Source organism: Dermacentor andersoni, chromosome 4 (assembly GCF_023375885.2).
Source record: "Dermacentor andersoni chromosome 4, qqDerAnde1_hic_scaffold, whole genome shotgun sequence".
Taxonomy (NCBI): domain Eukaryota; kingdom Metazoa; phylum Arthropoda; class Arachnida; order Ixodida; family Ixodidae; genus Dermacentor; species Dermacentor andersoni.
The window spans coordinates 121,702,481-121,774,345 of NC_092817.1; the positions used below are offsets into that span (position 1 = coordinate 121,702,481).

Below are 71,865 nucleotides of genomic sequence, written 5' to 3' on the forward strand. Positions count from 1 at the left end.
TCCTGTCCACAGATATTAGCCAGACATTGCAAATCGCTTTGCTTGTTAGCGAGCAACACAATGTCGTCCGCATAAAATAAACCTGGGAGTTGCTGCTCTATTACTGTACCTGCCTGTTTGTATGAGAGATTAAACCCGATATTACTTCCTTCCAGCGTCCTCTCCATCCTCACCATGTACATCATAAACAGCAGCGGGGATAAAGGGCACCCTTGCCTCAGTCCCTTGTTGATATGAACTTTCTCCGCGCTCCTCATCCCTTCCCATTCAACGCAAACGGTATTTTCTAGGTAAATCTCTCTCAAAAGCTGTAGACAATCGTTACCTAAGCTTCCCCTTTCAGAATATCCCACAAAATGTTGCGGTCTAAGTTGTCGCAGGCTCCTGTAATGTCTAAAAAGGCCACATACAACGGTCTGCTTTCTGCTTTTGATATTTCAATACACTGAGTAAGAACAAACAAGTTACCGCCCAAACGCCTACCTATTCTGAAGCCATTCTGTAGCTCTCCCAAAATGCCATTATTCTCTGTCCATGCTTGAAGCTTTAATTTGATTGCCTGCATTGCTAGCCTGTATATTACCGATGTAATGGTCAACGGTCTATACGAGTTTTTCTGTCTTTCTCCCCCTTACCTTTATAAATTAAATTCATTCTACTTTGTCGCCAACTGTCTGGTATTCGTCTATCTTTTAAAGTTTTTTCCACTGCTTTCACCAGAGCTTCCTTACTTTTTGGTCCTAGTTCATTTATCAGCTTAACGGGGACCTCGTCTAGCCCTGTGGCTGTGCGCTTAGGAATTTTCTCTTCCGCTTTCTTCCAGTTTAAATTTGTCAGAACCAGCTCCTTTTCCTGGGTCTCTTCCATGCTCTTTTTTTTTCTCAAATACAACCTCGTCATTGCCTTGGAAAGATTCGGCTGTTATTTTTAGGATGTAACTTATTGCCGCTTCTCCTTCCAGTCTGCTTTCATCTTCGTCTAGGATATGTTGTTGTATTGTTGTTGACTTCCTGCCTAATAATTTTATGTGGTTCCAAAGTATTCTAGGTGCGGCCTTCTTTTTCTCGCGTATTTCTGACAACCAATGTTCACTTTGACCTCTTAATTTTGCTTGCACCAGTATTTGAACCATAGACTTTTTATCCCGGTATATTTCCCATTTACTAGTTACTTCATCCTGTGACAACTGCGCCTTCTTTGCCTGCCTGTGCTCTCGAGATGCTTTCTGTCGTTCGGCGATCGCTTCTCGTATTTCCTTGTTCCACCAGCTCTTTGGTTTCTTTTTTCCTTTCCAACGAACGTGGTTTCTCTTTCCGTATTTCTGTCGTTATTACACTTAGAAGCTCACCATATTCCCACTCTTTACTTGGCCATTTGCCAAGTTCTTCCTCAACTCTAGTGATTGTATTTGCTATTTGTTCAGCCTTCAAATTTGGACTGGCCATTTTGCTCTCCTTGCTCTCTTTCCCAACTACATATCCCATTTTCAATATGATGCGTTTATGGTCACTCCCTATGCTGTTAAACCCTTCCTCATCGATGACCATTTCTCTCAACTTATCATGAATTCCTTCTGTCATCAGACAGTAATCAATGGTTTATTGCCGGTTTCCCACTGCCCACGTGACCTGTCCTTCACACTTAGGCCCTGTATTCACGATCACGAGGTTATGTTGCTCACAAAGGTCCAGAATTGACTTCCCGTTATTGTCGGTATAGCCATCTAAATCCTGTATGTGGGCATTCATGTCACCTAATAGTACAATTTCAGCACCACTCCCGAAACCCTTAATATCAGCGCTTATGCATTCCACTAACTCTTTATTCTTCTCTGTGCAATTTTTTCCGGTCCACAAATACGTAACACCCAGCCAAGTTTCTTTCCCACTCATTGCACCTGATAACCAACGATCCTCTTGACATTGTGAATTTACTCTTTTCCATTTGGCTCCCTGATGGATGAGCGTTCCGACTCCCCCTCCCTTTCTTTCCGACTTAGTTCTGTTGCACCCTTCCCAAACATAATTCTCAATAGCTGGCGGCTCTTCTGAGTCTCTAAGGTGCGTTTCTGTAACCGCATACACCCCTATTTGTTCTCTGTGTAACTGCTCCTCAATCTCTGCCCACTTTTCCTTTCTTCTGCCGCCCTGCATGTTTATGTAGCCTATTGCATGGCGAGCTCTTTTTGTTGTTTTCCTCCTTTTTCTATTATCGACGGCGATGCTCTTCTGATGTTCACCTAGGGGACCTTCTTCATTACTATCTACTCTGACCTCCTGAGCGTCTGCGGGCCCCCTAAAAAAGCAATAGCGCGACCACCAAGTCGCCAGCCCACTTCTCGTGCTAACCTGTAATTGAAGTGGATCCCGTCTCGTTTAAAACCACCACAACTTCTCACTTCCCTGTTTACTTCGACAACCTAGAAGCCTTTCTCTCGGCTCATTTTCCAGATTGCCTCATTAGCAGCCACTACGGCTCTTTGTACGTGACTGTCACGCACAGGCACCTCCGGTACCGTGCACACCACGATCTGCACCTGAGGGGATAGCTCACGCAAGTCGTCCACCCTCTTCGCCAAGCGCTGGGCTAGTCCTGGCCCTTTCCTGTTTAGGACGTCATTTAGCCCACCTGCTACTATGACGAGGTTGCGCACGTGGGCATTTTCCGCGAGCTTTTCTTTTGCTCGCTCCATGATAGAACCAAGTGTGCGCCCTGGAAATGTCCCTACCGCCACTCTTCTGTCGCCTTTCACCCTCTCCACAATTGCTTTTGAGCACCCAGCCAGGTTTGAATCGCCAGCGATAATGACCATTTCACTTTCTCCTACCTCGCCCTGCTTCCCTTTGTCATCTTCTGCGTGATTCGGACTCGACATTGGGGATTGTCCCCTGGGCTCCTGCTTTTTCCGCGTAGCGGCCTCAAGGTAGGTGCTGCTTTTTCCAGCTAACCCTTCATCACCCTGCCTGCGTTCGACGTATTTCTCTGACCCTCCCTCGCGTGTCGCGTCGGGGGTCTGCGTTCCATTGTCACGCACATTGTCGTTCGCAATGGCGGCCCTGTTCAGCTTTTCCTGGGCTGCTTCAAGCCTTTCTTCAACTACCTTCCGTGCCACACGCTCACTGTTTAGCTCATTTTTGAGCTCTTGCACCTGTTTGAGAAGCTCTTCCTGGAAAGCCTCCATTTTCTGCAGCCTAGTATCGACATCACATTGTGTGCCGGTTGTTTCGACGCCCTCTCCATTCTCACTCGTCTCCTCATCTGCCTTGAGGGACCCCCCCCGTACTGCCTGCTTTACCGGCTTTCTCGCCATGTATTGCACGGCTTTTTGCAAATACTATAATGCTATATCAATGCAGAGCACGTGCCCTTTGGAAAAAAAAAACGATACGCACAGGATCCAAATCCTCAAAATGCCGCAAAGCAACGGTCACCACTGTTTCAAAAATAAACAATGTTGCGGAGACCGAAGGTATGAGGCTCTCGCACGCACTCAACCACGCGGCCACGCTCTCACTTTTCTACCAAACACGCACAGTAAAACCGCTAATAGCTATTTGTCTTGCCACTTCCAAGCTACTAGTTAAAGACTACAAACACTCAACGTCCTACCCGGCTGCACGTGTTGGAACACGTGGCACGAAAGGACGCTCTAATCATCCTGCAAAACAAATTTACACGAAGCACACCCGCGCACCCGGAATACGAGAGACAAAAAAAGGGAAAGAAAAGGAAAACCCCCCAATTACTATTTAAATGCAAAAAACCAGCAAATAAAAAACAGAAGCAAGCTCAAAGCATGCACAAAAACTTTTGATTTCGTCGTCGCCACGGAGCCCCGAAAAGCACGTCCATCCGCCACAAAATCCAAACGACTCCGCCTGTGACGTCGGTGCGTGGACGTGAGCGCCATCTGGTGGTGCTTCAAGGTGGCTTTTCCACTTTCTCCCCGCGCTCTCTTCGCTCTCGCCGTCCCTCATCCACCGCTGCGCTCACTCCGCGTTCACTCTTTCATCCTTCGCTGCCCTCGTTCGCATGGTTACACCGAGGTACGACGCCGAGTCACGCCAGCGCTCAACGCTAGAGCTGGCGCCTTAGAGTTGCGCTCTAAAGAAACAAAAGCTTACAGCTCACTTTGGCATAGTGCAATAATATAACGGGGTTTCACTCATGCTCTTGTAGGAGTCGCTTCTTGCATGCCTTCAAGTTTGTACAAACTGTGAAAAGGAAATATTGCAGATAATTCAGAGTGCAGGAGAGGCATGGTGCTTTTCAATAATGCGCCGACATTATGGGAAATGTAGGTCACGCGCGTGCCGTTGCGCGGGCTTATTATACGGACGTCCTCATTTGTTTCTGGAGCTTTCTAGTGCTTGGCTACATAGCGAAGAAAACCATAGCAGCTTTGCGGTACCTGGATGAATGTTATATGGCCTCCATGTCACCGTGGTTGTCGTTACTCACGAGCATTGTCTCTCAATATGATAAAAAAATGATGAATATCGGTTCCCTCGTTCCCCTGCGAACAGTTTCGGTGCTGTGGGTGGGCGTGTGGATGTCAGTAACAGACAAATGCCATTGACAGTCGTTCAGCCATAGGGAATATGAGAAGCGTCGCTAATGTTTCACTGCAGGAACTGTTAGAAGGCATGTGTGAAATGGAATGTCGCCTTTCGATTTTTTCGCTGGAGCGCAGGCACCGTTCGTCCCGTGCACGACGTGATCGGCCGAGTGGTGTTCGCGGTGTGGTGGCTGGCAGTGCTGGTGCTGATGAACTCGTTCCAAGGCACCATGAAAGCCAGCATGAGCGTCAAGACGCCAACCGAGCGCCTTGAGACCTTCCGTGACCTGGCCGAGAGGCCGCACCTCAGGCCCATCATCATACGGGGAACAACGTTCGTACACCAGTTCCAGGTGCAGAAAGTTGTTCGCCGAAGGGCTGCTACCTTGTAGCGCAATTTAAACTGTGACTGTTCTTCCTGGCACTGTCCGTAATCAGTTTAGGCACTCACGCATTGAGTTTAAAAGAGAAAGCGCACTGTGCTAGAATTTTCAATGAGGCGTCGAAGGCACGTCTCTTTTCAACCTATACTTTGTAATACCTTAAAAAATTTGGACAGTTTGCAGTAGTGGTGCAAGGCTGGGTCACAGCGGAGCTAGTTCCGGCTTTTGCTAAGTATTGCTATGTTTTGCTAAGTTTTGCGAGGTTATGCATGGCTTGACTAGGCACATACCAACATTTGCTAGGCTTTGCTCAGTCTCACGCGGTTATGCATGGCTTAAATATGCTCGTACTAACTGCCGCCAAGATTTGCTAAGCTTCGCCAACTTTTTGCGAGGTCAGACACAGCCATGCTGGTAAGCCACACACGCCCCAGCAAGTCACACGCATACAAGCCACAGTACGTGCATCACAATTTATTATGTACTGTGCTTCAGTACCAGTCATCATCATCGTCGATCCAGTCTTCATCCTCGACGTCCGACCGTCGTCGTGGTCATCGTCGTGGTCGTTGTCGTGTTCGTCGTCGTGGTCGGTGGCGTCGGGGAAGGCGTCGCGAAGCACTTGCAAGGCAGAGCTCTTCTGCTCAAAGTTGCGCACCGACTTCACCATGGAGAGATTCACGTCGAACCAGATCCTGTCACAGACGTGGCATCTGTGCCCGAACTCTATGCCGAAGAATTCGCGCTGGAAGCGGCCGCTCGCACCTCCCACGGATTTGCGTGCTTTGCGTTGGAAGTTCTCGGTGACGCGCAGGCCCGGAACCGAGTCCGGCGGCGCCGAACCTTCAGTCGGCAGCGCTCGTTGTCTCTGGCCCTAAACTCGGGATCTTCGGCTCGGGATCGCCTCTTCTCGGCCGCAGCTTCGGCGCTGTGTTCCGGATCAGCTCGGCGGCGACGCATCGCTTCTCGCTTGGCAGTGCGGCGCTCTTTCTGGTAAGCCGCTTCTTCTTCGGGCGTCCGCACTTTCTTCGGTCTTCCCATGGCAGCAACACGTACGCACGGAGTGGAGGAGAGGAGAGGTGTGCTGCTGCGCCGGCCCGAGCTTTTACTCGCCTGTGACGTCATGACCCCGCCCTCCGCCCGTGGGATGCGAGGACGTTAGGTGGCTCGGTGTTCTCGCAGGTAGTTGCTAGGCAACGCGAGACGGCGCAAAGCTGTGCTGAGTTTTCTGGTAACGCTCCATACCGGAACGAAAGCTTCAACAGCTCTGCTGTTAAAATTCTTGGGAAATTATTTTGTATGATTTAGTAAACTCGTCAGTAAGAACATTCACAAGGAAGGGTTCACGGTAATGTGCATACGCACACACGCACGCACACGCATATACACACACGGGTGCGCGCACTCGCGGGCGCTCGTTCGCTGTCTCTTGCATGGAAGCATGTGGACGATGAACGCAAACGTGTAAAATGTAGCTACAGCACTAATAGTCAGCGTAGTATAATCGGAACCGATTCATGCAGGTGTCACCGGAGTGGGAGCTGCAGACGATTCTGGCCATGGCGCGCCGTCACCGGTCAATCCTACCCGCCTCCGTGGTCTTCACACGCGAAACCTTTGACGAGATGATCGCTAAGCACGCCATCATCTTCATGGAGGACAACGTGATGCAGAGCTACATCGCGGCTCTCTACCCCGATAAACCAGGATTGGGCACCATCTACCCTTCCAAACAGCACACCATATCGGCCCAGTTCTGCATGTTCATGCGAAAGTCCCTGGAACCAAGGATCGTGAAACTTTTGCACACAAGGTTGGGCCTGCTCCAACCCATTACCAAATTTTGGTTTCCCTGCACTGAGTGTACGATTTTCCGGTGGTTACGCGACGCATTTTGGTGCCTATATCAGCATTAATTGCTTCTCCAAGTTATGGTCACTATACTATATCGGCTATATATATATATATATATATATATACAAACACACAAAATATCAGTTTAGATTTGCTGTTACGTGAGAAAACAACGTTTATGATCCAGTACTCCCACATCAACGCACTAGCATACACGTCGGTCGCCTAAGTCGAACCCACATTTTTCGAAGTGTATACATACGTACAAATACACATTAACACCATCTGTTCACCATGGTTTGGCGAGACACTTGTCGGCTATCTCGTCGAGGCGCACTTATGTTTCCTCGCCCAACGAAAGTTACGTGCTAAACACTATGGCTCGGGAGGCTGTGAACGCAGTTGAGGAACAACGCATCGTAATGAGGTTTATCATGAACGATGGCCTAAAACCGATTGAAATTCATGCTAGACTTAATGTTCAGCACGGTGACGAGACACTATAAGCTACCGCACAACATTTGAATGGTAGAAACGGGTTACAGATGACCTGACGTCAGTGGAAGACGATACCAGGAGAGGCGGCTCCACACCTACTGCTGTGGTTCCCAAGAAGATCCGGGAAAGGGAGCGCCTAATCCACGAAAATGACCGGGTAACGCTTCGTTAGCCTGCGCAACAGTCTCACCCACGCTAGGAGACACGCCACGCTATCATTCATAAACGCTTGATTTTCTGCAAGGCCCCAGCCCGCTTGGAAAGAGAGAACTGCCTTTGACCGAGACAGGGGACTGCAAATTTGCATCTTACTGAAAGCAGTCTTTGGAATCAATGCCGGATCTTTTATGTTGATTTCCTCCCCAGTGCTAAGTCGAGCAACAGCGATTACGAGAGTGAGTAGTTATCCAACTTGCACATTGTGCAACTAGGAAGAAAGGGTCTGACTTGATTACCACGGGCGTTCTCTTCATTCAGGAGCATGCGCGGCTGTATACAGCACACCACAGACTGCACTTCTCCCGATGTCGGGTGAGAGGCGCTCCCGCGTCCCCCACACTGTTCCGACTTCGCTCCGAGTGACTGTCATTTGTTTGGATAACTATAAAAAGCTTCTGGGAGGCAAATACTTGAGTGACAATGAAGTCAAGCGTTCACGGCAGCGACGCAAGCCGAAATCTTTCTACGCTGCTGGCATCGATGCGCTGACGGTACGCTGGGATCAGTGTGTCGATTTCCAGGCGAAACACTTCGAGATAGGGATCCCTTCTACGCGTCTAAGCGTGTTTCGTAATGCTGAAAACGAAAAAGTACAGGTTTGACTTCAGTACATCTCGTATCTTGAGCGCCATACCATTCAACAGCTGCTGTTATAATGGCCTTTTTCTCTACGCAACACAATAGCGTAATCTTTTACACAATATACAATATCAGACAAGATGCGGAAATTCGGAAGAAGCTGAAGATTACATGCCATTCAGATTTTGTAAACAGCGATGCAGGGGGCGTCGAACATGGAGATAATTGTCATTTGAGTAACAGAACGGACCGACAGGCAAATGAAACGGCGTCGGAGGCTACAAATAAGCGAATTAACTAATGAGATTGAGAAAATTGCATATGCGCAAAGTACGAGATATATACATTGGCTAGCTTTGAAAGGTAGTTTTGCCTTTGCGTGGTATTATTACGCTTAACAAGTAAAAAGCTTGCACAAAGATAAGGTTTAAGAAACCATTATTTTGAAATAGCTCCCTGAAAAAAGACACACAGAAGCCTAAGGAACTATACACAACAGAAAGAACACTAAATAAACACTAGAGTTAGAAGAGTTCAGTGATTCCTTTGAACTGATTTACTGTTACTCTACGTACTCCCCTGAGTTTCTCCTCCATCTCCAATTCAACTTGGTGCGAGATGCTTGCCTGTCCATACCCTATGTGTGCGCGACGACAACGCGACGACTGAGGCGATATCACTCCGGCTCGAGAATGGCGAAGGCTGCCATGACAGCTATGACGGTACGACGACGACGCGATAGCAGTGAGGATAACGGCGATAACGGTGATAACGGTGATAATTAACGGCGCAAGGATGATGGCAGCATGACGAAGACACTTCACCGGCTGACACCCAATAGAGAGGAAGTTGTTTTGCTACCGGAACGCTCGTAATGATTGGAGCTCTGAAAGCCGCGCTAATATGTGCGCGCATATCTTGTTGTTGCGTCTGAAATACATATAGACAGATGCTACAAATTTTCGACTCTTGGTCACGCATATTACAAGTCCCCCACAGATTGTTATGCATGGTAGGTGCATATCAAAAGAAAAAAAAAACACAGATTGCGGGGTTGTGACAGGCAAAACTACACAGTGGGAGGACGCCGTAGTTGGGACTTTGGATTAAATTGTGGCAAACTCGAAAGATTTAACGTGCAGCCAAAGAACCGTACAGGATCGCTTTTTCATTCCGGGCCCGTTAGAATGCGGCTCCACGCCCGGGATTGAACCCCCGACCTCATGTTCAGCAGCGCAAAGCCATAGCCAGTGCGCAAACGTGGGGCAGATGTATAGCCGCGCGATAGAGCAATGATTCGAGCATCCGGCTATTATTTTCATATTGCTGCCGTGGCGTTCGTTAGATCCTCGCTGGGCTGGAACCATTATGCATGGGAATGGCGAGGTGACTAGGGTGGCAGTACGACGACTGCAGTGGCGTGACGTCAACAGTCATGACGTCGACTGACGCGGTGTGTCGAGAGGACCGGACACACAGACGAACCCGCATTTCGAGGTCAGAACTGGTGTTGCAGTAAAGAAAAATGCCTGCTCTAGGCTGCACTGCTTAAAAGTGAACGGGGGCGCCTAAATAAACTAAAAGAAAAACCAGCGCTCAATGTCGTGTTCTATCTTTTGCCTCAGTGTTAGCGCACATGTTTTGTGAGCAGCAGCACACCAACGGGTCTAGCAATAACTTTCGGTAGTTAGGTTGAGGGTGAAGAAGACGATCATGCGGATAACGCAGGAGCCATGTTTTCAGGCCCCAACAACAACAATGCAGAAGTGAGAAGAGACTCTTTCACAAATTAAACTGCAGCACTTATTTTTTCGGTGTACTGGCTTGTGGCACAACAGGCACTTTCATAGGCAATACAGATAGTCATGGGCCTATTCTCGCTGCAGGTGCCGCTGGATGCACGAGTCTGGACTTACGGAACGGAAACGGCTGCAGCTCCAGCCTCATTCCTGGTATCTCTCACGGCCTGACTCGTCGCAAGTTCATTCGCTCTCGGCTGAAGACACTGCAGCCCTGTTCTACATGGTTCTACTAGGACAGGTCATCACACTCATAGTTTTTCTCGGTGAACTACTCGCACACCGCTTCACCTCGAAAAACAGCTTGATATAAAGCTTGTGGCACAGAGGCTTCGTTGTGCCAATGCCTGATGATTTACCAGGCGATGACGAAGAGGTTTGGGCATTCTGTGTAACGCGGCCCTATTTTTGGCTTGTCTTGAATACACTGTCGGTCCGACAGCGAAGTTTCAATGGCGCATAAGAAGTTAAATGATGTTAAGTGGTGTCTCGCGGTCCTAATGTGGCTTCAAAAAATAAAAACCGATCACTATGCCGTCTCCACCACTCGGCATCTTTACGTCATGGGCACCTTGTCATTTGCGTCTTGATTGTATCCTGCATGAACGCTGTAGCGCAATCACGCGAACGATTTGCAAGCCCTCTCCACTCTAAGGGCACATTCACACCGGCGACTTGAGGAGGTCGCGCGACCATTTGCGACTCGCAATCAAAAGCGACCGAAGGCGACTGATGCTCACACCGGCAAGCCCGGCTGAGCGCGACCCGCAAGTCGCAATGCCGGAGATTATCGTTCTCAGCGAGAACTCTCGGAATCTACGCGGAATTTGAACGCGACGCCGGAGGAGGCCGGATGTAGACACACGAAAGATCACTTCCGGTGCGCCGCTGATTCGTTTATCAGTTTTGCGACCACGGTCGCGCGACTGAAAAATCGCGCATAGAGCGACTGGCCCAAAATGGTCGCTTTTCAAGAAAGGCGACCGTTTGCGACCATTTGCGACTGGTCGCTTTGCGACCAACTTGGTCGCGCGACCACTGTCAGTCGCCGGTGTGAATGAGCCCTAAAGCTCCTCGAGCAACGCACTGCCATGAGTGTGGGCGCCGTCACGACATCATTTTCATGTGAGCCAACTTCGTGACTGCATACACATATGTGAGCTTCATGATTGCACATATAAGAAAGCTGCGCCAGTAGGTTGCAAGTGTTGCGGTATGTGCTTTACTGGCGCCACATTTAGAAGGGACCAATCACAATGTACCGAACGAACCAGCCCGTCTTTCCTGTTAGGGGTACTTTCCATTAGACTGGGCCCTGCTATCTCTCCACAGTTTCTGATAATCATTTCGATTCGTTCGCCAGTTTTGTTACTGCCACCGCCAATCTTACTACTGCAACCGCGTCTCGTGCAAGCGTTTAGCCTTCACTTTGAATCAACATCTAGGGGCTATTCTCTAAACGTCCGCTTAGTTGACATGCCCATTTCATCTGCCGTTGAAGTGATGATTGGCTAAAGCCGCCTGTCTTTTTCTGACGCGTACCCCAGGCCAGCCAATCAAAACTTCAGCAGCAGACGTAATGAACACGTCCAATAGGTGGCCACTTACAAGATACCCCCCTCCCCTTTCTGGTTACATTTAATACTTGGCGTTTCGCGTTTGCCCTGCGTTTATTTCGCTTTGTCCCGTCTACATTTGGCATCAGAGATATCAATGTGTACTATGTATGCCCGTGGAAAAACCAAGGGCAAAGCGCTCGCGGGCGGAACGCCATAAAGCCATTTCACGATACTATTGCCGCTGTGGCTGACGTGGTCTGCAAAAGCTTAGACATTTCAATCGCTTGTCATGTGCCGGAGGCCACTGTGCTGCCTTGTGGTTGTATGATTGGACTAGCCACAATTATTTTGCCCTGAAAACTTTTGCGATAAGTAGTACGGATGCTGCACAGGACGGCCGTAAAGGGCAGAAGAGCTAGCTCCTTTACCTTAGTGACCAAAGCACTCCGCCTCATGGGAAGCGTTTTTACAGATCGGTTCAGCGGCAGCGAGTGCAGAAACACACGGAGAATAAAGACTTGTTTCGAGATGCATGTACCTTTGAGGACTTCGACTTTACGCAGCTCGAAATGCAGCCCAGGAAGTACGCTTTTCTGTTCAGCAGCACGTGGCCATGATGACAGCATTTGCTTCAACTAGAAGCCAAGTGCTTAAAAAAAAAACGCTATACGGTGCTTTTACGTGACCACTGGAAGGTTCACAGAGCACGGAAAGTGTAGTGACTGATTGCGGATTCGTCGCGTGGGCAGTTATTACTTGCTTGAGCACTAAACAAAATATGGATTTTTTTCTGTATGTGTGGTTATTTTTCTGGGAGAGTGTTTTAAGAAATTGCGAGTATTGTCCCTTCGTGCATATATATCTCTTGCTCGTCATTATGTGTGCGACATTCAGGGAGTACCGGTGCTAATGGAATCTTCGACCGCATGATTTTGTTGTGCTTTCTTTACCAAAATAACGGTCTCGTCCTGGGCTCTTCCATGATTCTCACCTTGCTGTTTTTCCACGTGACCTCCAAGCTCGACCGCTTTGCTAGTTTGCTGGCTTAAGTCATGTGTCGCAGTATAAGTGGTTGAACCACTTGCTACATGAACGCGGGGGGGGGGGGGGGGGGGGGAGGGGCTGGTTTAGAGCTACTCTGGAACATCTCTTAAGAACAGGTAGAAAACAAGACGGGACACGAAAAATTCACCGACAATTACGATACTCCTGTGGCGCCTCAGGGTAGCGTTTAGGCCCAGAATTCACCCGGCACAGAGAAGGGTACGTGCGGTGGTAGGAATGGAGGAAAAAGGCTTTATTTTACTTTATCTGTACCGCCTCCAAATGTAGGAGCATATTAAATGTCTCAGCTCACATGAGGGCACGTAAGCAACCCCCCCCCCCCCCCCCCCCCCCACTGCACGAAAGGTCCCCGGTTTTAAAGGGCCCCTCTTCCAGATTTGGCCATTTTGAGCTGACAAGCGCAGAACATACATTGCGCGATAACGATCCTGTCTGGAAGGTATTACATCGGTAGGCGCCGCGGAAAGATACGACATTTCAAACCGAACGCCGTTTTCCCTTCTCCTCGCAGCCGCCTACTTCGAGAATTGTTCAAGCCAACATCTCTCATGTGTGTACTATGTTGCTAGAATATATGAACTAAAGCTTAGAGAAATTATAAAACACACAAACCGAATATTTGCACGTTTTTGTTTTACTTCGCACCGCAGCAAGAGAGATTTCCTTCAGTTTCGTTGGCTTGTTCCCACGTCGTGCAGTCGCACGCGCAGGCACCGAAACTATGTCATTTTCTACCGTGTTACAGCGCAGGATCATGCTCTGTGATCCGCTTGTGTCTGCCTCAGTATTCGTGTGGAACAGACTTATACCGCTAGTCAGGTGTCCTCGTGTACAGCGCGCAAAATCGTGTGCTGCGCGAAACGAGACAATCGCAACAGCTAGCACGCGACGCCGTCAGCGGAAGTGCGCCGCGCCGCAAGAAACCGAGGAGAAGAAAAAATAAAGGCGGGAACGGTGACGTACGCGTCACGCGATCCTCGAGGTCCGGTATGGCAGAAGGCAGGGAAGGAATTTTGCTTGCAGAGGCTAGACGGGGCAAGAGGAGAGAGCGTCTTTCTTTGTGGTGAAGCTCGTCTTCTGAAATCATGGGTTCGCGACACTGAAATATTTCAATCTCGGCTATTAATGAGCCAATTTGAAAATTTTTTGTGCCAGAATGCTCCCTAGAGGACACATAACAACTTCTAGCGTATAACTGAAATTTGCTATGGAGCCTATAGTGAGGGGCCTTTTAAAACAGTCGTCTTCCCTAGGAGACTAGTCTAGGGAATCTGATGACTCAGTCTCGGCCAATCATAGTCGTCGAACCTCTTGCAATATCCCTCCCATGTCACACCTTCCCGTCGGACTCCGCCTCCTATATTGTACCCTAGCCCCCGCATACGAGGCAACCACGTCACAATCTGGGAAACTCAAGTCGACGTTGTTCCCACGGTAGTCCTCGACGTTGGCCGCTTTCATCATTTAGTGGGTTCAGTGACGGTCAGGTTGCCGCGACCCTTTGTGGTTGTTATCACGTCTGCAGAATCCGGTGGTCAATGTCACTTGGAAGGGAGCGCTTTTGTTGACCCGTCAACGGTCGGCGTCAGGGCTGTGTCGACGTCTGGACGGGCGCAGAGGGGGGGCGGGGGAGGTGGCTCGTGGGAAACACCTAATGAATTTCCGTTGCCGTGTTCAGACGTAACAGACCGTAACAGATAGATAGATAGATAGATAAACTTTATTAGAAGAATAATCAGAAAAATTGCTAGTGGTCGGGGCCCCTATTCCAAGGCTCCGCTGGCTCTTGCCATCTTCTCAGCTTTCTGTATCAGCTTGACCTGGTCGTCGAGGGCCGAGCTGGACAGCAGTGACTCCCATTGCTCCCTCCTGGTGTTCTTGTCGGGTTGTTCTATGTTGTGTAATAGACCTAACAGACGTAAGAGACCTGTCGTGTCGTCTCTCTTGGGTCCGTTGTTTCGCGCTAAGCAAAGTAATTATGGATTCGCACCAACTAGCCCGCCAACACATTGTGCTGAGACGTAACAGACTCCTCCGCCGGCGGGAGGTTCGACCTGAGGGTGACCAGCTGTCGGGCTGCCCGAAGCATCGAGGTTCTCTTCCGAAATGATGGCTGGGGACCCACTGCAGCTGGGGTTTCCAGCACTCTCGTCATCGCGGTCTTCTTAGGAGAACACAACTACATACTCTGGTCGGCAATGTAATACTCACGCCCACCGGACGCTATGATCCCTGCATGGCTTTACAAAGTTCTGCCCCTCTCTCGGCCGGTCTCTTTTTTTGTCGAGATCAGCTCTGGGCGAGGCAGAAATTAGTGGCCCTAGCTCAATAACACGGATAACGATACGCACAAAACATGTTTTAAAAAAATGCCCTGAGTTCACTGCTTAAAAGCACCACCTCAGACCATCTGCATTCTTATTCTGGCTCCCTTTCCTATGCTTGACCTTAAAGTTGTATTCCTACAAAATGAAACTCCATCACAGCACTCTCCCATTTTTCTTTGACATTTGCTTCAGCCAGGCCAAAGGGCAATGGTCGCTCTCGGCCGTGAGTTTCGTGCGTTGAATATAGCACCCCTGCTTTTGAATGGTCCATGCTATGAGCAAACAAACGCCCTTTCTCAGAGCTGCTGAACGCCTCTTGTCCCAGTGTCAATTTTCGACTGAGGTACAGTACGGGATGCTCTTCACGGCTTTCGTTAATTTGGGCAAGAACGACACCCCGACGCGATTGCCGGCGTCACATAGGAGAATTAATTATCTGCGAAAGTCTGGCGAAACAAGCACAGGCAGTGAAGACAAAGCTTTCTTCTCCAAACAATTCCCACATTCAGAATAAGGCTTCGCAAGTCCTCCACTTTCGTGAGACTTACGCATTGACATTTTCTTTGTCTTGTCCGCAAAGAACTCGCACTAGAGAAATAACCGAAAAAAATGCTGCGTAAACTGCGCGCTCGCAACTACACGACGATTCGAGCATTTTTCCTGGTTACTTTCACGCACGCCCTACGTAATACTCGAAACGCTGCCGTCTTATGAATACACGTGCGAGACACGCGCCAACATTAAGCTCCTCTGTGTCCGAGCAAGACACGCCTTAAAGGAATGGTACAAACACTTTATAAAATAGTGCGGTTAAACAACGGCTCTTTTAAATAACGCGTCTTAATTTAAAAAAAAAACCGCGAACACTTCCACAAAGTGAACTGATACTCAAACGCGCCACTACACGCTCCTAACAAATAGCCTAGACTTGGCGTTGGAAGCGTATCTCAGAAAGAAAAAAATTAAGCATATCTGCTCAAAAGGAAGAACGACATATCAATAATACAATATTTCAAAACATTATGCACGCGCAATCTCTCGGTGAGCTTCTAAAACAAACAATCTAAAAAAAAGCTCGAAACTTGCTTATCGAAACAATCTCTAATCTCGGAGATCTCAAAACGTTTAATCAAACTTTCAAAATAAAGAAACAAACAAGCTGTTGTTCCCACAACACCTGTATCGCCGCTTTCGTTGCGAATAGCCTGCGGTTGCGGCGTATCTTTAGGGCGTACTCTACGTGGCCGCGGTCTGAAAACCCTTCTTGTCAACCAGGGAATACAAAGGGCATTCCCCTCACTGCAGACCCCCGACACCTTACGCAGTGGCAGCATGCCTTCTAGGCATTGCACTACGAATTCACTGCCGCGTATGAAAAATTCGTGCCGCTTTACCGTCGTGGTAACCTGTGTGGCACAGGTTACACCTCGAACCTCGAAAAGAACTCAACGAGGGGGAACATAATTGCCTTCTGGCTTTTGTCCATCCTCGCCCCGAACGTCTTTCTTCCTCGTCTGGCGACGCGAACGCGTTCGGACTGGAACATTCCAAACAACACACGCGCATTTCGAACTCTTTCACTGCGTTCCCACAGCGTTTGATGTCTTTCGCTTTATTCGGCCGCATCGCCTTCTCTGCCATGTTGCTGAACTTGAGACGCCTTTTCTTTTTTTCTATTTGGTGCTCATTTCCGAGTGCTTTTAGTTTCCCCGTTGGTGGCTCCTCAGCCAGACCCACTTACTGAATTTCTGTCGGGAAATCGGAAAGATTTCCTCCTGTGGCTTAACTACATCTCCGGAACTAGCTGTTTCACCCCAATTTTTTATACGTTGTTCATGGTTGTAACATAGCTGCTCAGCTAGTTAGCGTGCTGTGTACCTCATCAAGGCTATGACTTTGGCTTTAGCAAATGTGCACCCCCTTTTATTCAGCAGCGACTCTGAGCTGTTTTAGAAAAGGTAAGGGTAGCCTTCCGGTAGCCTCTTGGATACTGCTGTCACTGTCCCGATATATCTGGAAGTTCCTTCAATCTGTACCTTTGCCATAGGTAGCCACACTGAGTCTTCGCTCACGGCCTGCCTTATCCAGGCGCATTCAGGCACTTCACTTCTCCCATACTTAGGATGGACGACGTCCATTGTGGCCGCGGAGTTCCTGAGTACCCAATACTCTTTGCCGTTCACCATTAGATCCATCATGCATCGCTTTAGAAGATCGATGTTAGTCGGATGATTGCTTATGCAAGCGAATACTGGCCCTTTAAATGGGCAGTTTCGGGCGAAGTGACCCGTTTCCTTACATTTATGACATGCGAACTGAACACTCGATTAGAACTCATTCGAATGATTTCCGGGTTCCTTTCTACCCTTTTCAGGTGCTTCCGTTATGTCTTCAATGCGCGCCGAAATGCGACTAGTGTCGCCTCGTTCATTTTTTGTGGTTTGCTGGCCTCCAGCGTAACGTTTTGGCCGTGGGGAAGTCTTTCGATAGTACTGTACGCTATGCTCTGTGGCCTGAAGACACGACTTGCCACATACTCACTGGCCAGTTGTGCTGTATTGATTACAGACACACTTTCCTGCTTGTCCTGAACCCAAAGGCGCACGTTATAAGTAAGGGACTCGTAAAACTGTTCTAAGCAGATTAAATCTGACAACTTACTGTCGTTACCCACCCTGTTACTCTCACCCACTCTGAAAAATTATCTTTCAGGCTACACGCAAACTCAACGAAGCTTTCATTAAGCGTCTTTCTTTCCTGACAAAATCTCCTCCGAAATTCATCTGTGGAGAGGTTGTATTTTGCGAGCCGACTCGACTTCACTGAACTGTACATGGCTGCCTCAGCGGAGTTCAGTCGGGCGACGACTTGCGAGGCTTCTCTCAGTATCAACGAAAGCAACCGCTCCGACCAAGTGTCTTGTTGAAATGACGGACGGAAAAAAAACTTTAATGAGAAAAGGACCTGCGAGGTTGTCAGCCCGGGCTCAGGCCACCCGGGCAATATGTGCGGGGAGGTATAGCCGTTCCACCGCTGCCCAGGCCTGCTGGAATGCCCTTACTTCCGAGCTAGTTAGAGCGCTTAGCCATTGCTCTGACTTCTCACTAAATACGGAAGCCCACTCCATGTAGGAACATCTTAAATGTCTGAGCTCACATCGGGACACGTCAGCTCCACCCACTGCACCAAATGTCTCCACATTTAAAACAGTCGTCTTCCCTAGGAGACTAGACTAGGGAATCTGATGACTGTATCTCGGCCATTTATAATCGTCGAACCACTCGCAATATTCCTACCATGTTGTTGCACCGTTCCACCGGATTAAGCCTCCTATGTTGCATAATCGCCACCGCATACGAGGCAACCACGTCAATGACGTTGGCCACTTTCAGAAAGATAAGAACTTGCCAAAGCTTTCCAAAAAACTGGACAATCGGCCGCTTTCTGTGCAGGTGCTGCTGGAACACCGCCCACATCGCCCGTCGGCCCATAAAGCGATGAAGGCGCTTTTGTGCTTCTTAAGGACGAGGGGCTTGTGCGACAATCTGTGACTATTAATGCCATCTCTGTAAGACCACATGCGTCAGTGAACTCGCCGCAATTTCCTTCTTTCCTTCCCTCCTCTCTCTCCCTGTGATCTTTGTTTCCCCTTTCCCATTCCCCCGATGTAGGGTAGCCAACCGGACGTTATTCTGGTTAACCTCCCTGCCTTCAGTTTTTCTCTTTCCTCCTCCCTAGTGGGCTCACAGTGACGGTCAGGTTGTAGGGACAATTCACGGTTTTCAGCATGTTTACAGAATCAAGTGGTCGATGTCACCTGGAGGGGAGCTTCTTTGTTGACCGGTCGGCGGCAGGGCTGCGTCGACGTCTGGACGGGCGCTGAAGAAAGAGTGGGGGGGGTGCCTTGAGGGAAGCATTTAAGATATTCTCTTTACCGTATCGAGACATGACACACCTTAATGCGAAATTTGAGCGCAGCTCTTTGCGTATTTTAATTGCGCGATATATTGGCTGGCGCGGACAATCTGTCTCGTGCAGCATGGTGAAAACGGAGCGAAGTGTTGCGCGACTGCTTCGCTAATCGGGAGATCGCGAGAGGCACCGCGTGGGTGACGCATGGGCACGATTCACAGCAGCCGCAGACAGAGGTCTGCCTGCGGCGGCAAGTCACGTAGCTCATGCAGCGCTTTGGATAAGACATGTGGACGCGCTCGCCGCATGTCTTATCGATGGCGTCATCGGTAAACAGACGATTCGCGCTACTCTGGCGCCAACTCGTAGCGATTGTCGCCGAAGAACACGTCTTGCACGGCACTACGCTTTTCTTCTCACACTTTCGCTACACCGTCCTCCTCCGTTTTTCTCCTCGCGCGCACCTCGCTGTCGCCGTCTGTCATCTCCCGCAATGCAATATCGACCATGTAACGTGCATTGCGTTCACGTTAAGGAATGCCAGGGGGCCAGCATGAAACAAGAGTCCCCCACTACTGCCCATCTCGTAATCATATCCTGGTAGTGGCAGGTAAAACGCGAGAATATAATTTTTTAAAGATTTCCCAAAAGCTAGGAGCTACTATCATACCGCGCCCACTTCGCATGGTATATGGTAATTTTTACCCTTCTTTTCTTGTGTCCCGGCTTGTCACGCAGTTTGTATCAATGCATCCGTACCAACAAGCCCAGCTATAAACACTGTTAACCTCTTATGAAATTTGTCGACACGTTTGTAGCATTTTATATTTTTTTCTCAGGTGTTTTAATTTTTTGCTTCTCAAGATTGCACTCTCAGTGAACCCTTTCTCCACTCTACTTAAAGCGGAAGTATTATTCAACCGTTTCTTATTCGCTTTTCTTCCATCGGTCCTATTAATTCACAAAAATTGGTTTATTAGATTTCGGTGCCTTGTACGTACTTCTGTAAATAGAGGGCTCATTAGAGAACCAGTGTAGTCGCATTGTGCGGCATGAAAACTAGCGGATCCGACAAGAGGCCAAATTAAGGAGACATTATACACACGGACCTCATAGGCGTGCCTATCAAGGCGCCTATCAAGGCGTAGCTTTAAATATTCACCTCCTACTTTTGCGTTGTGAAATAAATGCGAGACCAAGTGAACCATACCGACTTCTTGATGCTGAAAAACCCTACAATAAAAAAAAGAAATAAATTTAATCGCCATCCCGGTTATGCGAAAGTGGATGTCGAGCGAAGATGATGGAAGCCACCACTACAACTGCTGAGAGGGATACGCAATGCTCTATTGCTTTAGAGTAATGGTAGTAATGGTAATTTAGAGTAATGGTAATAATGGGAGTAATGACAATTTTGACAGCAGACCGCCGCTAATCGTATTGCCGTTTCTTTCGCCTTTGCCGCTCCTCGCATTCACACTGATAAACAGGAGTCCTAACTATGCGTGACCTACCGATAGCGGGGTTGCAACAACAATGAAATCAGTTGCTAGGCTGGTTATTTTATATACGAGAGGCCAGTGACGTCACTCCCCACGTCGCAAGCTGCCGCCGCCGCGGCAGCTTGCACAATAGTAATCTGTACCGCGAAATATATGCGCGGAGCGCTTCGTGCTTCGCATTGTTATCAGTAGCGCCTTATCATCAATCACGTGGTTCGGTTGCTTATTTTGTGCTTCTTTATTGTAATGAATCTATTGTGTATGTTGTCTGCGTGATTCCAAAGAATGTATGCACTTTTCGCTTAACTTTTCTGAATGCTTGAAGTCCACTTCCCCTCCACCGCGGGTCGGCCTGGTTTTGCAATACCTCCGGGATCGGACCACATTTTTGTCTGCGGACATCGACATGAAAAATGCCGATTAGCAATAGAATAACAGCTTCGTTGTGAAAGACATCCTAGAGACGTATTCCACGCACGGGCCACAAGAGTACTGAAAACTTCAGTATAGAAGGAGTGGTCTATGAAAGATTATCAAGAAGTCCTTTATTTAGGGGTATTATCTTTGCAAGTGAATCATGAAAGATTATCAAGAAGTCCTTTATTTAGGGGTATTATCTTTGCAAGTGAATCATCTACGAAAGTGGACGTGCATGACGTTTGAGGCGATCGGAACTTCATATTGACCAGGGTCTTGGTAAAAGTAACATTAAATTATTTTTTAGCAGTCGTTTGCTTTCAGTGAAAGTAACAACCACAAACAAAGAAAGCGCCCGTTTAAAAGCTGGAAATGACCGCAAACGTGTAATGTCTTATTTTTTGTTTTGTCATTGAGTTGCATTGTTCTTAACTAAGAAATACTATACAAAAATCGCGTTAAAAACTTTTATATATAGTTATCACATCTGCTTAAGCTTCAACACGCTATGGCCCTTCCCATACAAGGAAGCAAAGATAGTCAAGTTTCTCATGCTTGGAGAATGTGTGTCGCGAAGTTCCTGGCTGTGTGCGCAGAGAACTCGACGGTGATATTGTGCATAAAGCCGCAATATTTCAGTTTCTTTAGAGCGTAGTCTTGCACGGATAGCCTTCCAAACAGCTGAGATTCCCCGACATCAAATGCTGGGGGAGGGCAAACTGAATAAATGGTGTGCTAGTGCGTCGTATGTAACAGTGTGTGAATGCAGCATGCATGCATCAAGAAACATGCTAGTGATAACCAAATGCTAGCAAACGCATTTACCGGATTATATGTACTTCATCCGATAGTAAACGAGCGTCGACCTCTGCGAAAATTTGAATTTAGTTGGTCGACTGCAAAAGCTTGCTACCTTTATGATTCCCGCTTAGCTACATCGTCCTTCGAGGGCGACACACTCATTTTGGGAGCGTCTGTGTCCGTCTTTTCTTCGCTTCTTTCTGCTGGTGTGCCGGCCGACGGTTCGCTGTTGAAGCTGATCAGGTCCTTGCTGCCTTGAGCAGCAACAGGTGACGTCGAAGTGAAAAAGACGTCGGTGCTATCTGTTCTTTCCTTGACCCCCGAGGAACTCGAGCTATCTGCTTGCGGCGCCTTCTGGTGGCGCTCGGGCGTCGTAATAGAAGTTTTCCCAGAGCTTTCAACCAGTTCTGTCGCGCGTTCATGTTTAGTGACATCAGGGGAAAGAGTAATGTCAAGGTCTCTCCCAGCAGCTGTCGCAAGCGTCCTTGTGTCGTCTGTAGAGTGCTGCGCGGCTTGAATCGCAGATGACTTTAACTGATCAACGACATCGACGTTGCCACCGCTTTGTGACAAAATAGGCAACAAAGAAGCCAGTGTCGTCTTATAGGCTGGCGAAGTCACCAGACCGGTGTCGGCGTCAATTTCGATTGGATGTTGAGAGACGGGTGACGCCAACGTGCGGTCAGAAAGAGTAGTGAGTTGTTGGTTAGACTGGTCACTTGATGCCAACTCTCGACTCTTTCTTTCTACGGGCAACCATTTGGGCGGCACGCGAGATTCTATCGTCGTTTCATCCTCTAGTCTGGCTGCGAGTTCTCGACTTGCCCTCTGCTCATTGTGGACATCAGAGTTCTGGGATTCTGTTGGGGCTAGTCTGACCTCGTGTTTGTCAGACTTGCTCTCGAGAGCAATTTCACTTTCTTTTCCCGCAGTATGGTTGTCCCGCGTGGATGATTCTAAAGCAGACTCGACATGGCCAGCTTCGCTGTTTTCGCCATGTTTCACCCCGTCGCCAGGCGCGCTGTCGTTAATGACTGCTACGTTTCGCTCGTAGGGCTGCACGGGCTCATCTTCAGCCACGACAACGGGCCCAGGGCTCGTGACGGATAGTTCTGTCTTCACAGTGACGGGAACAGGAGGACAGGTGGTTCTGTCGACATGCCCAGTGTGGATATTTTGTTGGTACTGCATAGTAGAACCTTCCGGTCCTGTGATAAGGCGTCTGTCCTTTCCGATTTCCATTGACGCGGACTCTCTTAACGGCGGTGAATCATAGGGAACTAAGGAAGTGTCAGGTGTAGGAACTGGAACTGTTGTCGTAGCGGGTATTTCAGCAGTGTCGAGGTGGCTAAAGCCCAAATCGGGCTCTGGAAAAGGATGCGTCTCGGACGCCTGTTCGTGGGAAGGTTCGCCTGTGACGACCGATTCTCCGGAGCTGTGACCGCCACGCCGATGCCTCCTTGCTGATGTCGAAGATCGGTGCTTCGATGCTGACTTCGCGACTCGAATGTTTGTTTGCACTTCTTTATCGTGGCGCTCCCTTGATGGATGTGGTAGCCTCAGCTGTCTGCTCGGCTTCGAGTCAACGATAGGAGATGCTGGTGACAAACCTATCTTAGGCGGCGCCCTTAATTGTGCTCCCGATGAAGCTAGCAAATTAGTCTGCTCGTTCACAGCGGTCTCGCCAAAGCTCGCCTTAGTTGTTGTAGGCGTATCTGGATGTTCTAAGTATGTTATCATTTCTGGCACACGAACCGTCAGCTCTCTAGGCTCACTGGATTGAGGCGTGCCGGTTTCAGACGCCAGCCGCGAAGGCATTCTCTGCGATGTCGCACTTGCTTTGGTTGTTAAAGTGGGCACTGTTCCCTCTGTTGGTTTGTCTGCCGGCGTGACGGTTTGCCTGACTTTAGCTGCTTCCTGTTCGAAGCGTTTCGTCACTGTGTCCGATGTACTAGTAGGCAGAGAAGCTGCATTTAAGGCTACAGAGCCAGTGGCAGACCCCTTATGGGGTACTTGGAACGGCTGCGTTAACCCAAATGCGGGGTACGGCGAAGCGGTCATATCGTGCCTTCCATCCGGTACGTGTTGTTCGTAACAGCGGCCGTGACCGGAGAGTGACGTGCTCACCTGTTGAGATCGCAGAGTGTCCTTACTTGTATGATCGCTGGGCGTGAAAGCGTGAAAATCATTGGGAAAAAGTGGAGGAGTTGTTCCTGATCCATTTGGGCTTGGTAACCACGGGCTGAAGGGTTCGATTGAGCTAATGCCAAAGGCCTGGTCCACGGCCAAGTCAGAGTGATTTCGATGCCAGTTGTGCTGTTCCGGGTACTGCGCGCTGCTAGCACGATTCATGTCGGCGGGAGCCGCCTGGTGTAGCGTATGAGCGGCGTCACTTCTTACGGGTGAATCATTAGCGCTGCCGTCACCATGGGGCCGCACTTTGACGAAACGGTCACGAACATTTATCTCCATCTGCGGCTCATCGGACATAACTACCACGCTGCGTTCTCCATAATTTTCCGAACGGTGCTCGTCGTGCAGAGAGCAGCTGCGGTAGTTTGGTGTACCGGCAATGTGCTGCACGCAGATGCGCTTCGTGGGTGGTTGCGACGTGCGATCTGCGGCACCAGTGGCCTCTTTGCCTGAGGAAGCGTTTGAACCACCGAGCTCATCAGATCTGGTACGGCGCACGGAGGGCGCACCCGCGGTGCCGGCCCTGAACGGAGGGTCCGTTTTCGCCAGGTGACCGCGCGTTTCAGCAGAGAGCGCCCCCCGCTGTTGCTGCCGACGTGATCCAGAGTCTCTGGCGTCTACTTTGGTGGCCGTCTGAAAGTTGGCCAAGAAACGTGGCGCCAGTTGTCGGTGATCCTGGCAGGAGCCGTCGGTGTTGGTTAGGTCTACGTAGGTGAATACCTGCGACCGTTCTTGGCCGGTCACGCTGCAGCTGCGTTGGCAGCATGCTTCCTGTGAAGGCAGCAACCGGTGGTACTTGGCCGACGGGGACGACTCGGACAGGCGGAGCAGCAGCAGGCATCCCAGGAAAAAGAGTACGACGAGGATAACGGCACCGATAATGAGAAGCCCGAGGAAAACCGAGAGAGCAGCCTGCGTGTCGTCCGCGCCTTTGACGTGCTCGATGAGGACCTCGGAGAGCTGGTCGTCATGCCGCCTGAGTCTGTCCACCGCAGCAGTAGATTTGGAGGAGCTAGCGACGACTAGGGACGCCTTCGCTGATAAAAGTACATAATTTAGCAAGAGCACTACGGTCGCGTTGCGGACCAGCGATCGGGCGCCCCAAATCATGGCTGCATCCGACGCATGGCCACCTCCCGCGACTAAGCCGCCATGACAGTCTCCTAGTCATTGTTATTTCTGATACAATGGTTCATACCCACTATGCGAGATAGGTCAGCAATCGAATGAAATCAAAATTAAAATAGAAATAAAATTTTATTTCCAAATGTGTACCGTTGCCGAAGAGTAAACAGCGTGAGAAAGACTAAATAGTAAGTTACAGGTACGAAAACAAAATGTATTGGCGAGCAGGATAGCCGACAATTCGTACATCAACCCCGAGATAATTCCAGATGTTGGTCCGAAGTGTGTTGTACCACAAGGTGCAGCACACTGTCACGCAAGAAAATGAGGTAGCTGTCGAGAACGACACTCGCGACTGATGATAGGATGTCTATAATTAGTGTACGGCATTTTAATTGATTGAAACGTTACTTTCTAGCACTTTACTCTTCCTTGGCTAAACTCGACAAGCACAGCCATTTAGTGGAGCCAGGTTGAAAAATTGATATGAATGGTTAGCATGGACCAGAGCTCATCTTTTTTTATTTGAAAATATTAATCCCCGCGCCTTTGTCGGCATTATTGCGGGATGGATGGATGGATGGAAAAACTTTTTTGAGGTCCATCGGAACGTGCAATAGCAGGTAGCGGGCCACTCCCACGTCGGCACAGAAAGACTAAAGCCTCTCCGTTGTGTCGCGGGCCCGTTGGGCTGCCCATAGTTGGGCTTCGAAATTGGGACTGCGTAGGACAGTCTCCCAATTGGATAACGTAATGTCTTCATCGCCCCGTAAAGCGAGGCGCCGCCAGAGTATATGGTATAAGTGGGCAAAGTCTGTGCAAAGCGCGCAAGTGTTTGACGTTTGAATTTCGGGATATATCCGGTGGAAGAGGGCGGTGCTAGGATACGCCCCGACTTGCAAGAGTCTGAGTGTCAATGCCTGACGCGTGTTCAATTTACTGTGCGGCGGCGGGTAATTCCGCTTCCCCAGATAAAAGCACTTTGTGAGTTCGTTGAACGAGGCAAGGGGCCCCCTATTGTCCGGAACCTCAGCGTCGCGACAACCGGTAGCTACGCGGTCGACGACTCCTTGCGAAACACTGTGGGCCGACTCATTGTGGTTTGAAGGGGTGCCCTTGATCTGTCCCATGTGAGCTGGGAACCAGACGATCGTGTGTTGCTTGGTTTCCTTGTCCCGTAGGATCCGCAGGACCGGTTTGGAGACGGTTCCTTTGGCGAATGCTCGGACCACCTAAAGCCCCTCCATTCACGTGCCACCGCCGGAACCTGGTCGGCGACAGCATGTATGGAGGGGCTTTAGGACCACCGGTATCGAGTCGCTGTATATCGTCGTTCTCCCTTCGTCGAGGAAGGCCAACGCTACTGCGGCCTGTTCCGCAACCTCGGCCGCCGTCGTTCGGACCGTCGATGAGCTTGGGATTTTCCTTTCTTGATCGACGCTGACTGTAGCGAACGCCTTTCCGTCAGGGTACCGGGCTGCATCGACGAAACAGCAACTCCGGGCGCGTGCGCCAGCCTCTTCCAGGAGGGCTTTATCCCTAGCCCTTCGTCTGCCTACGTTGTACTCGGGGTGGACATTCCGAGGAATGGGAGCAACGGTAATGAGCTCTCTCTGTTCTCGAGGTAGGCGAAAAGAAAACCCATTGGCGAGCAGGATAGCCGCCACTTCGTACATCAACCACGAGATAATTCCCGATGTTGGTCCGAGGTCCGCTGCACCACAAGGTGGAGCACACTGCCAAGCAAGAAAATGTGGTAATTGTCGAGCAACACAGATGATAAGATGTCTATCATTAGTGCACGGCATTTTAAATTATTGAAACTTTACTTTCTAGTGTTTTACCTCTTTGTTGGCTAAACAGGTCAAGCATAGTGATTTATTGCAGCCAGGTTGATAGATTGAAATGAATACTTAGCATGAACCACAGTTGATTTATTTTTTTCTTAAATGAAAACATTACCCGCAGCACCTTTGTCCGAAGCATTGCGGAGAGCACAAAGCTTCGTATGATCAATTTGCAGTCTTGCGGCCCACCAAATCTGTTGATAACAAACTGCATGTAGTAATCGTTCTTAGGGAAAACGAATGGTAAAAATGGGCGCCAACCCACTCTGTGAAGGTGGTTGGGCAGCGAAGCTGCGGTTCCTGTATCACGTAGCCAAATGGCACAGCTTCAACATCAGTCTACGGCTATAAACTTGAACGAGGACGTTAATTTTGTTTAATTTGACCTACTGACGGGTACTAAAGTGTTCCACACAAAGTGAAAGTGGTTTTGTTTGCACAATCTGCTCACCTACATTGATATACATAGGCACGACGAATGCTTTGGCATTAATATAGCTCAAGTCAAACACAGCATAGTCACTTTCAAATGTTTGCTCAACCCCTTGCGGTTATCATGTTTCGATATGCTGCAATCGCGAAAAAAAGTGTACAAGAGGGAAAAGAAATGCACTTAAACACACTTTCACCGCGTCTCATATGCACGCTGTTCTTCAGGAGTCCTCGCTATACATGGCCTTCCCATAGCACTGTCACAACACAAATCAGTTGCTGGGCGGGTACTTCTTTTACCTAGGAACGTGTAGTTACGTTACTTGCTGCTTCGTATGATACTGTTGCCGCTTTCCGTCCAACTGCAGCTTATGCAACAGTACTCTTTACCAGGGAACGCTGTGCGCGAAGGCGAGCTTTCTGGTCTTTTTATTTGTTTTCCCTGCATGGTCGGCGCAGCCGCTGCCGCGGAGGCGAACGCCATCTGCTGGTGCTGCAAGGAACTCAGTGGTGCAAGCAACGCGCGCCTCCCGAGTGTTTGCCTATGGATACGATAGACCCATTGGGAAATAGAGGTATATAGCTTCGATGTAATAACAGAGTAGGTTATACCACAGAAAATATCGGGCCTATTCTTCTGACTTCTAATTGGTCAAGCTCGTTAAGAGGGTTCTACATTGCAAAATTACTGTCTGGATGAGGGATAATTTAAGATTAAATGTAAATCAAATAGGATTCGGAGTTCATTGTTCATATGTGCCCATTCTTATTTAAAGAGCCGCATACAGCTTGCTAGAAAAAGACAATATACTGCTTTAGGGACACTGGATAAACCTAAGCATACGACACCGTAGGACATTGAGTTTCACTGAATGTCCTACAGAGTCATAATGTCCCGAAATATAATATTGCGTGGGTGGCAAATTTTTTTAGATCAAGCGAATTTTATTGTTTAAGGATGGGTGCTCCTCGTCTAAATTCAAACAGACTGGCGGTGTTTCCTAAGGAGCAGTCCTAGCTCCAGTATTATTTAACATATAAATGAGCCCCGTTCCAGATAGCCAGGACGTGCAAGTTTACGTTTATGCAGATGATACTGCATTCTTCTTGGTCGTCAGTGACATTTACTCTCTATAACAAAAATTGTAAAGATACATGAGTATGCTTGAGGTAAAGCTTGAGACAGCTTGCATGTCATTAAATGTAAGTAATAGCGAAATCTTGGTGGTCCCACTAAGAGTTCTGATTTCAATCTCTATATTTTATAAACAAGAACACATTGCCAAGGTTTAGTGTTAAATAGTTGAGAATCCCTTATTATGAAAAACTTAACTGGAGTCCACATATAAAAAATGTAGTATCTAAGGCACAACGTGAATTAGGTTCCTCTTCACCCGGCTATGTTTCTTCGTAAAAAACCACTTTTTAACACTCAAGCAGTACTCGGTTCCTTGGATGATGTTGTCCTTCATGTTATCAGTCCCATACATTCGTAGCGCTTCCTCTCTTCGGAGGGTGCCGCTGCAATAGCAGTATTGTATAGCACATGCATTGTGTTTCAAGGGCTCTGGTGAGGCTGTAGTGCTGTGATCAATTTTTGAATGTGATATGTTTCGTATATCACATCATTTTTCGCAATGCACTTTAAGGCTCACAGTACATGTCATTAGTCATTGCCATAATCTTATTACACGTAGATTTTACGCACTTCAAAGCCACTATTTTTAGGCCCCTTTTACAGCCACGTCGCATCAACTTCATAGAACCCATCACTCCACTGCGTAGTCACTAAAACTGGCATGGCGCTCTTTGGCCATACCTGGCCCTTGCGCCACTAAAAACCACACCTTCATTCATTGCGCAGACTGAGGAGTCGAAAATATGGGCTATGTGGGGACTCTCTGATAATGATATACAAAATGTACATGCGCCCAATATTGAAGTCAAGTTTGCATTGTTCTGAGGCAGCCCTGCCTTTGAAACTAAGTATCTGGTTCTTTTGGATGGTGAAGCCTTGCACCCGTGTCTGGGACTATTTAGGTTTGTGACAAACAATGTTCTCAATCAGGAAGCGCGCCTACCAACATTCCCCTCGTGCTGGCCTGCTAAGCACGAAGTGGCGGCATCGAATCCCCGCCCCGACGGCCGCATTTCGATGGGGGCGAAATGCGAGAGCACCCGTGTACTTAGATTTAGGTGCACGGTAAGGAACCCCAGTTGGTCCAAATTATTCCAGTGTCCCGTCCCCACTACGGCGTGCCTCATAATCGGATTGTGATTATGCACGTAAAACACCACAATTAAACATTTTTAACATTGCCTTGCAGATTCCGCATCTTAACGAAACAAATAGTTCTAAAATTTTACAGCTTTACGCTTAGACGATCTAAATATGTTGTTGCTGTACCAATGATACAAACGGCTTCTTTCTTGCGCATGGGTCAGTTTTCACGCTCTACAGTTGTTTTTGTTAAAAGAAATTAGATAGTCCAAATGTGAACATTCGAGACGTAATTCCATCCTATTGCTCAAATTAGAATATTAAAATTGAATTTGATGACATTATCCCCTAAAACCCTAGTTTTCATTCAGTCAGCTTCTTAACTAACCGGCTGCAAGATTACCTTGCACACGTACAGTGGCAAGCAAAAGTTTGGAGACCATGGCATCAGCCAGAAATTAAAATATTGTTACCAAGCACTGCCCGCGGCGAAGCCGAGCACAGTGCAGAAGACACAACGATGCTCGCTGATGTCGCGAGGACTGCATTCATCTTGTGTGCCTTGTATGCCAGTGGACGCGTTGTAAATACCCTGTAAATACATTTTAAACCTCTCTTCCCCCCGGAACATTTTAGTGGAGGTTGCGGGCTCTCCCAGACGCACGACGGATTTATGCAGCGGGCACTCCTTGGCTGCGTCGCCAATGCCAGCTCAAGGAGAGAATGCTTCGGGTACGTCGCCACCCACGCCCACCGTCATCCTGGCCCAACCACGTGACCCTGGAACTTTTTCCGGGAAGGATAACACCGACATTGAAGATTGGCTTCAACTACACGAAAGGGTGAGCGCGATCAATCACTGGGACCAGACCATCATGCTCGCTAACCTGATCTTTTACCTCGTGGGGACGTCACGTGTCTGGCTTGAATCCCATGAAAAGGAAGTCACTAGCTGAGACTTGAGTAAACAAAGCTCAGTGATTTCTTTGGAAAGCCTCTTGGCCACCGGTGTACCGCGCAGAAAGACCTTGCGTGCCAAGTTCAGACTTGCACTGAGTCCTATGTGACTTGTATTCAGGACGTGCTTGTGCTTTGTCGCAAGGTTGACGAGAAGAAGCCGGAAGTGGAAATGGTCGGGCATATCCTCGAAGGAATCGCGCACGACGCGTTTACGCTCCTCGTCTTCCAGAACTCTTCGACACCGCAAGACAACATTGCTGAATGCCATATAGCAGAGTGTGGGTGTAGTCCAGTTGGTGGTTCATGATTTGGGAACTTTCCGCAAGGAACACACGACACGAAGAAAGGGACAACACGAATTCATGTTGTCCCTTTCCTCGTCTCGTGCATTCCTTGCGGTAGCTTCCCACATCACAAAGCTGAATGCCGCCACTTCGAACAAGCTAAAGGCCGTCGCATTGCCCACCACGTTTCTCGCCTTCCTAATACGGCTGCCACATCTGCTTGCAAAGACATTCGCCTCCCACCCGTGCCGGCTGCATCCTACAGTATTGTGCGCATCGTGCGCCGGACTATTGAAGCTGCCTAGCTAGTTCCTCCCCACATTCGCGTCCCAGATGATTTCCACGCAACAATATCCCTCATCCAGGCCGTTGTACGGCAAGAATTAGCCAACATCGGACTCCAATCACTTTACCCAGTCAACAGACCCGACTACCGCTCACCCGTCGAACCCAATCTGCCACGAAGTTCGTGCGCTTGTGCTCGTTATCGAAACCCGGAGGAATGGCGCGCTTCTGATGACAGGCCTACCTGCTTCTGCTGTGGACGTGTTGGAGATATTTCTCGCCATTGTTGCAGTTCTTGGAACTCGTAGCCTTGGCAGAGCTATCAAAATACCCGGCGCCCACCTGGTAGTCCTCGCCCGCATGTGGAGTCACGTAGAATGTGACGTTGGCTTATTTCCCTTGGCATCGAACATCAGTTTGAAAACAGCCAAGTACCTCGATGCGCTGTTTCGAGAAGTTCTGAAGAGGGATCGAAGTTTTCATAAGTCGATACTTCTGGTCGAAAAATTTGTTGAAGTCCTTCTTTGTCATTAGTGACACGGTAGCTCTAGTATCCATTAGAAGCTACATGTGCATGTCGTGACCAACGACTACTCGAACGCTGAAGTCCCTTGTACTTGGATGTAAAGTATTCACGGAGAGAATCGATACCGTTTGGACGGTTTCTGCTTGCACTGGAGCAACGTGATGTGCCATGTTTCTTCTTTCGACAAATAGTAGCCGGGTGTCCTTTGATGCGGCAGAAATCGCAATTCTTCTTGGCCGGACAATTTTTTGAAGACGATAAGTGTCCAAACCCGCTACACCGGTAACATGGACCGATTTGATCCGTAGAACATGAAGTATTCTTATTCGGCCGATTATCCCTGGTTCGAACGCCGTCCTGCTAACGCGTCGAGCAGGTGTGCGAGCACGCGCAGCCATCTTGAGTACACCGTCCCATCCCGCCATGAGAAAGGTCATGGCCGTCTTGACCCGGACGCCGCGCCACCGAAGCAGACATCTTGTGATGCATGCTTGGCGCATAACAGTCTCGGTGTCGCCGAACGCAAGGTTGGCTTTCCACATCGCTTTGAACACTCGAGCAATTTCTTAGGCTTCATCCAAGGTGAGATGCTCGCCGTGAGACAGTAACTTACTTCGGACTTGGGGATCGGCGACTCTATGAATTGAAGTGCCGAATTTGCAAATGAGAGATTTTTTCTTGAGGGCGTGGTGTATTCCATGAAACTTTCACCCTGCAGCTGCTTCCGGCTGGTGAACAGGTGTCGCTCCGCCAAAACGTTTGTAGTCTCCGAGAAAAGACGATGCAAGAGTTTCAATAGGTCCTCGTTCTCACTTGTCTCAAACCCGGCCTACATGGTGCGATATTACACTGCGTTTTTCGCAGCTACGATTTCCGCAAATGCGAAATTGGCATTACCGTTTCACATCAGCATTTAGCATCATATTAGCGTCAATAACATTTTAAATTCAATTCTCTTAGTGATATATGTGTGTTAAATCATAGCATTACTATTATAAATCGTACTGCTTAGGAAAATTTATTAGTATGTCTCTATCGATTTGTAAATTGCACGTTACTTGAAGTTTCTTTAAATATTAGGTAAAAGGTCAGGTGCTCAATTGTTGGCCAATCTCCCAAGGTGGGTACGTGCCATATTTTCGGCACATCATCACTATCATCATCGTCACCTTGCCACGGGTGCGTCCCAGACTCGGCAGCTACAACGAGGAGATCCCCGATGTCTACTCGCGCAACCATGGCCGAGGATGTTGCCCAGCCGGCGCCCTCGGGAAGGGCCGTCGACCCGCAGAGGCTGGACGTGAGCCGCATCCGGTGGCTGACGCGGGCGATGCAGGAACTGCTTGTGAACCCGTATGACGAGATGCGGCGCAGCCTGCGGAACATCCGCGAGTGTCTGCACGAGTCACACAACGTCGGCCGCGTGCTCGTCGCCTGCATTGCCAACTTACAGCAGTACATCGACGTAGTCGACTACGCCAAGGACTTCGAGAAGATGGGCGGCTTCCAGGTATGCTGTCCGTCACTGACGGGCGCGGGATGCGGTCATGATGAGAGCGGGCTAGCAGTGTTCGAAAGCAGTTTGAGGACATCCCATGCTTCCAAAATTGCGGAGAGCTGGGCAAGTCGGAGTGGTAACTTGATTAAAGAGCGCCAGAACCAAACGCGAAGACATCAGGCAACAAGACAGTGTGCTGCCTTGTTGTGTTCATCTTTGTATCTTTTTCACCCTGTTCCCGAGCGTTTAGTCGCTCGAAATGCACAATATAAGACGTGCGTGGCTCCTCGATAGCATGCGTAACTCCCGCCTTGTTTGGCTATACGAACGCAAAACTACGCTGTGCCCCCTTCACAAGCCGCACAGTCTGCTACAAAAAGAGAGACTTCTGGCACACTGATCATTCACCTCCGAAGGAAATAATAGTTAGTGCATAAATTTTCGCACTTGTGCCTCGAAACGTTCTCGTGGCGTTATTTTATTGCACATATATCTTTCTAAATTGCCAATGCCAAGCGCTCGTAGTTTTCTAAGCACAAGGCTCTCGGACTCTGCCCACATGCGTAATCATTGCGAGTTGGGGCATTTACAACGCAATGTGCTGATGAATATGATTAGATTGCAAAGTCGCAAAGCCATTTGAAGCCATAAAGATGGAGTCTAGGCAAATCCGTGAGTATACCATCATTCCCACATTTGAAGAACCACCGTTCTAGCAGCTCCCGTATAAGCCAGCGCCAAAGCTTCCTCTAGTAATTTTTGTAGGAAACTCTGTTACAAGTGATCATGTGCATGCGAACATCTGCGTAGTATTTTGTTAGTGCTTGTACGGTACAACATCAAAGATAGCTCACCCGGCCACGCCGTTTCGTTCTCGGCGCATATAGGCATGCGCTATGTGTCGTTCTTGAAGTACGCAGTCGGCATGGCTAGTTCTAGGAACATAGGAACTAATATGTATATAGGAACTCCAATATATGCCTTATAGAAACACTAAACAAAGAATCGATAAGCCAGAACCCACTTTGAGAACTCCATGTGGTGCTTAAGCGTGTGAATATATTGATAGAGCTGCTAGGTGGTCAATGCAATGTAAATAACTTACTCCAAGGATACGCTGTAAAAAAACCTTTGAGCTGACGGTTACATTATGGGAGGTTCAAGGTGCAGTTAGCACCTGTCTTCTGTTTCTAGGTCCTTATGCTTAACAGAAGGAAACCAGGAAAGTGCACGTTGTATTCAGTTAAAAATAAGCAAAGTAAGCATTTTCCAGGATATGGTAAATGGAGCAGGTGACTTCTACACTGATGCGTAGAGCACCGCGAACGGCCACGCAACCTTGATTGGAGGTAGTGATGAACAGAATACAGAAGCTTAATTTGTAACTAGAGATGAAGTTTGAAAAACTCTACAATGCATGTCTCACGAAAAAGCGGCAGGAGAAGATAGAATACCACATGATTTAATCAAAGGATGGATCGGATATAGAGAAAAGCCTGCGACCGATACGCAATGCCCCACAACACCAAGTGTACTGAAGTGTTGGAAGAATATCAACATTATAGTTATTCATAAGAAGGAAGACGTTAAAGAATTGAAGAAATATAGGCCCGTTAGGTTGCTTTCAGTAGTGTATAAGATATTCACCGAGGTAATTTTGATACAATCAACGCAGTACATGACCTCAATCAACCTAACGGACAGGCTGGCTTGAGAATGAGGTGTTGTACAATGGATCACATCCGTGTATTCGATCAGGTAATTGAGAAATCTGCAAAGTAGAACCAACCTCTCCATATGGCTTTCATAGATTACGCAAACGTATTTGATTCGGTAGAGTTACCACTTGTAATGGAGGCATTGCGTAATGTAATGGTATATGTAATACCAATGTAATATGTAATGTAATATATAATACGTAGAAATGGAGGCATTGCGATTGCTTAGTGGCTATAGCGTTGGGCTGCTAAGCACGAGGTCGCGGCATCGAATCCCGGCCACGGCGGCCGCATTTCGATGGGGGTGAAATGCGGCCGTGTACTGAGTGAGATTTAGGTGCACATTAAAGAACTCTAGGTGGTACAAATTTCCGGACTCCCCCACTATGGCATGCATCATAATCAGATCGTGGTTTTGGCACGTAAAACCCCATAATTTAGTTTTTTGAGGCAATGGTTAATAAAGCAGTACAGTAAGCCTACGTGAATGTCTCATCAAATATCTATAAAGATTCCTCAGCTACCTTAAGTCTTCACCGAAAAAAAAACGGGAAAATATCAATCAATAAAGGGATCAGCAAGGAGACACAATCTCTCCAATGCTTCTATTCACTGCATGCTTAGAAAAACTATTCAAGCTATTAGACTAGAAATTGGGCATAAGGAATGCGGATCATATGCCGAATATTTCAGCAATCTACGGTTCGCACATGACGTCCTGTTCAGCAACGCTGCGGATGAATTACAACAAATAATTGTAGACCTTCGCCGAGAAAATGGGAGAGAATGGTGGAAGATTAGTATCCAAACACCAAAGGTAACGTTCATAGCCTAGAGAGAACCAGAATTCATGATTGGCAGTCAGCCTCTAGAATCTGTGCAATAATTTGTTTATCTGTCAATTGCCTACAGGGGACTCTCATCATGAGAACAAATTTACAGAAGAATAAAGATAGCTTAGAGCGCATACGGTAGGCATTACCAATACATGACCAGCAGCTTATACCGATTTTCTTGAGGAGAAAAGTGCGCAATTGTCGCACACTATTGGTACTAACATATGGGGCAGAAATTTGGAGCCTGGAAAGAAGCTTCAGAAGAATGCGGGGGGCACATAACCAATGGTCTATTAAAGTTACAGAGTGTGCCAAGAGTAGGGAAAGGCATTCAAGGACGGCAGCAAATTAGGTGGGGTGATGAAATTAAGAAATTTCCAGGCATAACTTGTAATAGGCTAGCGCAAGACAGCAGTAATTGAAGATCCCTGGGAGAGGCCTTCATGCTGCAGTGCAGAAAGAAAAGGTTGATGATGATGGTGACTTACTAAACCTTTCTCCAGGGTAAGACTATTCTGTATAGTAAATTTTGAGTGTAACGTACTTGAAGAAAAACAGCGCTAAAGAGACGAGGACGACAAGAACATGTACGACGGAGAGGCGCTAAACTTCCAACTAAATTTTATTTGAACAAACATGGTTTATACACATGGAAAATGAATTGTACCACAGTGACGTCAAGAAATCTCTATCGCATGAGAAATGCAATCTATTTGTCGGCAAGTGCTACTGACGGGCAGGCGATGCACGCGAACTTGGCCTTAGCAATGTGAAACGTTTATAATATCTCCCTTGCTAGTCTATCTCCGAGAAGTGTCCGAAACTTGGTGCGACGAAGGTACGGACGGTATTTGTGACGTTTGCAATGTTCAGCCGGATGACCCCCCCCCCCCCCCCCCATTTTTATTTACGGCCCAAGTGTGCTCTCGCACCCTTTCAACGTAATATTTCATTTCAAGTTTAGCGTCTGTCCATCGTATATGTTCTTTTCATCCTCGTCTCTTTAGCGCTGTTTTTCTTCAAGTATGTTACACCAACTCACCGACATCAAGCTCCTGCTGCTTCAGAGTGTAACCTAATACGTCAATGCGAATATTTGCTTCTCTCTTTAATGACAGTACCATGATAGTAAAAAATAAAATTATGCAGGTCTAATTTATGTGAACCGAAGCTTTCATGATGCGGTTAATCAAACGTTATAAATTTGTCCATTTAATTCCTGCGTCCGTCATCTAAGGGAAACTGACGTGTGCATGTGCTCTCGCGCACCCGTGCTACCCAACGCGACACATGTAGCGGTGATCGCAAAGAACTAGTTGGCGTTGACAGGATCGAAGTATACGCGCAATTGGGGCGTGATGGTTAGAGAACCAATCAGCTGTGCTCGGGAATGGTTAGATCCCACCATCTCGCACGTAATGAAATCTTTTTTATGCGAAACCATCAAATGGATCATTGCGCGATTTTTCGGTCAATGGGCCGGCGTCTGTATCTGTAGCAGCTACAGGGCACCTAAATTCCCATTGGCTGCGGCGCCACGTCATGAACGCGCTTTGACGGAGCAGAGCGGGAGAAACGGAACGTCTGCTGCAGGGCTAGCGCGCCAGGTGTTGTGTGAGGGGAGAGGGAATCACCGCGGCGTCCCGTCACCAGCGCGCCTTGACGCAGCACATACGGTACCGCAGGCTGCTACTGCTTGCTTCATCGGGCAGCACGTACCGCTATGGAGTCTGAAACATGTACATCGTCGGCGGCCGAAACCTCGGCATTAGCGAAACGGGGCCATCCACGCCAGTACACCGCACACGGAGTAAGGGAGCGGAAAAACGCAGCAAAATGAGCGAAGAGGCAGGCAGCGAAATGCACCATCGTCGTCAACTCTCCCAATGCACGACGATTGGAATGAGCAACGGCGCGATGTGCTGGGACACAGCGGAAAGACATCCGAAAGCGTGAGGTGGAAGCGGATCGCCAAAAGAAGCCTCTCAAGCGCCAATAGGACGAATTCCTTCGACAACGCGTTGAATTGGACATTAATGCTTTGACATTCATAACTCATAAGAAGTGTTTAGGTGTCCTCGGATGTTTTTAATGCTATAGCAATTATATAGACACTCAAGGCGCGCTTTTGCCGTCGGCTTCGGCATCGCCGTCGCCATGATGTTCTGTATAAAGTACAGCGGCGATAACACCGTCGCCGCGCGCCGCAGGCTGTATGTGCGAGTGAAAGCACGCCAGGGGAGCCGACGTTCGCGGTTCAATCTGACGCGCGAAAGGGAGGAAAGTGGGGAGGCAGCGCGGGAAGGAAGGGGGGGGGGGCTTCAGCCATTAACTGCGTACGTTGCGCGGCAGGCCGAGGTCGCTTGCGCGTATCTTGAAAGAGATTAGCAGATGGCTCATACCTTGGGCGTGCTGTATACTCACCGCTGTTTTCGTTGAAGCGATGGACAGCACGAAGGTCACTTCGCTCGCTACTAATGGCGCGCTTGCTGACACCAGCGTCTTGACAGCGAGTGTCCACGGTCATCGAGCGTGATGTGTTCATGTTTTCCAGTGCTCGTTGACACCATGCTGGTCAATTCATTTAAAGCTCACTCACACAAGGCCGACCCGACACCGATTTCGGTCTGCCGACTGTCGGTGACAGCGTTTTTTCCTCGTGTCGGCGCCTCAGTCACATTGTACCGATGCCGGCAATCTACCGACGGTCGGCGGAGAGCTCGGCGTCGGTACAATGTGACAAAGACGCCGTCACGAATGGAAAAAAAAATGCTGTCACCGACAGTCGGCAGACCGATATGGGTGTCGGGTCGGTCGAGTGTGAGTGAACCTTTAGCAAGGGAATCTTCCCACGTTTATACGGCTGATAGAATTATTATCCCTACTTCGTATAACTGTCTACTAAATTGATATGGTAATCGATGCTTCGCCTTTCGGGTGAAACTGCGACTATATATTTTTTAAGTACGAGCCATTCACGAAGACAGCTGCATGCAGCCCTGGAGAGTTCGCAAAGGAAGCTTCGCTTTACTATGACAGCTAGTGTAAGGAAATACGGATGTAGGATGCTTGAAATTGCGAATACACATTGGCAGCGGCATGAGCGGTACACAGCAAGACGTCAAATTGGACTGATTGCCCATATATCATGAGCCGTCATTGTCGCCAACGTAATGTCGAAGTGCAATGTCTCGCAGGGCAGAAGGACTTACCTGAGGGGCGGCCACTCAAAAGGGAGGCTCGAAGTGCCAGAGGCAAGTATGATTGACGATTACAGCCAGACGATTCACGTGCGGTAGTGTGAAGAAGGCACAATTTTTGCTGCAAACATTGCTGGTTGGTGCGGAATACGGGGAGAGCCGTTGGTGTCCGGCATGCCTTCTCTCACGTTGTGATGAAGGTGAAGGACACAGTAGAAAAACTGAATCTCGAAACGAACTCTTTCTTTGGCGGACCTGTGCCCAGAAAAGCAGGTGATACCCAAAGCGCAACCGTATAGCGACGAGCACAGTCGGCCATCGTTGAAACCTTGGTCTGCGGGTCAAGCGCGCCGGCTTTTACACTTGTCGAACGTACCAGCGTAACCTATGGCGCCTGCGTGGCTTTCAAAACGTACTGCGCAGTTCGTGTCGCGCATATAATCGGATTATACAAGGTTCGGCGAGAACATACACAACAGATAGTATCAATGATAACATTCGAGTAAGTTCGAAATCATGCAGGCGCATCTTGCGCATAGCAATAACTTTAAGTTGTTAGCGGGAGAAATGCAGTCCCCCGAAAAAGGATCAATAAGTACACGTGTCATTATAAAGGCACCGCTGATTAACCGGCGTCGGTTATGTGTATCGTTGGGCTTGTTGGTTCTGCATAATTACGACGAGCCCGGGACGCAAGACGAAAATGCATAGAGGTGAGCATGGACGCTGCCCCTCACGTGGTGGCTGCAGTAATAATTGATTGGGGGAGCGGTGCGTGAGAATGGCGACGTCGTGATGCGTGGCAGCAAGAAAAGGGAGAGAGGGAACGGTGCAGTTGCGGGCATCTTCGTATGCAGAGCAGACTAGCGAGAAAGTAGAAACCCCGCAGTGCCAAATGTTCATAGACAATGAGGAAAACAAAAATGAACTCTGCTTCTCGAGAATGTCCGTCACCTGGGGAGGTTGTGTTATTTCATAGTTGGCAAAAATATGCATCTGCACCCAATAAGGCTGCTTGTTGGCATTGGGGCAGCTTATGAGTGGAAAAAGCTTTTCTTCCTGTGACTTAACGAATATATTATAGTATTTGCAAAATTAGTTTAAGATACATTGCTTGAATTATGACATGAAATAACCGGTTGTGTTGTGTAGAAGCATAACCCTACTGTAATCCGTATCACTAATGAGGACAGGGGATAGGCCAAAATATGACAAATTTCCTGTTTTAATTCTGCAGTTCTGTTGCAGCCAAAGCCTTCTTCCCTGGTGACAGAAAGTGCCTTGTCCACCACAGAACCCGTCGGCCTAAGCGGAATACACTTGATATCTATGCTTAAAAAGAACCTTTGTCGGAACGACGACACGTCAGGTTGAGCCGAACCGAGAACTTCTCTTCGGGTGAAAGGACTATGCCAAAACAACACTCAAAGAACTTGAATTACACACACAGTTGCCCTTTTTGACCTTGTTCTTAACATGCTTGTATAGAAGTAGCGTACTAGAAGAGATGCAGACAAAGAGATGAGGGTAGGCACAGCATCGGCAGCAATTTTTGCATTTTTCTTACTTAGCTTGCGCGTTCACGTTCTTGTGCTTGGTTAAAAATAACACCAGCAGTAGACCTCTGTACTTACGACATCAGTCTTTTCTGACCGGGTTATATATAGGTTTACTGGCCATGCTTTCGTTGCACCAGGTGTTCCCCGAGCTTCTCGACTACCCTAGCTCACTTGTTCGCGTGGAGACATGCGCGCTGATCGCCGAGCTGGTGCAGAACAACCCGCACTGCCAGCGAGCGGCGCTGCTGAGTGCGAGTCGCCTACTACGCTTGCTGAACACCGAGACGGACGACGAGGTGCGCTGCAAGGCCCTGTACGCCCTATCATGCATGGTGCGACAGAACAAGGACGCCTACGCGAATTTCGAGAAGCTGGGAGGACCAGTCGTGTTGCGAAGGATCCTCTTTGAGACCACCAACAGGTGAGCAAGCAGCCAAGATGGACATGGGAGTAAAAGACCTCCTGTTTATGTTTTAATGTATTCGAGCGTATTTGGCCTCCATGTATTTGAATAGACGATGAAATATTCTGGACCCACTGCGGTGGCTTAGCGGATATATGGGGCTGCGCTGGTAAACACGAGGTCACGGTATCGAATCCCGGCTCCGGCGGCCACATTTCGTTGGCGACGAAATGCAAAAACGCCCGTGTCCCGTGCGGGGGGCACGTTGAAGATCCCCTGGTGTTCAAAATTAAACCGTAGTCGCCCATTACGGCGTGCCTCTTAATCAAATCGTGACTTTGGCACGTAAAATCAATCCGAGAATCCATCGAAACATTCTGGTCATTGACGAGGACCCGTATAACGTAAAACTATTCCAATATGTTTTTATTCCAATCTCCTGACGTCAAATTTACGTACCCGCCGACGCATGCATCGAGCAAACACCCGCAGGGTTGTCTGAACAAACCAATCAAATGCTCTCCTCGTTATATGAGGTCACTTTTGTTGGCTTGAAGAGCGCATAACATTGCCTGCACTGATCGGTTTGTCTTATCTAATTGGCTCACAAGAGGCGAGGAGCACGCTCAAGTGGAGAGGGATTCGATGGGGCCGAGCCACTGCATTGAATATCGATAACCGGATGAAGAGGGTGATGCCGGCGTCTGTGATTGGTCCGCTTTCTCTTACTTAGCTTGCGGTGGCTCGTCGACAATCGCGGCGGCATGCAACGGAAGCTTAATAATGACGCTAAAACGGATCCTCAGCAAAGAAGAGTTGGTAGAACGAGGTCGTAAACGTGCCGAAAGTTCTCAAGAACGTTACACGGCCACGCAGAAAGCTTTATTACACGCAAATAAACCCCTGCTCTCCGGCAGGGGTGAGTAGCCAGTGCCGGAGAGATCGGCGGCAGCCATCTTTTATTCCTTTCGGAATGGGGCAGCCTGCGGCTATTCAGAAGAAAATTCAGTTTTGTTCGGCATATTAATGCATCTTTAACGCGTACGCGTCACTTTGACGCGGTAAGATTTTGCGGCTTTGTGAAGTCGCATGGGAGGCAGGTGAAGGGGGTGCAGCCCGAAAACTTTTGACCGATAACCGAGGGCTAATGGCCAAAAGGCGTCGAATCAGAAATAACTATTTTTGTTTTGTTCGGTCAAATTATGCATAATCAGTGTCTACACGTCATATCAGATGGGTAGCTATCGCGGTTTTCGTGACGTCGCGTGACAGACAGGTGAAGTGGGGGTGGGACAAAAACGTTTTTGACCAATCGCGGTGGGCTGACTGCAGAATTGGAATAGAAAAATTTGTAATAGTTTTACGCTATAGCGCCGAAGATAACGTACACATCTGGCACAAAATTTGGAGCGCTACTAAAAGGAATCTGGTGGGACTACGTTCAAAACATGTGTCATAGTGAAAGAAAGGTATTTAATCTGTCGGCTTGGACATCTTGTAGACTATTCAAGTTGATCGCTTATCAGCCTCCATTGTGTATTGAATATTTGCAAGTATACCGGTCCGTCAGCATTTTTCATTCGTCACCGTGAAACATCACGACTGCGTTGTAAGCAGATAGCTAACGAAAGTTAGCCATGTCCAAATTGTCGTATTGCGATAGCAATCACACCGACACTCGAGGTGCGTTCGTGTCGTTGTCACCGCCACCAACTCCATCGCGTTGTTACGGGTTGTCAGGATTGGGGGCTCAGTCCCATCGCTCGGGATCCGTTGCCAAGATTGGAGTCCGGCATGAATTCGAAGGTAGCTGGCCCATGCCGTCGTCCAACTTATCCACGCTGAGGACGTTGATGAAGGGAAGAACTGCTTCTCATCGAGAACGAGGAATATGGGTTTAATTACAGTATTTAAATCAGTCTAACATGACTGCTTGAGAAAAAGAGTGTCAGTCCAACATGACTGCTCAAGAGAAAGTGAGTCGAGCATCCGCACAACAGCCGTTTTTAAACACTCGGTCCGCCGGCGATACATGGCGGCAAATGTTCGTTTCGTCATCGCAAAACTAGCCGCCTCCCGCGACAAGGTGACGCGAGCGTTCGTTTACTCATTGTAAATTCGCCGCCGGCCCGAAGAACAGTTTACGCACACAAAGGCACAGACATTCCAAGGTCTGGAGCCGACGACAGAGGGGCGCCGTTCCGCAGAACAGTTTACGCCCACACACACGCAAAACACACAGTTGCGAAGGTCTGGAGCCGACGTCAGAGGGGCGCCGTTCCGGGTACGTCGGAGACATTCTGGGTAGCTCGTTGTCCTGCGTGCCGGCCGGAGCATGGGAAGCGACATAAAACGGCTTTCCCGCGGCAGCTTGCTCACGCGTAGAAAATCAGGTCCGCGCTGGGGACCTCGGGCACAATAGTTCGTCCGTCGAACCCGTTTCGTCACAACGGCGATGGGGCTGGTGGATGGAGGCGGTTTTCAGCACAAAGCCCGCTTCTTCGAACGCAGCCTAGCTGCAGCGACGGAGAGTGGGGAATGCGCGTCTTGTCCCCCAGTCGTAATTGGGTGGCAATCCTACATTGCAGCTCGCCATTCTTAACAGGGTGAGACGGCGCATAGGCATCCATGTGCCTTGGATAGCGGAGTTCACGTGATCTGCTGCGGTGCGACGGCGAGCACGCAAGGGCGAAGCGAGAACGCTGGCGCCTTGATACGGCGCTGTCTTGCCGCGAGCACAGTGCTTGGGGCCACGTGACGGGCTCAGTTTCAGGGACGCAGTAAAATGAAATGGTAATGAGAGCGGCAGCACGGAAAGCTCACTTTGGGACAATCCGCCCTTTTCTTTTTCCTGTGCTGCCCCCTGGCGCACGCCGCTGGAAACGTTTTGGAAGGGTGCCGGGGCTTTCGCTGATTGATTTGTGTACCTGCGCCCATGTTGAGTGTGCGTCAGTTGTGCATTTTGTGGATCGCGAATCACTATTAATGGCTTCTCCGCGACAGAATGTCATTCCTGGCAGCCATGAAGCACTCAATGACTGCTGGGCGTGCGCCGTCACACCATGAAAAAGGCGGATTGCGCGCGCTCGTCGCGGCCGGCGCTCTTCCTCCTGCCAGTGTTGCGACAGACTGCTTACGGTCATCGAGCGAAACCTGTTCAGGTGCGTCTTAGGGCGCCTGTTTAGTCAGTAATCGAATTTCTAAAGCATTATATATTGCTCATAAGGGACACATGCGCACTCTTTGTGTGATATTCCATTGGCACTGAATTATCGCTTTTACGGTAGTGCGCAGCGGTGCTCATAGACTATACTTTTCGAAGGAAGTCACTCTAAGCGTAACGTTGTTCTCAGTTGGCTTACCGACTACGTACGCATGTCCACCCATTGCCTGGAGCGCTTTTAAAGCGAAGCTTTCTTTGCCCCTTCCTTCGACTTTTCCAATGCTGCTGCTGCTACTGCTGCTGTCACTGTCGCAGTCTTGCACGCCGCGTCGGGGGATGGTTAAAAGCGTCTATATCTCATGGCGGGAGCATGTCAGAGAGGAAAGGCTACGCGAGAAATTCGTTTAAGCCTCTCCATTGCGCCGCCACACTGCACTCTGGAGCTCACTGAGCGTCGCCACAATACCCTATGTATAGCTGTACTTATCCGCGAGCCCCCGCAAAAGCATTGCAGAAGCTGGAGCGTTTACCTTTGTACGAACGTGCAACAGTCCAGAGGTGGAGGTAGATAGAATGATAGACAGAAGGTAGGGAAAGAAGACAGGCAGCGGGTAGAGCCAACGCCGTCATGAGAAGAGTGAAAAACAACCTTGTGACTCTTCGCTCGCAGCTCGCATACGTGGGGAGAGAGCGAGAAAGGGAAAAGGCGAAGTTAGAAGGCAAGAGAACGCTACTACGAGACATGGCTGCCGGTTGCGAATAAACTGCATAAATTTAAGTTCAGGGTACAGTACGGTACGTTTCTGCTATTCCTGACAAATAAGCACCGTGCAAATTTGTCAAGCAGACAACTGACGCTGGGCGTGCAGAACCAGAGGCACGTTAAATCGCCGCAGCATCCAGGTGACATTACAGATGCAGCCGCACGTCAAATCAACACTTCTGTGTCATGTGCGGTAGCTTTGCGGTTATGCTGTTGCTCGAGGTCAGCCAGGTGTTCGATCCCGAACACGGCACCGCATTTCGACGAGGGCGAAATACAAAAATGCTCATGTACTTAGATTTTGGTGCACATCAAGTAACCCCAGGGGATGAAAAATAATCCGTAATACATCACTACGGCATGTCACATAAGTCAATTGTGCTTATAGCAGGTAGAGTCCCATAATTCAATCAATGTTTTGCTGTTGTGCCACGATCCTACGTACCATTTTAGGCAACTGAGGATGCTAATCATCTCGGTGGTGATGGATAGCACAATAACGCCTCCAGCAAGCATGTCTCGCGGTGTCTTCTGTGTAGTACGCAGAACAGCAGTAATGCACACAAGGTAACGTTTAGCGTCAACTCACCCCTCTCGTATGACCTTAACATTGAAGAAATTAAGCAATCGCCGTCAACATGCCCGCTAATTATCATCAATCAAAGCAAACAGCACAGAAAGCTTCGCTTACATTGATTCCCACAGTGTGTGGCATTTTGATCTTCTTGCAGCTTTACGCCATTGTTGTCATAATGTTTTGCGTTTAGTTTATCAAATTACCTCAATCGAGAATTTATCCCTTGAGGAGTCTCTGTGATTTTTGGTCATAAATTAGCTTCGGTAGCCAGTTACCTCTTCCACAACATTCATTTCGTGCATGCCGCCCTCATTATTGTTAGTTCTCTTTGTGCTGCAACATTGGTTAGACGGTCCTATATTGAATCTTGTACATAGTGCTTGCAGCCTTGGTCGTCCCTAGAATGTAGTCCTCGCAAGCTAGGAGACATTCAAGACCAGTTTACGCATTCATTTCAGTTTACTCGTGACGTCTGCTCTGTACAATTATTTCGGCGATCTCATAATGGCTTCTTGTAACTCTTGCAAGTACAACTATGGCGCAGTCTCAAATCTCGAATGCATTGTAGCACTGATAACCGTGGCTCTGCACACTCCAGTTAGGCATTTGGCTTTAGTGACACCCGTTTCTTACGGAACTAACCATAGACGCAGGTAAATTAAACCACACACACAGGGATGGTATCGAAGAAGGTTATAACACCTGACGACAGGCCGATCTGTTTCTGCTGCGGCCGAATCGGTCACGTTTCCCATCACTGCCGAAGCCGTTGGTCGCCCCCTGCTCGAATCACCTTACGGAATTCAAGTTCGCCCCGAAGTTCCTCACCCGGTCGCTTCTACGACGCTTCCGACGCCACTACCTCGACTCGCTGCTATGCTAGCTCGCCCTCGCCTCAACGTCGCCAGCCACGTTCGCTCCAGCTTCACCGCTCGCCGTCGCCGACCTACCCAGAACCGTCCCAGCAGGAAAACTAGCCAATGCGGCACCTCGAGGTGGCGCTGCAATGGCGGATTCGCCATTGCAGCGCCGTGTGAGAGTTACCTGTTCCACGGTCCGCAAAAGATCTCGGAAGTTTCATGGCCCTTTGCTCATACTTCCACCGCTTTGTTAAAGTTTTTGCCACCGTAGCACGCCCTCTCACAGATCTGAAGAAAAGTGTGCCGTTTTCATGGGGATCTTCTCAGGCCACCGCCTTTTCTCGCCTTACCACCATTCTTTCGCGTGGGTTTGGATCTCCTTGGCCCTTTCCCTGCGTCAGCTCCGACAACAGGTGGATCGCTGTCGCTACTGATTACGCGACGCGCTATGCCATCACTCGGGCACTTCCCACGAGCTGTGCAAGTGACGTCGCAGATTTCTTACTCCGGGATATCATTTTAGTACATGGCGCCCCGCGACAGCTCCTTACTGACCGCGGCCGCACTTTCCTCTCCAATGTCATCGCCGATATCCTACGCTCATGTTCTACGAAGCACAAACTGGCGACCTCCTATCATCCCCAGACCAACGGCCTTACTGAGCGACTTAATCGGACCATTACTGACATGCCATCGAAATATCTTTCACCCGACCACAAGGACTGGGATGTGGCTCTCCCTTATGTCACGTTCCTCTATAACTCATCACGCCACGATACTGCTGGGTATTCCCCTTTTTACTTACTCTTAGGTCGTTGCCCTGTATTACCATTGGACACTTAACTCCCCTTGACACAGGATTCGAGGACCGAGTATGCCCGCGACGCCATCGCCCACGCTGACCATACGCGCCAGCTTGCCCGTACTCGTCCGTTGGCATCGCAGGAATCTCAACGGCACGCTTGCAATCGCCGCCATCGTGACAGATATTTTTCACCAGGCTCTCTCGTGCTACTTTGGCCCCCCTTGCCGCTCAGTGGGGCTCTCTGAGAAACTCCTCCCGTGCTACAAAGGCCCTTACCGTGTTCTACGTCAACTAACCAATGTCACTTACGAGATAATCCCCGTAACCTCCGTCATGCCACCCGGTTCCACGTCACCTGACGTCGTACACGTCTCTGCTTAAGCCTTACTATGCCCTTACCCATGGCTCCGTCTGAAGCACCGGGACGATGCTTCTCCTACCGGCGGTCGTGTTACGGTGAAAAAAGAGCACACAAGGTCGTCGACAGTGAAGACGACGAAGTGGCAACAGTCTTTCGGCATTCTTGGCTACTGTTTATATACGCTGCAGTATATATGTATATATATATATATATATATATATATGTATATATATATATATATATACATATATGTCTTGGTTATGCGAAATAATGTGTTTGTGAACTTGAATGTTCTGCCTGTGGCGTTTTATTTGTCTCGAAGCGTGTGATGTATTGCAGCGAATAGCTTGCTGTCTCCATCGTCCGTGTTCGTGGGAAAACGCTCGCTCGCTCGCTCGCTCGCTCGCTCGCTCGTTCGTTCGTTCGTTCGTTCGTTCGTTCGTTCGTTCGTTCGCTCGTTCGCTCGTTCGCTCGTTCGCTCGTTCGTTCGTTCGTTCGTTCGTTCGTTCGTTCGTTCGTTCGTTCGTTCGTTCGTTCGTTCGTTCGTTCGTTCGTTCAAGCTAGTCGTTCGTTTACGTTGTCTTTGTTGGACAGGGCACTATCATTCGGCGATGGGTACAAGCACTGTCTTGGATGTTTGCACGACAAATACGTATCAGTGAAAAGAAAACAAACTTCAAGACGGCGTCTTAATCAAGAGTCGCAGAACGAGGGAAGCCTCAGCCAGTGTTTATGCAATGGGGCCTGCTTTCACGAGGGCCGTGACCAGATCATTTGTCGAAACTTTGGCTGCAGGCAGGCTCACCCACCGCTCACCTGGTCAGGTGGGGTCATTCATTCACTCATCGGAAAAAAGAAATACGTCGTGATTTTCTTCGACCATCTTCGCGATTGAGGGCGCCCCCGACTATCTCTGTGCAGGCGTCTCAAGACCAAGGCGAGCTTCCTGGTGGCTGCACTGTGTAGCCAGGAGGACGGCTTCCGCGCAGCGCTGGCCGACTCGGAGTTCGCGTGCGACGCCGTCCGGCTGCTTCCGCGCGTCGACGGCGACTGCCGGCAGTTTCTGCTCAGCGCGCTGCTCACGCTGGCCACACACAGCGTCCAGCCGCTGCTGGCCGAACTGCCCACGGTCAGGGAAGCCCTCGTCGCCACGCTGGCCGGCTTCATCCGCGAACACGGTGACGCGGCGGAGTTCCAGGAGGAAGTGCAGTATTCCACCGAGATACTCGACCTACTGAAGGACCGCGGCGAGCTGCCGAGAATTATTTGCTCATCATAACGTTTTCCGTCTGTGCTGAACGTCGGTCGATCGTACGGGCGCGAGGCTGCTTGCATACTGTGGTGTCGCTCCGTTATAGCAACGAACGAAGACTTTATAAGCTACAAACCTTTATAAACGACGCTGCTGTTGATTTACCGCCCTTAGTTTCTTTGTTTTCTGAACGTTTTCATTACTGTGTCCCTGTGTATACGACTAGTGTATTTATGCTGCGGTGCTTGGAAATATCGGGAATTAGTATGGCGAAAGACAGATATGTCGCGTAATAAGGCTGTAAGAATCACAGTATGATATCTCAAGGTCTGGGTCATGCCAGAGAGAAATAGAGTGGGATCGGTCTTTTGAATTAAGCTGCTGCCTTTATAAGAAGAAAGCTGCATTGTGTGTCGTAATCTCTATTGCCTAGGTGTTCTGATCACGCTGTGTCTATTATCGTTACTCAATATCTTCCAGTACAGTACGCGGTGTCTGTCTTCATCGTTCGCGTACATTTCCCTCGATCTTTGTACGGCCATACCCTGGATTTAATATGGTACATAATTCGGAAGTCTCGGTCGAATAAACATGTTCGAGTCAACTACGTTTTCTTTTTTTCATAGCGACTGTCACTTCACTATAGTGTGCAATGAAATACTTTGACGTTCCACTTACTTTTGCGCCGCAATACACAAATCGGCGTCTTGTTAGAAAAGTAAATGGAAGAACAGTGCATTTTTACCGCTAGTTCAACAGCGCACACCTCTAATGCGGTGTCATCCTGAAAACGCGTGCCAAGTCGATATCCTTCGCAACTTGAATACCATTATGGGCAGTAATGTAACTAGTGAAGAACGTTCATTAGCAAAATTTCCTTAATAAGTCGATTATCCATTTTTATTTCTCCTGAAAGTAATGTGCACCTTTTGTAGTAATCTAGTTCACAAAAACCCGCGATCGAAATAGTAAAAATTACTTTCTCGGATTTCGCAATCTTTCTTTCGGTCTTGGAAAAAGGTTTATGTCGCAACACATTGAGCAACAAAAAACTGCAGCAGGAATTTTTCATTGCCGTCTACAATTCTTTAATTGTCCCTTTTGCTCTGCACATAATATTTGAGCAGTTGGCTATTTATAACTAATTATTTAAGTAGGCGAAAAACAAAAGTTAGTCTGACTTGTTGCAAGCGATGGCAAGCAACATTATCTTGGTTCTGTCCATCTACGTGGCACTTGCATATTTCCAAATTTCGGCACAACTTGCGTGAGGCCCCCCAGAACGCTTATCGGTACGTTCCGACTACCCTGCATGCGCGAAAATCTGGTTAACAGCAAATCCCCAATCAGCCAGGCAATCACCAGCCATGTGGGCTGGCCGTGCCCCTCTGGCAAGGTGCTTATACCGCGTGCCTTGCCAATGAGTGGCCGTGATTATACCGTATACACACGTGTAAGGGCCGCATCCCCATTTTTAAGGGCCGAATATTAGAAAAATATTCAGAACGTCCCGCCGGAATGCGAAGTTGGTTGCATTGCCGCTAGATGACGCGAACTGCTTCGCCGCGCCGTTGAAGCCGGCGCCGCTGCGCCATTATTTCTCTGCTTGGCGAGTCGTTTCGGCTGTGCTGGTAGTGTTTTTAGCCGGATCGGTGGCATTTCGCTTGCAGAAAAGGAATACCTGTTTGGGTCAGCGCTGGTCAGGGACGACGGGCCGGCATTTGAGGTCGTTTACTGCAGCGTTTCCTCACTTGCGCCTCTCTTACCCTCTGCTACAGCTGCCGAAACAACGAACCTTTAGTGGGCCGTCGTCAGCCTGATACGTGAATCTTGGCCGCACAAAGTTAACACAAGCTTAGCGCAAAGTATCCTTTTTGCTAAGCTTGAGGCTATCGATGTTCGTGATCCTGCGCTCTCACTAATAAAAAGAGACTTATCAAGCAGAGTTCAGGTTGTGTCTGTGTCTAATGTCTATTACAGACAAGAAACCACTAACATTGGCGTCCCTCAAGGATCCATCTTAGGACCACTACTGTCTTTAATTTATATTAATGATAATAATTTAATGATATTAATCATCATTACTAATATGGATGAGATAGTTCAAGTGGCTGAGGAGTTCTATAGAGATTTATACAGTACGAGTGGCACCCACGATGATAATGGAAGAGAGAACAGTCTAGAGGAATTCGAAATCCCACAGGTAACACCGGAAGAAGTAAAGAAAGCCTTGGGAGCTATGCAAAGGGGGAAGGCAGCTGGGGAGGATCAGGTAACAGCAGATTTGTTGAAGGATATGGTGGGCAGATGGTTCTAGAGAAACTGGCCACCCTGTATACGCAATGCCTCATGACTTCGAGCGTACCGGAATCTTGGAAAAACGCTAACATAATCCTAATCCATAAGAAAGGGAACGCCAAAGACTTGAAAAAATATAGACCGATCAGCTTACTGTCAGTTGCCTACAAACTATTTGCTAAGGTAATCGCAAATAGAATCAGGAACACCTTAGACTTCTGTCAAGCAAAGGACCAGGCAGGATTCCGTAAAGGCTACTCAACAATAGACCATATTCACACTATCAATCAGGTGATAGAGAAATGTGCGGAATATAACCAACCCTTATATATAGCTTTCGTTGATTACGAGAAAGCGTTTGATTCTGTCGAAACCTCAGCAGTCATGGAGGCATTACGGAATCAGGGTGTAGACGAGCCGTATGTAAAAATACTGAAAGATATCTATAGCGGCTCCACAGCCACCGTAGCCCTCGATAAAGAAAGCAACAAAATCCCAATAAAGAAAGGCTTCAGGCAGGGAGATACGATCTCTCCCATGCTATTCACAGCCTGTTTACAGAAGCTATTCAGAGACCTGGATTGGGGAGAATTGGGGATAAAAGTTAATGGAGAATACCTTAGTAACTTGCGATTCGCTGATGATATTGCCTTACTTAGTAACTCAGAGGACCAATTGCAATGCATGCTCACTGACCAGGAGAGGCAAAGCAGAAGAGTGGGTCGAAAAATTAATCTGCAGAAAACTGAAGTATTGTTTAACAGTCTCGGAAGAGAACAGCAATTTACAATAGGTAGCGAGGCACTGGATGTGGTAAGGGAATACATCTACTTAGGGCAGGTAGTGATGGCGGATCCGGATCATGAGACGGAAATAATCAGAAGAATAAGAATGGGCTGGGGTGCGTTTGGCAGGCATTCTCAGATCATGAACAGCAGGTTGCCATTATCCCTCAAGAGAAAAGTGTATAATAGCTGTGTCTTACCAGTACTCAGCTACGGGCAGAAACCTGGAGGCTTACGAAAAGGGTTCTACTTAAATTGAGGACGACGCAACGAGCTATGAAAAGAAGAATGATGGGTGTAACGTTAAGGAATAAGAAAAGAGCAGATCGGGTGAGGGAACAAACGCGAGTTAATGACATCTTAGCTGAAATCAAGAAAGAAATGGGCATGGGCAAGACATGTAATGAGGAGGGAAGATAACCGATGGTCATTAAGGGTTACGGACTGGATTCCAAGGGAAGGGAAGCGTAGCAGGGGGCGACAGAAAGTTAGGTGGGCGGATGAGATTAAGAAGTTTGCAGGGACGATATGGCCACAATTAGTACATGACCGGGGTTGTTGGAGAAGTATGGGAGAGGCCTTTGCCCTGCAGTGGGCGTAACCAGGCTGCTGCTGCTGCTGCTGCTGATGATGATCTACCGAACTGTTTGTCGTCTACTGAGTGCATTCTGTACGCTGATGATACCACCACGTTCGCCTCTGTTAAAAACATGTCACTTCTTAATAACAAGCTAAACACTGATTTAGAAAATGTATTAAGTTGGTGTAATGCTAACCTATTATCTATTAATGCCACCAAGACTAAATTTGTTGTATTTTCCTCACATCGACAACATTCGGCATCCTTCACTTCTTTAACTTTTGGCTCACACACTATCTCTCCCAGTCCATGCTCATCTGTCCTTGGGATTTCTCTTGACTGCAGCTTGAAACATAAAGATCACATTTCTCACATAAGAAAGAAAACAGCATACGGTATTCGCGTTCTAATTAAAACTCGTCCCTATTTTACACATAATACATTAATCTCACTATATGCCACTCATTCATTCACTTTCATATGTGGCATATTATTGACAGAAAGATGTGGGGATCCTGCACCGCAGGATGGCACACGCGAAGGTCGGCGCCACGAAAGGCGATGAAGTGTGTAAGCTGCACGCTCTTCTTCTTGCCCGCCATTAAAGAGAAACATCTATTTTGTGCGACTCCGTCTTCAATCTACGTTACATTTTTCTGGTGGAGGTGCGGGGTAAATGCTACCACTCCCACATAGAACGCCGTCTGCAAGCCCAGTACGAAGTCCGGTCGAGCTGACTCCCGTTCACGTACGGACAAGCCGTCGACTTCAAGGACTGCCACCTGAGCACAAGCCTCTACCGAATGCAGTCAGGAGGATGAGTACATCGGTTCCGTCTTCTTCCTCAACGGCACCGACCGAGGTCGTCCTTAACCAGCCGCGAATTCACACATCCTTCCATGGGGACGCCTTCGAAGATGTAGAGGACTGGCTCGATGACTTTGAGCGTGTCGCAGAATTCAACGGCTGGACTCTAGAGCGCAAGCTACGCAACGCCTACTTTGCCCTCGAGGACTATGCGCGGACATGGTTTGAGAACCATGAGGCGGCCTTATTGACATGGGACGAATTCCGACGGCAGCTATAATCACCACACATGCCAGCCTCGATCGCAAGGAGCGAGCTGAATCTGCAATTCAGGCGAGAGTACAACGGCCGAATGAAAGCGTCGCAATGTTTGTCGAAGATATGTGCCGACTTTTCCGACGCGCGGATCCATCGATGCCGCAAGAAAGGAAGCTCAGGAACTTGATGCGTGGTGTCAAGCAAGAGTTATTCGGTAGCCTAATACGAAACCCACCAAAGCCCGTTGCAGTGTTTCTCGCCGAAGCCATATTAATGGAAAAGGCACTGCAGCAACGAACAAGGCAGTACAACCGCGACGTGTTGACCCTATCGCGTGACCCTCTGTGTGTGGACAATACCGACGCCTTGCGGGAGCTTATTAGGCTTGTTGTTCGAGAAGAGCTCCAAAAGCTTCAGGTGGCTCCGGTATCGGTACCGCGACTCGCTCTGGCTGAGGTCGTCCGGGAAGAAATCAGGCAGGCAGTACAAGTCCCAGAGTGAAGTGAGACACCACAGCACGAGGTGCGGCAGTCACGGCCTCGCATGTCATATGCGGAAGCGGCGCGAAGTTCGTTGTCTCCGACTTTTCACGATGCGCGCAACGTCCCGGACTTTCATGGTGTGCGCGCCGTTGAACAAGCTTCTGGCGACTTCAGGACTCGCCACACGCCATTCATTGCTGAAACACGACCACCCCGCAAGAGCGACGTATGGCGCACCGCAGACCGGAGGCCCTTGTGTTTTCATTGCGGTGAAGCCGCAATGAAAATGAAGCCGCAACAGAGCGTGTCCTTACCGCCGGACTTGGCTCCGTGGATTTTCACTGAATGCGCCGTGCCCGCGCAATGGTGAACGTCCCCTGGAGATTGAAGCATACCTCGCAGACGCCAGGACCTCGTTTGCCCCACGATTCCGTGAACCCCGGTCACCGTCACCCGCCCGAAACAGGTCTTCCAGCCCCCTATTCACGCCGAGAGCAACGAGGCGTCGCTCATCCAGCCCAGCCTCCCAGGAAAACTGAGTCCAGTGACCTGCGGAGGTGAGGTCGCTGACGTTGCGAACGCTGAAGATCCTCCACTACGACGACCGCGATATGACGTCAGTGAGACGCAGAGAAAGCAGTGTAGTTCCGTGTCAGTATCCTGCGACGTACCAGTTACCATAGATGACCACGAAGTCATGGCGTTAATCGACACGGGTGCGGACACGTCTGTTATGAGCCAGAATCTCGCGCGCACACTGAACAAAATTTCGACGCAATGAACCGGAAGTCAGATTTGTACTGCAGGAGGGCATCTCATAACTCCAATGGGCCGGTGCACGGCACAAGTCAACATTCGGGGCTTCACGTACATCGGCGACTTCGTCATTCTTCCTGAATGTTCAAAGGACCTTATACTCGGCATGGATTTCCTTCAGGCGAACGGTGCCATCATCGACCTGCAAGAGTCAAGAGTCATCTTCGCTACTGCGCAAGCCATAGCGAACAGTAATGACAACGACCGTGACATCGCGCTTCCCGTAGCTGACGATCACGTCACGTTGCCACCCAAGAGCAGAGTGCTTACCCTTGTCCGATGCGACATGGAGGACGACGCCGAAGGAATTGCTGAGGCAAACATGTCCCTGCTTCTTGAGTGCCACATTTGTACAGTCAGAGGGCTTCTTCAGGTGCGAAACAAATGTTCAGTCGTTTTGCTAACAAAAATTAGCAATGAGTATCGGAATGTACCGCGAGGAACGACAATCGCATTTCTTCGCGAAATCACTAATGTTACTGACATTGCCACGTTGGAAACCGCATCGTCTCAGGAATCTGAGTTACCCAGCCTAAAAGAACGGATGCACGTTAACGCCGCTCTGCCAGGCCATCATAAAGACCGTCTACTGAGTCTCGTGAATGAATCTGCGAACTATTTTTCAACGCCATCCAAAGTGCGGCGCACGTCCATCACAAAGCACCGCATTATTACGGGCGAGTCCGCACGTCCTGTTCGTCAGCATCCTTACAGAGTGTCTCCAGTGGAAAGAGAAGCGATCAAGCATCAGGTGAAAGAGATGCTCCAAGACGACGTGATCCAGCCGTCCACCAGCCCGTGGGCCTCCCGTGTAGTGTTAGTCAGAAATAACGACAACAGCGATGAAGCATCAGGTGAAAGAGATGCTCCAAGACGACGTGATCCAGCCGTCCACCAGCCCGTGGGCCTTCCCTGTAGTGTTAGTCAGAAATAACGACAACATACTAATATTCTGTGTAGATTACAGAAAGTTGAACCGCGACACCAAGCGCGATGTTTATCCATTGCCACGCATCAACGACGCATTGGATTGTCTACAACATACCAAGTTTTTTTTTCGTTGGATCTTGCATCAGGGTATTGTCAAATCGAAGTTGATGAACAGGATCGTGAAAAAAAACAGTGTATGTGACACCTGACGGGCTTTATGACTTCAAAGTTCTCCCCTTCGGTCTCTGTTCTGCACCTGCCGCCTTTCAGCGGATGATGGATACCGTGCTTGCTGAACTCAAATGGCAAACCTGCCTCGTATACCTGGACGACGTCGTCGTGTTCTAGAGCATGTTTGACGAACATCTCACACGACTCGAGAGTGGCCTCGCGGCGATCCATACTGCCAGCCTCACCATCAAGCCTGAAAAATGCTACTTCTGGTTCCAAGAGCTCGAATTTCTTGGCCATGTCGTTGGCCCTCAAGGCGTCCGACCAGACCCCGACAAGTTAGCTGCCGTCGCCGAGTTTTCACCACCCACAGACAAGAAGGCTGTCCAACGCTTCCTTGGTTTGTGCGCATATTATGGGCGCTTTGTCGAGGGATTCTCAAAATTTGCTGAGCCTCTGATACGGCTTGCACGCGACGATGCGTCTTTCATTTGGGCGGACGAGCAGCAGCAGTCGTTCAATGAAATGCGCAAGCGTTTGCAAGAGGCCCCAATACCTGCTTATTTCGACGAAGACGCTGACAATGAAATTCATATTGACGCCAGCAATGCGGGTCTCGGCGCAGTTCTTGTGCAGTGGTAAGCTGGGGCGGAACACACCATTGCTTATGCAAGCCGCAGTCTCACCAAGGCTGAGAAAAACTGCTCAACCACTGAAAAAGTGTGCTTAGCGGTTGCGTGGGCAATTGGTAAATTCCGACACTACTTGTACGGTAGACCCTTTAAGGCTGTCACTGTCCACCACCCGCTGTGCTGACTTGCCAACCTCAAGGATCCTTCAGGCAGACTAGCCCGTTGGAGCCTGCGCTTACAAGAGTACGATATTACAGTTGTCTACCGATCTGGAAGGAAGCACAGTGACGCTGACTGTTTGTCACGCGCACCACTCCCTACGACGTCATCGGACCCTGACCATGACTTGCCATTTGTCAGCGTTATCGAAGCCATAAAGATGGCTGAGCACCAGCGCGCTGACGCTGAGCTGCTGCCGCTGATCGGGCACCTCCAAGGAGTTGAAGGTGGTTTACCCCGCTCGCTCGTGCGCGGCTTATCATCATACTACTTGCACAACAACGTCCTTTACAGGAAAAACTGCGGAAGCGGTCCCAATACGTACCTCCTTGTCGTGCCGTCGGCGCTACGCCAAGACACTTTGCAAGCCTGCCATGATGAGCGATGCGCGCGACACCTGGGATTCGCTAAGACACTAGCAAGGATACGACAGAAGTATTACTGGCCCCGGCTTTATTCTTCTGTGCAACGGTACGTGAAGACGTGCCGCGATTGTCAGCGCCGCAAGAAACCACCAGTTAAACCGGCTGGCTTTCTCCATCCTGTGGACCCTCCTCAAGCACCGTTCCAACAAATAGGAATGGATCTACTTGGGCCATTCCCAGTGACCTCTTCGCGCAACAGATGGACAGCGTCGCTACCAACTATTTAACCCGGTACGCCGAAACGGAAGCTATTCCGCAAGCAAATTCGTATGAAGTGGCCAAGTTCTTTGTACGCCACATCGTCCTACGACATGGTGCATCGTCTGTTCTCATCACCGACCGCGGTACAGCATTTACAACGGAACTTATGCAGGACGTTCTCCCGCTGACGCATAGCTCTCACCGCAAGAGCACTGTGTATCACCCTCAAACCAATGGACTAGCGGAACGTCTGAATAGAACGCTGGCTGATATGCTCTCCATGTATGTCGACGTAGAGCATAAGACGTGGGACGGGATCTTACTCTATGTGACTTTCGCGTATAACACTGCTGTACAGGAGACTACGCAGTTTACGCCGTTCGAACTTGTATACGGGCGCCACGTCACGTCAACACTTGACGCCATGCTACCTCTGGCTGATAATAGTCCGACCAGCAAATACGTGGAAGAGTTCGTACAAAGCCGAAGAGGCACGCCAGCTTGCTCGGCATCGTATCCGGAGCCAACAGCATACCGACACCTTTCGATACAACCAGGGTCAACGCGACCTCCATTACAATACCGGCGCCTGCGTGTGGGTCTGGACGCCCGTCCGTCGCCGTTGACTCTCGGAAAAGTTGATCCGCCGGTATTTTGGTCCCTAAAAGGTTACACGCTGCCTCGGTGACATGACTTACGAAGTCGTCCCCTGCAGTTCTGACCCCGGTTCACTCCGTCGTCGTCCTCGCGCTGAAGTTGTTCATGTACTGCGCATGAAACCATACTATGCGCGTACGTGAACGCCGAGATGCACCTGAGGAGCTCCATTTCTTATGTCGCTGAAAGAACTTTTTGACGCGACCGAGGCGGTCGATTTTCGCATGGAGGGCAATTGACACAAAGATGTGAGGCTCCCGCACCGCAGGACGGCGTGCGCTAAGGTTGGCGCCACGAAAGGCGATGAAGTGCGTAAGCTGCACGCACTTCTTCTGGCCCGCCATTAAAGAGAAGCGTCTATTTTGTAAGACCCTGTCTTCAATCTACGTTACAATATGCTGAGGTAACACATAAAACAATCCCTTGGTATCCCTCCAGGTAATCCAGAATCAACCCGTAAGAATTATTACAAGCAGCTCACGCTTTGCAAATGGAAAATCCCTGCTACATGAAAACAACATCCTAACCATTTCAGAACTCGCCAGATATAATGAGATTTTATTCTACAAATATATGACTAGGAACTTTAGGTAGACTAGATTTGCACTCAATATTAATTTCCATCTACCTAAAGTGCGAACTAAGTATTGTAAACAGACTGCGGAATTTTTCTCGATATCGCTTTGAAACACTCTACCACCTATAATCAAAAATGCAAAAAATTTACGCCTATTTAAAAGAGAACTAAAATCATTAATAATAAATACTTACTGATATCGCGCATTCGTTTTCCTAATTTTATTCTTTTTTATATTGTCACACTGTTAACAAGTGTTCTTATTACTCATATGCTATAAACATGTTTTGATATTACTCTTGCTCTCACCTGTACCACGTTGCTTTAAACATTGTATACCATCACAAGTGTCATTAACAGGAGGTGCCGATATAGGCTTTGACTATGGGATCTCCTTACGTATATTACGCACATACCATTTTCTGTATTTTTACCAATAGATAAAATTATTATTATTATTATTATTATTATTATTATTATTATTATTATTATTATTATTATTATTATTATTTTACCCAGCCAAGATTCTAGAAGAAAGTGAGGCCCTTACACGTGTACATATGGCACTGTGCCCCCACGAAGACCTAGCCCCCGTTCCTTAGTCATATCGGTGCCGAGGCTCCGAGGTTTCGCGTCTCAGCGCTTCCAAACGCCCGCTTGAGCTAGAGCGCCTAGAACCCTGGCTGGTTTCCACAGCCGCACCTCCTTCCTCAAACCGGCGCGCGGTTATTTTCAACATTCCTCGTCCTCTGCTCTGCGCACCAATCTCACCGGCGCGCTCTTTCTCTCGCCATTCCTCCTCACCCCTTCACCCCTCCAGAATCCAGCGACCGCTCACATTCACTATATACTGGAGATGGGGGAGAGGTTTTTGGGTAAGATATCGGATGTGGCCGAGCTTGTGTCCTGTATGATGCTTCTACTCTAAACCCTTACCGCATAGTGTGTCATATAGCATCCATACAAATCAACTCGTTCAAACCTAATACCGTCAAAAAGAAATAAAATCTGGGATATTTATCCGGAATTTTATATCGCGTCTAGGGATACACCAGCAACCATAAATTAGCAAATAATTTTTGAATTATTTTTTTCTCTAGAACAATGTATGATCGCAGCTCAACACACGACACACCCACCGCGGTGGCTTAGCGGCTACGGCACTGCGCTGCAAAGCACGAGGTCTTGGGTACGATTCCCGGTCATGCGACAAAAAGAAAGAAATAAAAGAAACGCTTTTGTACCACGCATTCGGTGCACGTTGAAGAACTCAAAGTGGTAAAAATTTATCTCGAGAACCCCCCTACGGCGTGCCTCATCATCATATGTAGTAGTAGTGTAGCGACCGTGGGGGTCATTGCCCCCTGCTGGAACCGAGGCGGCTGTCCGACAGGGGTACAGCCACAGCCACTCGGCAAACCTGCTTTTACTCTTGAATAAAGCCCAGTCGTCTCTCCGTTCTCTCCGGTCAAAACACGTTTTACTTGCCTCCGCTAAACCGAGCTCCCAACAGTAGTATATTTGTTTATTTCTCGCATAAATACACCGAATCGCAGTTTTGAGGTGTTATATTGCCGAATTTACTTTTTTATATCACACAACACGCACAAAGTTCATGAGTAAACAGGCTATTTCCACAGATTTTACATTTGTAATTAGCACGTAACTCTACCAGGGTGTTTCGCTGCTTTTATTTATTTATTTATTTATTTATTTATTTATTTATTTATTTGTTTGCCCTCAGGGCCTTTGGGGCGTTACAGAGGGGTTGGGTACATGGTTGAACAAGAACAGAATCTTAAGTTGCGGATGAAATCAAGAAACAAGAGAAAAAGAAAGCACGCACATACAGAAAGAATGTAGTGCAGGGCTTTAAGAAAAATAAAAAAGAAAACATTCAAAGTACAAAGATAAGCTAGCGTGTTTAAGCTACAAATGCAGAAAATCTTTCATCGCGCCTTTGAAGGCCACATGATCTTCTATGCAGGCAATGGATGGGGGCAAGTGGTTCCAATCTGTTGCAGTTTTCGGCAAGAAACAGTGCAGAAATAGATTTGTACGGCAGAATGGGGCTCGAACTTTATGTGTGTGGTCGACACTTGTTGATAAGTAAGCTGGTTTGGAAACGAGTTCACTTTTTAGAAATGGGTTAGTGAAATAAATTTTGTGAAGTAAACATAGACGGGAGAGCTTCCTTCGAACATATAAGTTAGGTAGACCTAGTTTCAATTTCATTGAGGAAACACTCGCAGTACGTGCATAGTTAGATGGAATGAAACGCGCTGCGCAATTTTTAACTGCTTTGATATCGTAAATTAAATTACAAAGAGCTGGATATCATATTGCGGAGGCATATCCGAGCGTAGGTCAAACTAGTGTTAGATATAAAGTCAGCTTAACAAGCTTAGGCGCTTGGAAAAAGTTTCTGCGCAGGTAATCCAAAGTGAAATTAGCATTGTTGGCTATATGTTTTGCATGAACATGCCATGAAAAGTTATTGGTAAATAAACACCGAGATATCTATAAGAAGTGACATTTTCCAGGGGTATCGAGTTAATTCTGTAGCAAAAGGGAGGCTTGTTAGTAAGGCGAGAAATTGTCATGCTTTGCATTTAGTAACATTTAAAGTCATAAGCCAACTGTTGCACCAATTAGAGATAGCGTCAAGGTCGGATTGCAAGAGAAGGTTATCATGAGGGAAGGTTAGTTATTTGACGATAAAGAAAGCAGTCATCAGCGTAAAGCTTCATGGATGAGGAAATACATTCGGGAAGGTCATTTATATATATTAAGAATAATAAAGGGGCCAAAACGGAATATTGAGGAACACCGGATTTTACAGGGGATGCAGATAAAAAGTTATTAGCTGTTACAAACTGAGAGCGGTTAGAAAGAAAACATTCACTCCATTGCACGACGGAAGCGTCAATGTTTAGAGTATGTAATTTTAAAAGAAGCAAGCTATGAGGGACTTTATCGAAAGCTTTTGCAAAGTCGAGAAAAATGCAGTCTATTACCGATCCATGGTCGAGGGAGGAAGCTATGCTGCTAGTAAGAGGGAGTAGTGGCGTTTCGCATGAATAGTGTTTCTGAAAACCGTGCTGAGCGGGACTAAAAAATGAGTTTGATTCAAGGAAGCCTATGAGGTTAGAATATATTATGTGCTCTAATAGCTTACACGGGATACTTGTTATTGCGATTGGTCTATAGTTAAGAGGAGAGTGGGCGTTACCAGTTTTGAAAAGCTGGACCACCTTACCCACCTTCCAGTCCTGCGGCAGTGTGCTGTTCTCTAGGGACTGTGCATAATGTTTGATAAGATGACTGATGAGTACACTTCAGTGTTTTTCAAAAGTTTCGAGTTAATCTCAGCCACACTACCAGAGGACGATATCTTCAAGCCTAGTTGCATCACTCCAACTGAGTATATCACAATAGGATCCATCGGAAAGAAGTTGCGACTGCGGTTTACTGTAATGTTTTGAACGAGAAAGCTATTTGGGTAGTTTCCGAGAGACAAAAATAATTTCGGTATTATATATAATTACAGTATGCAAATGAGTGTTCTGTGAAGTAAAGAAGGTATTTTATTTCTCGTCAGCGAACATATTTAGTGGTAAAATGCAATTCATTTACAGGCCATACAATTTTTTAGCACCGCTATCGAGATGTATATGATTCACATTTATGACAGCGTTTATGTTTTAGGCAGTGTTTATAGAGTTTATGGCCAAGAGCAAATAAACTCTATCCGAGTGTTTGTTCACTGTATATTAACGTAGCTTAAGTGCGAGCATTGAAACTCACGCACGTACCATTACGAAGGCGCCTGTAGGCGTTCTGCATCAGCGCGTCGTCGACATGATGATGCAAGAGAAGTGCTTTCGCGACGTTTAAACCGCGAAAGTAGTTCTCCCCGTCCCACATATTATTGAAGATCTCCATCGGACGATGTACGCCGCTGAGTAAAGCTATACGGACCGGAGATTCCGTGATAAAGTCGATTTCCTTCTCCGCCTATGAATGTGACTTCAACATGATTACTGCGGCACAATCTTGGCATTACGGGCTTTCCACTGCGCGCGTCGATAGCGGTTTGCGTGCCTCAATTACGAAAAAAAAAGATAGTTTCTTTTTCGATCAGCCTGTGGTCCGTATACTTTTGATGTCGAACGCACATGTTCTTCGAAGTTAAACACTCGTGGTAAAACGACGTCAGAAAGTATACCCGAGCAGTTCGGCTCGCGCGAGAAATTGTGCTTTCCCAGCACAGCAACGACAGAGAAATGGAGGAGAAGCGCACCCTGCACTCCCTACGATATTAAATTATTTGATGCAGGTGGCGCCCGCGACTGGCGGGCAGCGTCCCCTGGCGGATGTTTAGTTGTACCGCATCGAGTCTGCTTTTAGGAGCACGTGGTGAGAGAGGACGTTGTTGGCTGCTCGTGATATAAGGTATGGCGGGGTTGCATTTCTCGATAACTGTGCTCGTCTCCAGTGCACAAGTGCATGCGCGTGTGAGAGGGTTGGGCCAACATACACTCTCCGTTTCTTGACTCGGTGTGCCGGCTTGTAGGTGGTGGATCTTACCTTGGCATAGCCACGGCAAGGTGGTGCGTGGAGAGTAGTTAGGTTACAGTTAAGTAGTGGCGGTTTGTCTCTTCAGATTACACCATGAAACAATTTTTATTCGGTATTATGGGAAAGTAAGCTCTTAACCTCGGCGGCCTCGGGTGGCCGTGCGTATTGATGTCGCGGAAGTGGTGACATTCTGGGACTTCTTTGACTGCGTCTCGTAGAGCCTCGGCCGTCTCAAAGTTTTGAGAATGATCTGGATCGATGCTTTCACGCCCGTTACTTAATTTTTTTTTTAAGTTCGCGCACTTGCTCTCATATTTATGTGGTACCGTCTGGGTTCTGCTTGGGGGAAAATCGTTTGTCACAGACGGTGAAGGTAGCAATATTTCCAAGAAAAGGCGACTGTGCGCAGACAGGAAGACTGGCACGAATGATTAATTTGATCAATCGAATTGCTCAGGGGGGAACCTGACCACTCGGAAAGAAAAGTAACACTCACATTTAAGTTGCCACAGTAGCGAAAGTATAGGGTGTCCACCTGAAACCTCTCCGATTTAAAAATGAAATAAAATATACTGCAATACATTGACACCTGTAGTTTGCGGCATCATGTTAATCAACGGAAAATGTGTGGCGGTTTTCGTAGCAATTCGGGTCGAAAATTTTGTTGCACAGCAATGGGTGACTTCGTTTCCGCATACCCCACTACACATTAGCGTCTCTATTGAGGCATTGTCAATTTTCGATATTTATTCAGCACTTGAAACAAAACGAGAGGTTAGAAAAAAATCGACAAGAACTTTTTGGATTGCTTTACATGATGCCACAAACCGCAGGTTTCTATGTGTAAGCTTTTTTTTACATTTCATCTTGAAAAGAGGGAGGTTTCATGTGGACGATCTCTAGAATTGGCGGCCCTAGAATCGGACGGCAGTGGTCGTGAACGGTCACTATTTATACGCACGTCGTCGTTTATTCACAGCTCTCGGTGACGGTCGCCTGGATTCCAGAAAATGCCACGCTATTGATGACTCGTATACTGTCTGATAAGAAAGGCCTGTCTCGCTATCTAAGTGACTACAGCGTTCACGAAGGTTCCGATACATCATGTGCATCTTACGCGAGATACATCAGATGGTAATAGCGATAATTCAGCGTAAGCAATCACTTGCAAAAGTTTAGAGAACGCATGTGTGGGAATATTTTACCAAGATATGTCATATGTGCGCCTTGTGGAAGGCCGCAAAACTGGCCACGTTGAGCACCCTTGTTAAAAGGGATTAATTAACTTGTGCGGGGTTTAACTGCCCGAAAAAGCGCGGGTCGGTTATAAGGGACGCCTTAAAAAAGGGCTGCGGATAAGATTTTACCATATTGCGTTATTAACATGCACCAAAAACACGGTGCACAAGCACATTCTTTTTTTTTTTTGCATTCTATCTGCATCGGCATGCAGGTGCTGCGGCCGGTAAACAAACCCATGGCCTCGTGTTCAGATACGCAGAGCCATAGCCACTCAGTTAACGCGGCAAGTGTGGAAGGAGCTGGGGCAGTGCTTCCCGGAAGGAAGGAAGGAAGGAAGTAAACTTTATTGCCCTAGAAAGAGTAATTCAGCGGTCGGGCCGGATGTCTTCATCTTCTATTGGTTGATGCCGATCTCCGGCCTGCATGGTTGGCGCCCCTATTCCAGGGCACCACTGAGCGTGGCTGCTCGTCGGGCATGATCCACCAGCCTCCGTTGGAGGCTAGGGTCACCGCTGGAGAGCACGCTCCCCCACTGCTCCGCACTCGGATTTTCTATTTTGTGGAATGCCTTATTCGTATTGCACTCCCATGTGATGTGATAAAGTGTGGGTATTGCGCCACACTACGGGCATGTGTCCCTGTATTGACCTAGGAACATTTTGTATAGTTTATGTAAATTTGGGAAAGTTCCTGTCTGCAGCTTTCGCCAGTAAACTGCCTGTTCTTGAGTGAGTGTATTGTGAGGCGGGGGATATCTGATCCTCGTCCCTCTATGGTAATTTAGTAAGTCAGAGTACGTTGGGATCACTGTCATGAAGTCCTCAGGATCTCTGTTTAGGTCCGCTCGGTTTGTATGCTCGCGAGCGATCCTATCTACCCTTTGGTTGCCCTCAATCTCAGTGTGCCCCGGTACCCAAAAGATGGTGTGTCTAATGGGTTTATTCTGTTGGCCAGCGCGGAGGAAGATTTGGAGCGCTTTTAGACCGATTCTGCCGTTAATGTAGTTTCGGCATGCTTCCTTGGAGTCTGTTAGAATTATAAGGGATCTATTTGTGCGGTAGCCCTCCACAGCTGCTAGAGCAACAGCCATTTCCTCTCCCTCGGTTACCGTACAATCCCGTGCCGACGCGCAAGCGATTTCCCTATAGTCCGAGCCTATTACTGCCGCGACGACTCTTTGTTCTTTTTCCCTTCGTTCTCGAGGATATACCGCGGCGTCCGTGTATACCGTGTTCGCCTTGGTTGCTAAGTATTTTTCTACATACTTTGCCCTAGCGTTCCGCCTGGCTGTGTGTAAATTCGGGTCCATGTTTCTTGGCAGGGACCCTACCTTGATGGTACTGCGATACTCATCGGGTAGGTTTGCCGTTCTTTGTTCTTCCCTTTCAATTTCTTTATGCCCCAGTTTTTTTAGGAGCTCTCTGCCCGTGGTAGTCTGCTGGAGTCTGAGTAGCTGCGACCCTAATTGTGCTTCTTTGAGCTCCTCGAACGTGTTGTGGAGTCCGAGGGCCAGCAGCTTCTCTGTCGAGGTGTTGGCCGGCAGGTGAAGCGCTGTTTTGAACGCTTTCCTTATGATGGCGTCGGCCTGGTCCCGTTCGCCTTTGTTTGTGTTGTAATATGGGAGGGCGTACGTAATCCGGCTGATTATGAGGCTCTTAACCAACTTGACTGTATCTTCCTCCTTCATGCCACTTCTTTTTTGCGAGACGCGGGTGATCATACGTGCCACCTGTGCCGTCGCTTGCTTGAGTAGGTTTATGGTGTGTGTGCAGCGTTGATTGCTCTGCACCCACGTTCCCAGAATCCTGATGGCTTCTTTTTCTGGTATTTTTTGTCCTTCTAGGGTGACGCTGATTTGTTCTTCCGAGCGTTTTCCTCTTCTGACTCGCAGGAGCTCTGACTTCTCCGCCGAGCAGGCGAGGCCTCTTTGTACTCATGCACTGGCAAGAACGGTTGATGCTTTCAAAATGTGTCGCGTAGAAAGTCGAGTGGCTCCAACCACTGCGGTGTTGGGATTTGTTCATCGCTTGTAGGCCGTGCACTACGCCTCTTGCGTCGCTTGAGTCCAGAGCAAGGCAGAGTGTAAGCTGTGCACAAGTGCTGTCCGATGCCTGACGTCTGTTTGCAAGTCACCTTCTTAACCTCTTCTAAGACATTTAAAGGCACTTTTGCTTGTGCCGCACAATTCTTCGAATGCTGCAGTTTGCGTGCTGTCTACAGCGTGAATACGTGAAACTCTCATGCATTTGAACCCGGAAAGCAAAGTTGTACTGAATTTCTTTTTCAGCTATGCTTTCCTTGTTCATAACCTGTGTTTAATGGAAACCTGAGAGACGTTGTGACTTCTGCTACCGATGTACTATTTGCGTGTTTTGTAAAGTTATTGATTTTATTGATCGATATAAAATTATTGGCTATTGGTTTGATTGCCTAACCGGTTTGAGCTATCAGATAAATCAGGAAAATATAGGTTAGTTGATTGAATTTGCCAAACAATTTCAGCCTAGTTCCTAACAATTGAATCGAGGAGTCTGTGATACTTCACTGCAGTTTTCCTCCATTTAGACGTGTTCATATTTCTATCACATCAGCACACTGACAGGACCTTGTCAGCACTGCTTTCAAGTGTTTGTTACTCACCGCTGAGCTGTCAGAAGTGACGGAACTAAGAGTAAAGGAATGGAATATCAATATTTTTTTTTAACAGACAGATGAATTGTTGTTGGCATTTTCGCCTATGGGTCCTTTTATCAGTATCACCAAAATTACAACGGCGCCAGACGCGTCTTGGCAGGCATGACAAAGGGCCAAGAAAACAAAGGAGGTTGGGGGGGGGGGGATAGTAAAGTCAAATTGTAGGGCATCGGTCGAGAATATGGATCGTGCATCGTTTCTCGCTTTTCATGAAAATACCATGACATACTCTTGCCAGTGAACGATGCGTACATTGCTTTGTCGTATTCGTTCCCAGAAGGCCTCCCGAGGACGTTGTTGATTGCGCAGGATTTGGTGTAGGGGATGGTCACATACATTTGCCAGTTCCTGGACTGTAAGAGCGAGAAGCCACGGCAGCGAACTTGGTTCTTACATGTAAAAAGGGTTTTAAGCATGCGACGAGAGCTCACTTGCAGTGACTTATCTTCGCAGTACATAGTTTGACGCGGTCTCGCCTGCTATAGAGCTGATTACGTAAGTCATCGACATGTTTTGGTCATGCGTTCTTACTTCCTAATTTACAATATACTCGCGCTTCTTGTAGACGAGTTTATCAGTGGCGAACTATGGAGATGTTGAGCTTAAGAATGCTTACGAATAAGAGTCATTCCTGCAAAGCTATCGATATGAATGAATATGCATGCTTGAAATTTCGCAAATATTTTATGTATGCAGAGGCAGGTGTGATGCTTTTTATGGCGTCAAGTCAGTAAGATATGATAACTGTGGATGTTATGGACTGATAACTGTACAAAGATAACATTTCTTATTGTAGAAGGCCACATAAGAACGTACTCAAAAATAAATGTTAAACTTTATGATGAGTTAGATTTGCTGTTAATCCTTGAATGTATTACAAATGAAATTTTGTTCTCAACCTGCAAATACCGAGAGTTGTAACTTCACTCAGTGTTCTGTGAAACCGAAACTGAAACTCTAGTTTTCATGTGTGACGTAAGAATGTTAAGATTTCCTAGTATATTTATTATTTTGTGCACATAATATTTAATATCAAACGAATCATAAGCGTTTGGTGACGTTTACACCGCCAATACATGTTGAAGATAGCTACTAGCACAAAGGAGGACTTTTTAGTAAAGTTTTAAACTATGGCAGAGGGTGAGTACCGTAATTTTTGTGCAGACATATTGCTGATGAAGTGTATCTTTCAGAACATTTTGTATGCGAATGACTGCATTAATGATAATATTTGACAAAGTAACTCTAAAGGTGCCTGATGTGGGAGCTTAGAAACACTCAAGTTTTGTCTGTGCGGCACTGTCATTTGTGGAATGCTTACACAGGTACATTAGGACTCACAATCAAGTTGATGGAGAACTTGCCCTGTCTGCAACGATAGCTTGACTGATAGGTCATCACCGCATTGTGAAAGCCTCACATCACTCTACTAATGCTTCAAAACAAACTATGAAAAGAAAAGATGTGTTGCTACACTAGCAAGAAAACACTACAAGGCTCAGGAAAAACCAAGTTAAAAAACTTGTGAACTTTACAGTTCATCAGCATGTTTTTTTTAGGCCAGGTGCAGCTGTTTCAACCTTTCTATATTGATTTGTTCAGAGCTACCTTTTCCTTAATTTTCTCTTGCGCAAACAAGCATGAAGTCTTTCTTTTTAACTTCGAATTTGTTTTTAATATGTTTATGGATGCAATGAACTAGAATAACAGAATTTATGTCAAAAATGTGCATTTGGTTGAAGGAATACTTTCAAGGAAAATCATGTTTCTTAGTTGCTGAAACAGTACTCAACCAAAATTCTACTGATATTGTTAATTTCGGTTCCTTGCAGAGAAAGTTCACGTATTCGTTCGCTAAAAGGGTTTTGCAATGAGATGACCCGAAGCTATGATTGTTGGCGTCCGGCACAATTGTTATATTTTTTTGACACAGAAATGGCTTTAAAGATGTGCCATTTGATATGCGCTAAAGATCTGCACCCTTTTGTACAAAGAAAAAAATCAGGATGTGGCCTCATACTTAAGTAAATAAAGTTACAATGTCAACGTTCACTGATAGGGTGGAAAGGACATGACACGAGTTAGCATTCTGATAGCGTCTTGATAGCGTTTAGATGGCGTTTCGTGCACTTCTTGAAGATCTATATTATAAAAAGCGATAGTTATTGTGTGATATAATTGTCCCCCTACATAACACCCGAAATAAAGAGTGCGGCTCCCGAAGGCTCCTGTAACTGAAAGCCGGCCGTTCAGTTTGAAAGCAGTCGAGAGGCAGATGTGCCAATATATAATATATGATATTAATATAATATAATATAATATAATATAATATAATATAATATAATATAATATAATATAATATAATATATAACATTTAAGCAACGCCTAGTAACTTACGTGACATCTGATAAGGCGCATAACCAACGCAAGTTGAAAGCGTCTACAAATAGAATATATTGGTGTACAGGTAGGATAGGCCGCGCAGGATGGTAATGTGCTTTGTACTCAAGTTGCCTTCGCATTCGTAGATTATATTTCACTTGTGTTCAACGTGCAGTAATGATCAGCGGGGTATCAAGTGTGAGAGGAAACAATTACGAAGAGGCTTCTGAGTTCAGCACTCGCCTTCTCAGCGTTTCTTCGACATGGCTTTGAATGCTACGCACCTGCGAGTCACCGTTGCTGCCGTGAGTATTGTGGGCCGCTTATATCCTACAATAGACGTTTTGTGCGTTCTTTAGCGAGTTTGTTTGCTGGAACTTTTATGTCATGCGCAGCACTTTATCGTTTTCTGGGAGAGACGACGCTAGGCGTGTGCCACAGGATCAATGCTTCATACTCATGAGACTCAACTTTTGCTAGTTCAGTGAAGAGAATGTAACGCGCGGAGTGCAAATGAAGTGATATAGCCCGTAGGCACTCATAATTGAGCATTAAGAGATGAACAGGTTGTTGGGTCCACATTTGCAAAGGTAGTCGAGTCTACTGGAAAATTTTTTTCTCAATGCATTTTCGAACATCAAGAGGGCTGAAACTGGACAGTTCATTCTCTCCATATTTAAGGCTGTCCCTGTTCTTCGGGTATGTAAGGGGCGCTGGATGAGACGTAAAAATAGCCGTGATGAACAGCTTCAGCCATAAATCTGCGAAGTACTGTCAAACGACAGGAGCAATCGCTGCGCCTTGTCATGTGGACCCTTTTGCAAAAATAGTGCTTGGGATCTCGTAGAACTGAGTGACTATGTTCCTGTAAAGATATGACGTTGGCGTTGCTCTCGATCAGCAACTAGAGGCGGCAGTTCTCCTACAATGCCGTGTTCAAGCTTTCCGGTGTTTCAGTGATACGCATAAGCATTATGTGCGCACGTGAAGGCTAATTGAACGAATTGTAGGGTTGGACGTGGTTTGCTACGAAAGCTTCCAAGTCGCGTTAATACGTAGCCCGGCCGCAGCGTCTTTCAGTCTTGTAGTGGCCTAGTGGCTTTAAACCTTCAAAGCTGCGAAGTTGGTTCTGTGCAGGCTCCGCCGTGGGTACAGCCGGAATACAAAGGGGAAAAACTCCACGTGGCCGGCATATTTGGCCACATCCTGCAAGCACTCGCTGACTTCGTTCCTTTCAGGTGAATTAGCTGCTTACTGTATTAAACATGTTGCTCTTCTATCTCTTTTCGCGCCTGGATTTTTTCAGCAAGCCGAAGCCATAAAAGATACCACACGCCGTTGTCGTTTCTCATCGGCGAAATCGCTTGAAAATGTGAGGCTGCCGATATATGCACTTAAACTCGAGTTTATTAGATGCCTTATAATGGCGGAAACATTAGACGCCCAAATGTGATAGAGTGGCAATAAAACTAATAACTAAAATATTGTAGACCGTCTCTATGTATGTACGATTCGCGCCTCGCGATTTTTCAGCTTCGACGTCACATACGACCCCCAGCGTTCTTTCGGCACCCGGCTCGAGAACGGCAGCTACACAGGCATCATCGGACTCCTGCAGAAAGGGGTGAGTGATTTTCACCCCTCATTACGATACGTTCGCATGGACAAGTTGGTATGCAACGGGCTCTTTGTTATTCGACTTTACTGCTGAAAGGAAGTAGACGGACAGGAACGTAGGTCGCCACATATATGATACAAATAAAATTGTCCAATGTTTAACGATGCTTTTCTTTTGTAAAAAAAGTATATCACCAGCATCCCATAGTGCATTTCCCTGGTTGCAATAGTTTTACAGCGCAAAATGGCAACGAAGGAAAATGGACTAGGGCGAAGTTCTCGCGGCCACTTCAATGCATCAACAACTATGAACTTTCTGCAACATATTACTTCTAGAACAAACACCAAGAGAATATTATCCATATATATTTATCAGTAAGTAGAGTGAAACGGGAAGGAAGGTGTCTTTAGGGCGTAGGTGTCTTTTAGCTATTCAAAACTTAAAGAAAAAGGAAAGAGTGAACGAGATGAAAAAAGCATATGACAAAATACCAAAACAAACAGTGGAAACACTGCAGACATGATACAACTCGCAAGCACGTAAGTAGGGTCATCAGGGTAATGAGCTTTGCAAGCACGGCTTACTTATTTGGTACAGTCACCCCATCACACTGAGAATCCCACATGAAAACTTGTTCAGGAACTTAACACTCAACCGAGGCTCAGCGGCAGTCCATGAAATTACGCACTGTTCAATACTCCACTGATGATTCGAAGCACAACAAGCCGAAATTATTTCCCGCACAACCCTGTTATCCAACTCCTCTCTGTCTTTGCCTGGAGAGCAGCCATTTACGCCCAGCATCCATTTCAAATTTTATCGCGCCAATTTCAGTGGTTCTCCCAGAGTGAAATAGCACATACATTTTGCGTGGACACCTTTAGAGGATGCTTAAGAGGACAACTTTAGGGGATCTACTGGCAATAGCGATTTCTCGGTACAACGACCAGTAGAGCTTTGCTGGTACACCACTGACGACCGTAAGTTGCTGCACATCTCGCTTATTGCAACACCACCCTCTCATACGCCTTGCCTGCGCTGCCTCCGCTCTTTTTAGCTTCCGCTTCACACTTCGAAACACGTGGCTCGGCGCCTCATCGTCTTGATCGATACGGGCGAGTATGTTACATTGCTCGTAGAATAAAAGTGGTTTTCCTGGGGACGGACGG

The 71,865-nt window shown here is 47.9% G+C and overlaps 3 protein-coding genes across 3 annotated transcripts in view; all 3 read left to right on the forward strand.

The window, feature by feature from the left end:
- Positions 1-4,613: 4,613 nt before the first annotated feature.
- On the forward strand, positions 4,614-10,363 carry LOC126537418 (uncharacterized). The gene is made up of 3 exons (XM_050184429.3): positions 4,614-4,911; positions 6,465-6,754; positions 9,978-10,363. The coding sequence occupies exons 1-3, from the start codon at positions 4,768-4,770 to the stop codon at positions 10,201-10,203; spliced, it is 660 nt and encodes a 219-aa protein (XP_050040386.2). The 5' UTR covers positions 4,614-4,767; the 3' UTR covers positions 10,204-10,363.
- A 22,220-nt stretch (positions 10,364-32,583) lies between these two features.
- LOC126537458 (hsp70-binding protein 1-like) lies at positions 32,584-48,368 on the forward strand. The gene is made up of 3 exons (XM_050184464.2): positions 32,584-32,856; positions 40,295-40,578; positions 48,011-48,368. Exons 1-3 carry the CDS (start codon positions 32,584-32,586, stop codon positions 48,366-48,368), a joined length of 915 nt encoding a protein of 304 aa, XP_050040421.2.
- A 20,973-nt stretch (positions 48,369-69,341) lies between these two features.
- Positions 69,342-71,865, forward strand: part of LOC126537459 (glutamate receptor ionotropic, delta-2-like) — an 11,923-nt gene continuing 9,399 nt past the window's right edge. The window contains exons 1-3 of the mRNA XM_050184465.2: positions 69,342-69,383; positions 70,216-70,316; positions 70,612-70,702. Coding sequence (XP_050040422.2) covers positions 69,342-69,383; positions 70,216-70,316; positions 70,612-70,702 — 234 coding nt within the window. The remainder of the gene's footprint in view (positions 69,384-70,215; positions 70,317-70,611; positions 70,703-71,865) is intronic.

Coding starts and splice junctions, on each gene's coding strand:
- LOC126537418 (XM_050184429.3), top strand. CDS start 4,768: ATGAACTCGTTCCAAGGCACCATGAAAGCCAGCATGAGCGTCAAGACG. Junction 4,912..6,464: donor CGTTCGTACACCAGTTCCAG/GTGCAGAAAGTT, acceptor CGATTCATGCAG/GTGTCACCGGAGTGGGAGCT. Junction 6,755..9,977: donor GTGAAACTTTTGCACACAAG/GTTGGGCCTGCT, acceptor TTCTCGCTGCAG/GTGCCGCTGGATGCACGAGT.
- LOC126537458 (XM_050184464.2), top strand. CDS start 32,584: ATGGCCGAGGATGTTGCCCAGCCGGCGCCCTCGGGAAGGGCCGTCGAC. Junction 32,857..40,294: donor AGAAGATGGGCGGCTTCCAG/GTATGCTGTCCG, acceptor TCGTTGCACCAG/GTGTTCCCCGAGCTTCTCGA. Junction 40,579..48,010: donor CTCTTTGAGACCACCAACAG/GTGAGCAAGCAG, acceptor ATCTCTGTGCAG/GCGTCTCAAGACCAAGGCGA.